Raw genomic sequence first — 61,111 nt, 5'->3', positions numbered from 1 at the left:
GAACTCAACCGGCATGTAAAATCTATGGCTACAAGAACAGGTCAACGGCTGGGAGTTCTGTAGCCAGGAGCTCTTCTCCTGTCTCCCCAGTATCTTGACCACAGACCAGGCATAAATCAGTTGTGTGATGGTATACCATCCCCCATTCCAGTGTGGATAATGCTCCAAGAAGACTTGAAGCTCAGCACCATCCAGGGAAAAAGTAGTCTGCTTGATTGACACTATCACCTTCAGCATTCACTCTCTTCATTACCAATGCACAGTGAGATCAGTGTGTATCATCTACAAGATGTACTGCAGTAAATCAGCAAGACTGCAACAACAGCACCTTACAAACCTGTGACTTCTACCACCTAGAAGGGCAAAAGCAGCAAATGCATGAGAACGTTATCATCTGCAAGCTCCCTTCTCACCCCAAGTATAACAGCGTCCTGCTTGGAACTATGTTACCATTTTGTCAAAATCCAGGTATTCCCCAAGGATGGCAATAACTTAAGGTTGCTTGCTGTCACCTTGTCAGGAGCAACGAAGGTATTCAATAAATGCTGACTTAGTTGGCAACTACATCCTATGAATAAATAAAAGCATCACTTTGCTTCCCATGTTTTTCCTCCCTTCTGCAGTCTTTGGGCTTTAAAAATCTAGGCTTGATGTTACATAAATGCTATTTCTTCTTTACCTTGCCTTTCCTTTTACTCTGTTTACACCCACATTTTTCCCAAATAAATAAGAGGTTGGCCAGTGAATGAATTCTTGGAGCTCTGCATTTTTTTGCTTTTGAATCATGCCTATGTAATTTTATATCTTCATTTCAAATAATTTCTCAAAAGACGATTCAGATGAGTTTGGAAACATTGCTTTGTGCTAGGTTTGTGTGTTTCACTTTCAAGTTTGATGAATTGCCCCAAAAGTACTGCTTAAATTGCCTATCTATGCAGAACCTGTTTTTTTATGCTTGAAAATGGGACCTATTGGCAATTCCAGCTGACAGGAGATGGTGAATCTCCAAAACTCTTAGTTGGAATGAATGGAGGAAGCTTCTTCCAATCAGGGATTATACATGCAATTCAGTACATTTTAGAATAATAGACCCTTTAAATTTTAATGTGATTTACTTACATCCAAATGCTATCAAATTTTCTTCTTCAAATAGAAGTGGGATCATCCCTCCTTCGGCATCCTTCCCCGGAGCTATCTCGTCTAATCTCAGCTCACAGTTCTCTGCCCAAAGGAGAACGAAATTTCCAATGGCCTGTTCTAGCATTTGTAATACAGCACCATGATCTGGAAGGACTGGAAATGGCAATGAGGCACGCTCTAAGGAAATCTGCTTGCAGAGTATATGCTATGGAGGTCAGTGCAGTGATCAATATGTATATTTTTATGGAGCTGAAATAGCTGCCTGTTTATGCAATCAGTGGCTAAGAATTCAGGAATTTGCTACATTTTGTTATTCAGACAACGTACTAATTCTATTTCGTAGCATTTTGAAATCTTCTCTTATAAGTGAAGCCTAATGTTTTGTGGCTGTTTTTCACTTTAAACAGTCTTTTAACTGGCTGTTGTGCAGTGTAATTCAGACAACTGCACTCCATGATATTCTGTGGCATTTTGTGGCATCCCTGACTCCTGCTCCTTTGGAATCTGAGGATGAAGAAGCTGATGATAACAAGATGAACAAAGAGAATATAGAACAGGTTGGTTAAATGTTGTGCTTCCTTAGAATAATTTCCTCATTGTAAAGGAAATGGTTTTTGGATTAGCTGCATGACTAAATCAAAACCATGTCCAAAGTGGTGTAGATGTGTGGAATTGTCTTCCATAATTGGCAGTTCATGCCAGATCAGTTGTTAGTTTTAAACCTGAGGTAGTGAGGTAGATACATACGTTAAGGGATATTGCCCAAAGGCAGGTCTATGGAATTAGACCACAGATCAGCCTTGATCTCATTGAATGACAGAACAGGCTCAAGGAGCTAAATGACCTACTCCTGTTTTTCTGTTCCTATGTTCAGTGACCTAAAATAAGAAATTAGATAAATTAGCTTCAGCTTTCTGATGTTGGTTCATTTGAAATAAAGCAGAATTTGGGCAGGACAGAGCATGGAGTTGCAGGCTGCCAGGAGAATACCTCAGAAGAAAATAGGTCTTTGTCAATTTGTTTGCTGCCTGCAAATAGTCACCAGAATCCAAGTGATGCCACCTCCCCCAACGCCCCCAGCAAAAAAAAACTCCTTATCAACGTGTCTACTGGCTCAAGGAGCTTGCCTGTGTAAAGCAGTCATCTTTCATTGCTCAAATAATAGAGTTTCAATTAGACTTATAATGGTGGGGTTTGTGTATCAGTTTTATTTTAGCTAGTGTATTCTTCACATTAAGTTTGAAAACGTACAAAATTAATGGAGTATTGTTTTCATGAATTTTTAAATGTAATCACCCACTGCCTCCTTTTGTGTGTACTACCATTATGATATCACCAGTTGCAACTGACACCAAACCTCACTCCACTGCTACAATTTCAATGTCTTCTGAAATGTTCTTACACCAGCTGCCCAGATGACAACATGACCTTCAACTACATCCTGCACATGAAACCAAAAAAACTGTGGATGCTGCAAATCAGAACCACAAAGAGCAATTGCTGGTAAAGCTCAGCAGGCATGGCAGTATCTGTGGGGAGAAACCAGAGTTAACATTTTCAGTCAAATCATCCTTCCTAAGAACAGAGGGAGCTCTGAGGAAGAGTCACTCAACCCAAAACGTTAACTCTGATTTCTTTTCACGTCTTGTAGGTGGCTCTGCTAATGTTGTAGCAGCTTCACCTTCATTGAGCACTTCATCCAGTTCCTAACCTTCCAAGAACACAAATGTACAATAGACAGTGTTATTAAATTCAAAACTTTTCAGTAAAGGTCTCTAAGTGCTCTCTTTTCAAAATGTAAAACAGGAAAGAGATACTGGTGTGTGTGAACACCCGCTCTCTGACATTGTAATCGCTGGAGAAGCTGCTCATCCTTTACCTGAAACGTTTCATCGGCTGTTGCAAACTATTTCAGACTTGATGATGTCCCTACCCAGTGGCAGCTCACTGCAACAAATGGCTTTACGGTAGGTTTTCTTCTGGAAAAATAAATGGAATAAATTCTATAAACTGCAAAAATATAAAAGGATTGTCATTGCTTTATAAAATTTGTCTTACAAGGATGTAATACTTAATTCAACTACCTGATATCAAAATTAAAATTGATTCCATTTTGTGAAGTGTATATTTAATTTTGTCAGTTCAGTGTATGTGCAACATTAAGATTATTTGGCCCTCCTAAACTACGTCAAATTGTTAATAATTTACATAAGATTTGGTAACTAATATAGACCTTGAAATTGTTGCCCACCCAGTGTCTCAGTAAGATTAACACCCTTCAAAGAATGGTTCTGATTAAATCCTGTAATTGCCAGGTCGGCAGATATTTTCGGATGAATCTCATTCATTATACTTGCAACGCAGTAAGTGACGCATGAAAAGTTTTGTAGACCAGAAGATCTTTGAGTTACTAAGCATCAGTTTGTATAGTAATGGAACTGCCCATAATTGATCTCAGCTATCTAGTCTTTGGAAAAGAAAATGAGCCAATATCCCATTCCTGTTTACTGTCCAATGAACATATGCTAGGAAATGCACATGTTTGAATGAGGTCTCAATTTGGCAATTGAAATGGAAAGTGTTAGAAACTTTCTATAAATCTAATGAAGCAGATTTAAATGATGGTCAAAATTATATTTTAATTATACCTTTGCACTTGTATATCGTATATTCTGGATTCAAGAATCCTGGAATATAAACTGTAAATTTGGAGAAACGTAGGTGGTTAGGCAGCTCTATGATGTGAACAGCAGGCTAGCAGCTTGATATAGACCCATTTCAAAACTGCCTGTGCTTTGGAAATAGACAGACATGTTTTTGAGGCTTTTAACTTGTCTGTTCATAGTTGCTGAAAGGCCTCTTGTGCATATCAAACTTTTTAAAATCTATGTTTAGTTGCTTGATTCTACAGAGTTGAAGTATTGCTGAAAAAGGACAATCTGTCAAAACTTTTTTCACCTTGCATTTTGTAAAAGCCTTTTGTCTTAAATCTTCTTTCAGCAATGCTCAAGCTTACATTTCTTGGAGCAGCTCTTTAAAAGAGCCAGTACAGCTACAGTGGACTGAATAGCCTCATTTTTGCGATGCTTCTCCGATTTTGCTTAGTTTAGTGCCCCAGACTGCGTGAACTTGTTGGGTAATAAGATGTCACGCAATTTATTATACAGTTGTAGGAAATTGTAATATGTACACGCAAGTGATAAATATGCTGATATTTGTGGGCAGGTGGTAGAATCTACCTAATCAAGTAAAATTCTTAACTGTCTAAAAGTTACTTTTTTTTTTACCTCCTCCTTCATCTTCCTCCTCCTCCAACTTTCCTTAAGTCCCAGGATAGAGTCAGTCTTCAAATCATAAACATCTCTTCACTAATTTTTGTCTCTATATGTAGGTGCTGGAGTCTGAAATTCAAGCAATCTGATCATCAGTTCCTTCATCAGAGCAATGTTTTCCACCACATCAATAATATTCTTTCTAAATCTGATGATGGAGACAGTGAAGAAAGCTTTAACATCAGTGTGCAGTCTGGCTATGAAGCCTTGAATCAGGTAAAGATCATTTGCATGTTTGCACAGGACTATTCTGCTTAATAGCACTGAGAGGCAATAAGGCTTCTGGGGTTGAAATCTAGTATAGGAATTTCCCCTTCTCTGCCTGGTACGAGGAATTGTTCAGTGCGATGTTACTGTTTAACGCCTGAATGTCAGTATCACGGTATAGCTGAGTCAGGTGTTTCTCTTGCTAAACTATACGTTAAAACTGGATAACATTTGGATTATTTTTCCCTTCCAAAAAACTTCTCAGATTCTGGATGTGAGTTTGCTCGCTGAGCTGGAAGGTTAGTTTTCAGACGTTTCATCACCATTCTAGGTAACATCATCAGTGAGCCTCCGACGAAGCGCTGGTGTTATGTCCCGCTTTCTGTTTATCTGGTTAGGTTTCCTTGGGTTGGTGATGTCATTTCCTGTTCTTTTTCTCAAGGGATGGTAGATTGGCACAAGTCAATGTGTTTGATGGAGTTCCGGTTGGAATGCCATGCTTCTAGGAATTCTCGTGCATGTCTCTGTTGGCTTGTCCTAGGATGGATGTGTTGTCCCAATCAAAGTGGTGTCCTTCCTTATCTGTATGTAAGGATACGAGTGATAGTGGGTCATGTCGTTTTGTGGCTAGTTGATGTTCATGTATCCTGGTGGCTAGCTTCCTGCCAGTTTGTCCAATGTAGTGTTTGTCACAGTTCTTGCAAGGTATTTTGTAGATGACGTTCGTTTTATTTGTTGTCTGTATAGGGTCTTTTAAGTTCATTAGCTGTTGTTTTAGTGTGTTGGCGGGTTTGTGGGCTACCCTGATGCCAAGGGGTCCGAGTAGTCTGGCAGTCATTTCAGAAATGTCTTTGATGTAGGCGAGAGTGGTTATGGTTTCTGAGCCCGTTTTGTCTGTTTGTTTGGGTTTGTTGCTGAGGAATCGGCGGACTGTGTTCATTGGGTACCCATTTTTTTTGAATACGCTGTATACGTGATTTTCTTCTGCTCTGCGTAGTTCCTTTGTGCTGCAGTGTGTGGTGGCTCGTTGGAATAATGTTCTAACGCAGCTTCGTTTGTGGGTGTTGGGATGGTTGCTCCTGTAGTTCAGTATTTGGTCCGTATGTGTTGTTTTCCTGTAGACGCTGGTTTGAAGTTCCCCATTGGCTGTTCGCTCTACTGTGACATCTAGGAATGGCAGTTTGTTGTTTTCCTCCTCTTTTGTGAATGTTATGCCAGTAAGGATATTATTGATGGTCTTGAAGGTTTCCTCTAATTTGTTTTGTTTAGTGATGACAAAGGTGTCATCCACATAGCGGACCCAAAGTTTGGGTTGGATGATTGGCAGAGCTGTTTGTTCGAGTCTCTGCATTACTGCCTCTGCTAAGCACCCTGATATTGGAGATCCCATGGGTGTACCGTTGGTTTGTCTGTAGGTTTTGTTATTGAAAGTGAAGTGGGTGGTGAGGCATAGGTCCACTACCTTGATGATGTTGTCCTTGCTGATGAGGTTGGTGGTGTCTGGTGTATGTGTCTTCTGTTCTTCTTAGTGTCATCAGTGTTTCTTTGGCCAGGTTGATGTTGATGGATGTGAACAGGGCTGTTACGTCAAAGGAGACCATTATTTCATCCTCTTCTATCTTGGTGTCTTTGGTGTTCAGGAATTCTTGGGTGGAGCGAATGGTGTGGTGTGAGTCTTCTACTAGGTGTTTTAGTCTTTGGTGTAGTTCCTTGGCTAATCTGTAGGTTGGTGTTCCAGGTAGCGAGACTATGGGTCTGAGGGGGGCTCCTGGTTTGTGAATTTTTGGTAGTCCGCAGAAGCGTGGTGTGTTGGATCCATCTGGTTTCATTTTTTGGAAGTCTCTCTTGTTTAATTCTCCAGATTTTTGAAGTTTTTTGAGTAAGGCTGTGATTCGGTTCTCTAGTTGTGGGGTCGGGCCTATCGCCACCCGTTGGTAAGTGTCAGTATCTGCAAGCAGTGCGTTCGCTTTCTTAATATAGTCTGTTCAGTTTAAGATGACTGTCAAGCGTCCTTTGTCTGCAGGTAGGATAACGATGTTTTTATCTTTTTTGAGTCCCATTTGAGAATGGGTACCCTATGAACACAGTCCGCCGATTCCTCAGCAACAAACCCAAACAAACAGACAAAACAGGCTCAGAAACCATAACCACTCTCCCCTACATCAGACATTTCCGAAATGACTGCCAGACTACTCGGACCCCTTGGCATCAGGGTAGCCCACAAACTCGCCAACACACTAAAACAACAGCTAATGAACTGAAAAGACCCTATACAGACAACAAATAAAACGAACGTCATCTACAAAATACCTTGCAAGAACTGTGACAAACACTACATTGGACAAACTGGCAGGAAGCTAGCCACCAGGATACATGAACATCAATCAGCCACAAAACGAGGTGACCCACTATCACTCGTATCCTTACACACAGATAAGGAAGGACACCACTTTGATTGGGACAACATATCCATCCTAGGACAAGCCAAACAGAGACATGCACGAGAATTCCTAGAAGCATGGCATTCCAACCAGAACTCCATCAATAAACACATTGATTTGGAACCAATCTACCATCCCCTGAGAAAAAGAACAGGAAATGACATCACCAACCCAAGGAAACCTAACCAGATAAATAGAAAGCGGGACATAACACCAGCGCTTCGTCGGAGGCTCACTGATGATGTTACCTAGAATGGTGACGAAACGTCTGAAAACTAACCTTCCAGCTCAGCGAGCAAACTCACATCCAGAACCTCAACCTGAGCTACAAATCTTCTCAAAACTCGCTAAAACTTCTCAGAATTGAGTTAAGTTGTGGTACTTCAGTCATGACCGCAGCTGCAATCAACAGTCACAGGACAGACAGTTGCTAGGTTTGATTCACTGCAGTTCGGCTGCACTCTGGATAAATGTGTTGAATCAGTGGAGAAAACGGGAGAACTGAGGTTCTGATTGTGAATGTAATTAATTTGATGCATTTATCCTTTAAAATGCAACTTGAGCGTTGAAATACTGCCTATTGGCTCGTCTTGTACTTGATGTAGTTACTTGATTATAGCTACCTACATCAGTTAATTCATTTAAAAAATCTGAAAGGCTTAAAAATGATTTTCATACAAAGGAAGACTTAAAGACTGCAACAACCACCTTTTCACATTCCTCAAGGAACGCTGTGCAGTTTTTTTGTTGCCATCTGATTGAGCTGTAATTTTCCTTGTGGAGAGTGAATGCCTATTGATGTATTAAGAAGGCAATATTTAAATTAGATAATTGAGCACATTTGTATTGTCAGCCTATTTTGTATTTTGGTTTTTTTTTCCTCACCTATCCTACCTCCACTAATGGATCTGAGAGTACATTTCAGATGCAAAACTTGAATCTGGTTTGTTCTTGACAATAGGACATTATTTATCCAGCATACTATGGCCTATAAAGGGCAAAAATTAATATTGTTGCCTTTCATAGCAGGAGTCATGTACAGTAACATCCTTGAAAGACCTCACTGGGATTGTTGATATTAAGACATCCAGCAGACCAGCTATGATTGGTAGTCTGACAGATGGATCAACAGAAACTTTCTGGGAGTCAGGAGATGAAGACAAAAATAAAACCAAGAGCATAACTATAAACTGTGTTAAAGGAATTTGTGCTCGCTATGTGTCTGTTCATGTAGACAACTCTCGAGATTTGGGGGTAAGAATTCCCAATGTTTATCTCTTTTTTTGACAGTTCTGTCTTCTCAATATCTTAAACTGCCACACCACAAGGATTTCTATAGGCAAGCATATTTTTGCTCTGAACTGTAGTTTGTGGGCACATGGAATACCCAGCACTCAGATATGTATTGGGATTAGCATCTCCTGTGTATTTTGTGTCTGTTTAGGCTGATGGATAAGGCCATGTTTAAGTACCATGTAACGCTGACTTGTAGCTTTAAAAAAAATTGATTACATTGAAAAAAATGTTTTTCCTGCTTTAGAATGGTACAGTGCAAAAAGGGGCCATTCTGCATGTGACAACTGTGCCAATTCTGAAGGAGCTACCAATTAGTCTTGCTTTTGTCCTCATTTTTGCAAAAGCCTGCAATTTTTTTTCCTTTTAAGAACAGATCCCAATCCCTTTTATAAGTTGCTGTTGAATCTGCTTTCACCAGTGTTTCTGATGATGCATTCCAGATCACAACTCCAAGGGTGAAACTGGGAGAAATTTTCAACTCCCACACGTCTCCCATCCAAACCACTTTTTTTGCTAATTATTTTAAACTTAATACTGAACAGCTTTTATGTTAAAGCACATTTTACAATTCTCTTTAGATTCTTCAACACCGGTTAGTGATGAGAAGCTTAAAATAGTGACGTAGCAGTGATGGTGGTGGGGCGACTAGGATTAGCAATTTATAGTGCATGTTTGTGGTTGTCATGTGAAATGTTGATATGATATCTTTACTGTAGAAATATATCTTTTTCTCCCCCTCCATATAGAACAAGGTATCTTCAATGACTTTCTTTTCTGGAAAAGCAACTGAAGACCTAAGCAGAATTAAACAAGTAAGAATTTGGAAGAAATTGTTCTTCTTGGAAGCAAAGCTTTTTTCATTACAGTATGTTTTATTCTCTCCCCTTCCCCTTGTTGTTTGAAACATGCCAATATAAACTTTCTTCTAATTTCTTTTCCACTAGTAACATTAAAATTGCCTATGTTCCGTTACCATTTTTCAGTATCTTCATTAATTTGGCCTTGTGGATAATAAATATTTGTAATGTGTAAAGATCGGAATATACAAGCCTAAATCTATGATGGAAACAAGAATTAAGGCTACAGAAATGTTTATAAATCAATTTGATTCCCTTGCAAGATAATTGAGAGGTTTCATTTTGTTCTCGCTATGCACATTCTGAAAGAATTTTACGGACTAAATAACACTTTCTCTTTTTTAGTCTTTAACTTTATGCTGTCTGATAGAATATACCCGTTTAATAACAGTTGCTTTGATTTTTTTAAAGAATTATTTTACTCTTAGATCTATGTAATATATTTCCTTTGAAGGATAAACCTGAATCCACTTTTCTCTTTCTCTCGTTCTTAGACTGACATGGATTCCAGGCACATGGGATGGGTAACCAGTCAACTTCCTGGTGGAGGCAATCATATTATTAAAATAGAGCTCAAAGGTCCTGAGAACACACTAAGAGTCCGACAAGTCAAGGTTTTAGGATGGAAAGAAAATGAAAGTATTAAAATTGGTGGACAGATTTCAGCAAGTGTTGCTCAGCAGAAGAACTGTGAAGGAGAAACCCTAAGAGTTTTCCGACTTATTACATCTCAGGTATATTGCACTTGGTCTTCAAAGTCATATTTTTCTTTGATCACTGTCAAAATAAACACCTCTGGCATGATATGCAAAATGTGACCATTATCTGAGAACTCACAAGTTTGATTTTCTTTCCAGCTTTCAAAAATCCTTAGAATTTCTAATTTTACAGTAAAATTCAAATAAAATACCTGGAAGTCCAAAAAGGCTTGCAGGTCTGACTATCCATCATTTACGATGCTCAGAATTGGTTCAGAGACCGCCATAATCATTACTGGAATGCTGGCCTTTATACAAGGAGGTAGAAGCTTTGCATCAGCTAGCAAGGACCTGGTGAGAAAACACCTGCAGAGTTCAAGTAGTTTTGGGCACCACACCTTAAGAGTGATACATCAGAGGGAGTACAGAATACGTCTACCAAAATGATATTTAAACACCAAAGAAGATATTACAAGCAGGAGTTGAAGAAACTGGTGTTTTTGATCTTAGAACTTCAAAACCTTAAAGGGCAATTTAATCAGACTGTAACAGATGCAGGTAGGATAGATAGAAACTAATTCTGCTGGTTGAGGAGTAGAGGACCAGGTCATATGTATAAAAATTAGGGCCTGACACTTCAGGAGTTGTTAGACAACACTTCTACTCACCTGATAATAGAAGTTTAGAACTCTTTCACGATGGGAATTAATGCTATGTCAGCTTACTTTACAGATGAGTTTTTTTAATCCTGACCTATTTGAGGATGCAGAACAAGTGGATAACGGAGTTAGGTTGTAGATCAGCTATAATCTTGTTGAATGACAGAAAAGAGTCAGGGAGATAAATGGCGTACTCATGTTCCTTTTATTTCTCTTCTATGTATAACTAACCACACTCAACATTCTAGTGGTCATTCAGTCCTCAGTCTATCGAGCCTTCTCTGGCATTCAGTTAGGTCATGGCTGGTCAACTCACAGTGCAAGGAAGTGGCAATCTCCATGTCCGTTGATGTTATTAGTCTCCAGGGGCAGCATCTACATCCACACTGCCAAACCCTCCAAGAATTTAGTAAGCCTCAATGAGGTCATTCTTTGAAACTCTAGGATGTACTGACGGAGTTTCTTCACCCTTTCTTAATGGTACAATCTTGTTATCCCAGGGAGTAATCTGGTAAATCTCTGTTGCATTCCCTCAGTGGCAAGTACATCCTGCTTTATGTAAGGGAACCAAACCTGTATAGAATACTCCAAGTGAGGCCTTACCAAGTTTCTAACCAACTGCAGCATGGCATCTTTACTCCTGTACTCAGTCCTGTACTCAGTCCTGTACTCAGTCCTGTACTCAGTCCTGTACTCAGTCCTGTACTCAGTCCTGTACTCAGTCCTGTACTCAGTCCTGTACTCAGTCCTGTACTCAGTCCTGTACTCAGTCCTGTACTCAGTCCTGTACTCAGTCCTGTACTCAGTCCTGTACTCAGTCCTGTACTCAGTCCTGTACTCAGTCCTGTACTCAGTCCTGTACTCAGTCCTGTACTCAGTCCTGTACTCAGTCCTGTACTCAGTCCTGTACTCAGTCCTGTACTCAGTCCTGTACTCAGTCCTGTACTCAGTCCTGTACTCAGTCCTGTACTCAGTCCTGTACTCAGTCCTGTACTCAGTCCTGTACTCAGTCCTGTACTCAGTCCTGTACTCAGTCCTGTACTCAGTCCTGTACTCAGTCCTGTACTCAGTCCTGTACTCAGTCCTGTACTCAGTCCTGTACTCAGTCCTGTACTCAGTCCTGTACTCAGTCCTGTACTCAGTCCTGTACTCAGTCCTGTACTCAGTCCTGTACTCAGTCCTGTACTCAGTCCTGTACTCAGTCCTGTACTCAGTCCTGTACTCAGTCCTGTACTCAGTCCTGTACTCAGTCCTGTACTCAGTCCTGTACTCAGTCCTGTACTCAGTCCTGTACTCAGTCCTGTACTCAGTCCTGTACTCAGTCCTGTACTCAGTCCTGTACTCAGTCCTGTACTCAGTCCTGTACTCAGTCCTGTACTCAGTCCTGTACTCAGTCCTGTACTCAGTCCTGTACTCAGTCCTGTACTCAGTCCTGTACTCAGTCCTGTACTCAGTCCTGTACTCAGTCCTGTACTCAGTCCTGTACTCAGTCCTGTACTCAGTCCTGTACTCAGTCCTGTACTCAGTCCTGTACTCAGTCCTGTACTCAGTCCTGTACTCAGTCCTGTACTCAGTCCTGTACTCAGTCCTGTACTCAGTCCTGTACTCAGTCCTGTACTCAGTCCTGTACTCAGTCCTGTACTCAGTCCTGTACTCAGTCCTGTACTCAGTCCTGTACTCAGTCCTGTACTCAGTCCTGTACTCAGTCCTGTACTCAGTCCTGTACTCAGTCCTGTACTCAGTCCTGTACTCAGTCCTGTACTCAGTCCTGTACTCAGTCCTGTACTCAGTCCTGTACTCAGTCCTGTACTCAGTCCTGTACTCAGTCCTGTACTCAGTCCTGTACTCAGTCCTGTACTCAGTCCTGTACTCAGTCCTGTACTCAGTCCTGTACTCAGTCCTGTACTCAGTCCTGTACTCAGTCCTGTACTCAGTCCTGTACTCAGTCCTGTACTCAGTCCTGTACTCAGTCCTGTACTCAGTCCTGTACTCAGTCCTGTACTCAGTCCTGTACTCAGTCCTGTACTCAGTCCTGTACTCAGTCCTGTACTCAGTCCTGTACTCAGTCCTGTACTCAGTCCTGTACTCAGTCCTGTACTCAGTCCTGTACTCAGTCCTGTACTCAGTCCTGTACTCAGTCCTGTACTCAGTCCTGTACTCAGTCCTGTACTCAGTCCTGTACTCAGTCCTGTACTCAGTCCTGTACTCAGTCCTGTACTCAGTCCTGTACTCAGTCCTGTACTCAGTCCTGTACTCAGTCCTGTACTCAGTCCTGTACTCAGTCCTGTACTCAGTCCTGTACTCAGTCCTGTACTCAGTCCTGTACTCAGTCCTGTACTCAGTCCTGTACTCAGTCCTGTACTCAGTCCTGTACTCAGTCCTGTACTCAGTCCTGTACTCAGTCCTGTACTCAGTCCTGTACTCAGTCCTGTACTCAGTCCTGTACTCAGTCCTGTACTCAGTCCTGTACTCAGTCCTGTACTCAGTCCTGTACTCAGTCCTGTACTCAGTCCTGTACTCAGTCCTGTACTCAGTCCTGTACTCAGTCCTGTACTCAGTCCTGTACTCAGTCCTGTACTCAGTCCTGTACTCAGTCCTGTACTCAGTCCTGTACTCAGTCCTGTACTCAGTCCTGTACTCAGTCCTGTACTCAGTCCTGTACTCAGTCCTGTACTCAGTCCTGTACTCAGTCCTGTACTCAGTCCTGTACTCAGTCCTGTACTCAGTCCTGTACTCAGTCCTGTACTCAGTCCTGTACTCAGTCCTGTGACGAAGACTAATGTATGATTTACACTTCTGTGCTGTACCTACATGCCAACGTTACTGACTTGAGAACTGAAAACGGAGTCTTTTGGGACACCCACATTTTCCAACCTTCCACCATTTTAGAAATATACTGCCTGATTTTTCTTTTTATACAAAAATGAATAACTTCATACTTACTCCATCTGCTATGTTTGAGCCCATTTGCTTCATCTGCTAAGTGCTCTTGAAGCCACCTTGCTTCCTCCTTACAATATACATTCCCTAGTTTAATGTCATCAATAAATTTGGAAATACTGCATTTGGTCCTTGCATCCAAATAATTTTACATAAATTATGAACAGCTGTGGAGCACTGAGTGTTCTGGTACCCCACTAGTAATGGCCTGCTACCCTGAGAATGACCATTTATTTCTGATATAACCAGGTATAGAACTGGATGAACACAGCAAGCCAAGCAGCATCAGAGGAGCAGGAAAGCTGACGTTTTGTGCTAGACCCTTCTTCAGATAACACCTTGTTATCTCGGATTCTCCAGCATCTGCAGTTCCTACTATCTCTGATCCAGTTATTCCTCTCTGCTTTCTGTTTATTCACCAATTCTCAGTTTGTATTGATATATTTCTCCCAACCCCAAGTGCTGTCATTTTGTTTACTAACCTCCAATGTGTGACACGTTATTAAAAGACTTCGGAAAAGCTAAAGCACCACATTCACTGGCTCCCGTTTATCAGTGCTACAAGTATGTTGTCAAACGTTATTTCTGTTAGTAAATCCGTGTTGATTCTGCCTAATGTTATAATTTTTTAAATGTCCAGCCATCGTATTCTTTATCACGCATTCTGACATTTCCTTCGTTATTGTTGTCAAATTGAATGGTCTGTAGTTCTCCCTCTTTATCCCTTCTTACAATTGTGGGCTTATAATTGCTACTTTATGTTATGCGCAAACCTTTCCAGAATCCATAGTATTTTGAAAGCTAAGTCCTGATGTATCTGCTATCTGTGTAGCCACCACTTCAAGTGCTGTAGGATCTATTTTATCTGGTACAGATGATATATCACCTTCAAGTACTATCATTTTAATCATTCATTTCCTCTAGTTTCCCAGTTCTGTTGTCCTTAGTCCCCTACTATTTCTGGGCGATTTTCTATATCAACATCTGTGAAGGTTGACACAAAGTAATTCAATTCTTCCGCTATTTCCCTGCTGTTCGTTGAGTCACAATTATCCTGTTCTTTTTCTTTGTTCACAGCCTGAAGAAACTTTTGTTTCTTGAATAGTTTGCATCCATATTCTGTTCTCAGTTTCTCAATCAGCTTCTTGGTCCTTCTTTGCTGGCTTCTAAATTGGTCCCAGTGCTATTCTGGCAACTTTCTAAGCCATTTCTTTGATGTATTATATGATTTATTTTGTTCATTTTTGTTTACCTTTTGGGTATTTGTGCCTTAGAGGAATGTATATCTGTTGTAGACTGTGTAGTTTTTGTTTAAATCGTACCCAATGCCTGGTCTACCGTCAAACCTTCCAATGTATTTCCCCAAGCCACCAAAACTGACTTGTTCCCCCATTCCTCCTTAATTTCTGTTAAGCTTTAAAACCCTAGTTTCAGAATGGGGCAAATCACATTCAGCCTTAGAGCTAAATTCTATCTGTATTACAGCCATTATTTTCTAAGGGCTCCTTTGCAGCAAGATTATTAATTAACCTTTTCTTCACACACAATATTGAACCCAAAACAGCGTTATCCCTAGTTGGCTCCACAAAGTGTTGGTCCAGAAAGCCATCTGTTATGCTTTCCAGGAATTAATCTTCCACACCCTTTAGTACTGATTTGGTTAGCCCAGGCTATGTGTAAATTAAAATGGCCTGTTATTACTGTCTTACCAACATGACATGCGACTCCAGTTTTCTGCTTTATACCATGCCCAACATTACAGGAAACTACTGCAGTAAACAACTCCAATGTTTGCCCACTGCTGTTTCTCTGTTCAACCCAAACGGATTCCACATTTTAATCCTTTAAGTTTAGACCTTCTCTTAGTAATGTACTAATGTTCAAAGTGCTACCCCATTTTCATTTTTCCTAATCCAGTCACCTTGGAGTTTGTCTCCACAATGACGGTTAATAATATATGTTGACTTCAGCTGGTACATTCAAATCATCAAGCAAGCACATTCAGGTAGAGTGCCTTTAGTTCAGCTTTTTTTAGCCATGTTCTGAATTCTTATCCTATTTCTTGCGTGTTTTTGCTTCACCTGCCTTCTGTTATTGCTTTCTACTTTTAACCAGTTTTTGCTTTCCTCAAGTCTGAACTTCACCTTGCGTTCCCATCTGTCCACAAATCTAGTTTTAAACCCTTCCCAGCAGGACTTAGAAATCTCCTTGCATAGATGTTAGTCTGAATAGTGCTGAGCCATCCACCTTGTACAGCTCTCACAAGCCCCAGAAGCAGACCTGAGATAATGGGAACTGCAGATGCTGGAGAATTCCAAGATAATAAAATGTGAGGCTGGATGAACACAGCAGGCCAAGCAGCATCTCAGGAGCACAAAAGCTGACGTTTCGGGCCTAGACCCTTCATCAGAGAGGGCCCTCTCTGATGAAGGGTCTAGGCCCGAAACGTCAGCTTTTGTGCTCCTGAGATGCTGCTTGGCCTGCTGTGTTCATCCAGCCTCACATTTTATTATCCCAGAAGCAGACCTAATGCTTTAAGCTCAGGATTTTTGCAGGTGTGAAAGGTTGTACATATATGGTCATTTGGGTTACTGGTAATATCCATGACTTCTGACTTAAAGCAGGACACACATTCCATACAACCAAGCTGACATGTCTTAATACATTTTACAAGTTCATAAACTTTGCTAGTATTGATAAATTCAACTAATATCTAATGCAGTTTACTAGTGGTAATAAGCTTCACTTAAAGCACCTCTTTCCCTGTGCAGTGTATTCCCACATGGGACCTAATTCACTATTCACTGTCTCACTCAGGTGTGGTCTCCTAATTGCGCACTCCTTACTGAGTTTACAATTTGAAAAATCTGTCTCTCAAATTCTCTGAAGAGTCATTAGTGTCTTGTTGCAGTAATTAGCACCAGTTGAACAAAAACTTTATGCTAATTGATAGATAATTGCCACTGCCAGGCAATTTAGTTTACTTAAAAGTTGCTACTTCTATGTCAGTGTCTGACTTTTCATCTATATGTGATTTTTTTTAAAAAGTCGAGCCATAATTTACCATGTGAACCTGATCTGTTCCTTGTTTTAAACCAAAATAGAAAAGTACTGCCACCACCAGACACCTTTCCCATCCCTCCCTTGTCAGCCTTCTGCAAGGATCTTCCCTCCTAGGCACCCTGATCAATTCCCAACATCTCCCCACACCCCAGCAGAACCTTTCCAAGTTAGCACAGGTGTAACACTTGCTTGTTTACACTCTCCCTCCTCTCTAATCAAGACGCCCCACACACCTTCCATTTGAAGCAGCAATTAACCTGTGCTTCACTCAATCTAGCCTACTGTATTCTCTGCATATAATGGGGTCTCCTCTACACTGGGTTGACAAAGTACAGACTGGGCAATTGTTTTGAAAAGCACCTATGTTCTGTCTACAAAAATGACGCTGAGCTTTCAGTTGCCTGTCATTTCAGCACGCTACCATGTTCCCTGGCCAATATCTCTGCATCAGGCTTGCTGCAGCGCTTCAGTGAATCTTAACTCAAGCTGAAAGAACGACACCTCATTTTCTGTTTGGGAACCCTGTAGCCTTCTCAACTCCATATCAAGTTCAACAGTTGTAGGGCTTGAATACCTTCTCCCGTGTCCTTACCCCAAAATCCACACACCAAGGCTTGCCATCACTTGGGTTGCTACCATGAGCAACTATTCATTCTCCCAAACTGACTGTTACCGATTCCTTTGTTTACCCAACTACTACTCTCTCTCTCTCTCTCTCTGGATAATCTCAATGTTCACCTAATCAGTTAATCCTCTCCTCTGCTTTTTCTCCACAGATGCTGCCAGACCTGAGTTTTTCCAGCAATTTCTCTTTGTGTTCTTGTTCCTCATTTTTATCTGTCACTCAGATGTTATCTTGTGAATGTTTGCCCTTATTGCTTCCAACTTGCACCATGTCCTTTTCACCATTCACCCCAAGTTTGCTGACTTCCAGAAGCTCACAGTACACCAGTATTTCAATTTTAAAGTTGCTTATTTGAATGTTTAAGTTCTCCATGATTTGACCCCACACACAGTTTCTTCATCCCATGCCCCCTCACACCCTGCCATGTCAATTTCTGTAACTTTCCCAATAGACCTGAGATCTCTTCAGTCTCTCCCAACTGCATCCTCCAATTCACCACTGACTTCCTTATTTTTAGTTGTCCCTGGCATTGCCTCCCCAAATCTTAAGCCTCCACCTTTCTAGGCATTGTGGAAACCTGTCTTGTTGACTAAGTATTTATCACCTGACCTAATATCTCCTCCTTTGGCTTGGTAATATTTTGTCAAATCATACTTCTGTTGTGTGGTTTCAGATGCTTATGTTAAAGACCCAACTAACTCAAAGATATTGGATATTGAAAAGTCTCATAGCACAGTGGAAAGGTTCCTGAGTGGTGGAGTCATATAATTGGGTGGCTTTTACTTGTTGAAATAAACTTTACATCTGTTGGTGAAGTTCTAAAAGTACAACATGTGGTGCCAAGAATAGTTCCTTGAAGGACACTAAAGGTAAAGGATGCAGAAGAGGTCATTACTGAAGATACCACAATTATAATGAGGGAAAAAAATTGAAACCACGCCATGAGATAGATTATAATGGTGCATTGGAGGGCGGTATTCCATCAGCTGTCAAAGTCAACACAGAGGTAAATTGACCATAATCAGAAGATGCCATTTGTGATTTTGTTTCAGTTCTGTGATGGAGGGAAATATTTATTGGAGAGCTGTTTATAGTGAGCTGCAGAAAGTTGGCTGAGAGAGCCAATAACGCATTTCGGGATATTGGAAATGGGTGGAAGTTTGAGGACAAGACTTTTCGGTTATTTTTATTGAAAAGTGTGTCGATGACTGATTTTTGAATGTGAGACAGTTAGTGGTTAAGAAAGAACCATTTACAGTTATAACACAGGAGTTCATTCAGTTTATCATATCTGTGCTGGTCTTTGCCAGGGTAATCTAAAACTAATTGCATTGCCCAGTATTCTCATGTACTCTGTCCTCTGTTTCAAATATTTTCTTGCTCTTCTTTTTAAAGGAAGCTGTACTATTTGTCATGACACAGATACAAAATCAGCCTCACTATCACTGCATTTGCGAAGCAGTGAGCTCAAAACATTCAAAGATTCTCAAAGACTGCTCAAATGTTCCAAACCAAATTTTACAAGTAATAGATCTTAGACACCAAGTTCACAACTTAAACAAAAATTAACAATTTATTTTTAAGCATGGAACTTCAGAACATAGATGAACAGCAATGCAATATAGTTAATATCTACCAACAAACCAAATATTTGAATATAAGCCCTCACACACAAACTGACCAATAAACAGAGTAAAAGCTTACATTGATAATAGAAATAAAAGAATTATAATTTGCTAGTTCAAAAACAGTTGCAACAAGCAAGCTCTCATGAAATCCTTTGGCAATGGGTTGTAATACAGGCACAAGGAACTGTACATCTTAAATTTCAAAGTCATCAGTTAATGCAGACAGCTTTCACAGACCTGGAACCATTTTAGCTACTTCTTACAGGCAGAGATTCTTTTCTCAGGCCTTTGAACAAGTTGATAACTGAGAATATCTAGAGCGAGCAATGCTAAAAATTCAGTGCAGTGTGGCAGCTGCCAAAGCAAAAACTTCCAATCTAGTTAGATCGAGTTCACGTTTTGTTTTTTGTTTGTTTCTTTTTCAACATTCCCTGTGGTTGGCTAACAAGTACCTGTCCTCATTTGATTGACCGGCTCAATGTCTAACCAGCTACCAGTGCCGAACCAGCTACCAGTCCCTGAGCATAACAACATAATGCCGAATTATATGTGGTGTTCTTAGAGCAGAATTAATCGGCAGTAACTTTCCAGGCCAGCTTCCAACAGTAAATATCAGTCTTTTGTTTTTTATTTTAAAAAATTCAAAGTTCAATTCTCAACTTCAACCCCATGTTCTAAATCCAAATATGAAAAGTAAAAGAAAAATAGTGATGCTGTCAGCACAGTGCTTCATCTAGTTCCATTGCCAAACCATTCCATATTCCTAATAAGTTCCTGAAGAGCTTTCTCATTACCTCTTTCAACATCAGTAACTGCCAAGGAACATCAATTTAAGACATTGATTCTGCAAACGCCATAAATTGTTTTGCCTTTTTTTCCCCTCCAGCCTTTTAAATCCATTTTAAATCTTACTTATCCTTTTCTATTCCTGTATCTGCTCTGGCTCCATAACTATAGTTTACTATCCGAAGCACTATGCAAGTGAAGGTATATTGTATGTGGTTTTAAGATTCCTTCCATAATTAGACAACTTTTTAAAAAAATTTTGAGTGTTTCTTCATTTGATAAAACTAATTGAATAAATTAAGCTTTTTGATATGTTGCTAACTTTATAAAACTTTTGCAGGTGTTTGGCAAATTGATTTGTGGTGATGCTGAGCCCACACCTGAACAAGAAGACAAAACTATTTTGTCTTCACCAGAGGGTGAAGAAAAGGTACAATTATGTCCTGTATCCACAAAATAGATATTTTTCAGTAACAGACTTTCTTGCTTATAACCATATTTCATCTTGTCTCGATGAAGGCATCTGATGCTGATTTGAAGGAACACATGGTTGGAATCATATTTAGCAGAAGCAAGCTGACCAATCTTCAGAAACAGGTTTGATGTGAATGATCTTTGTATTTCTCATGTAGAACTCATTGTTTCATTATTCAGTGATTTAATTGCAATCTACTTCGAGCTGTTGTTCCTCTGTGAGAGCTCACAGCTTAGCAGCTGCCCAGCGCTGTGCTGTAATTGAATATCCAGAGAAAATTGTCTGCTACACCTGTCTGTGTATTGCAGTAATTATTCATCATTCAACCATTAGAAATTTGTACCTCATGTTTGAGTTGGCTGCACTTCAGGTACAAGAACGAATGATTCAGTTTTCAGAATGGTGTTTTCTGTGTTTATTTTGTGTAATCACTATGAAAATACTTTCAGCTCATTGAGGTGATTAGCTTTTGGACATTGGCAGGCATTGAGACTCTCTCCCTGCTCTAGGAATTGGACCTTTTTTTTAATACTGACATCAACATGGGAGATTCAGTTGTTCTTCAGATGAACTGATTTTCTGGAGCTAGGAAAAAAGAAGGTCGCAGTGGCTTCAACGAAACCCCAGGGAACATTTTCTAAGATCTATGTAACCTTACTGTCCAATTCTACTTGAAAAATGATTATAATTTGCATTTTTTATTTGAGTCCAAGACATTCTCTTTTACATAATGGATCAGGTTTTAATTTTGTGTTCAAGTCAAGCCAAGAAATAAAAGTGAGTTCTTGACTGGAGTAACTTTATTCTAATTGAGAAATTAATACAGAAAGCTCTAGTCATTCCAGTAATATCCTCATACCCAAGAAGCTCAACCTTAAAAATGCTCAACGGATAAGCATCCATAGTTAAGATGTAGAGAATTCCAACAGTTTGAGATGAAGAGACAGTTCTTTACTCAATCCTAAATGCTCAATCTCCCACTTGTAAGATTGTGGACATGGAACATTTCTCAGAATCAATCCTGTGAAGTCCCTTGCAAATTAATATTTGAACTAGATCTAATCTCATCCTTAATAAACTTTAGGAAATATTAGTAGAATTGACTCAATTTCCTCTTGTAGGACAGTCTGTTAATCCTAGGCATCCATCTAGTCAGCCTTCATTGACTTCCCTTGAAGGAAAATACATCTTCCCTGAAGTGAGCAAACCAAAATTGTACCATGTACTCTAGATATTTTCTCATAAGACTCTAAGTGAAGGAAGACTTATTTCTGCCTTTTATTGAAAAGAGATTGAGTTAAATCAAGCCACTTATCTTCCTAAGTACTTGATGTATTGCGTGTTAACTCCTTGGGATTCATTTGCAAGGGCATTGAAGACCCTGTGAATACCAGTATTTCCCAAACAGCTTTAAGAAGTATTCTGTCCTATTTTCCTACCAAAAGTGCATACTTCACACTTCTCTGTGAAATTCAGTCTGCTACTTTTTAGTTCACTCCCCAACTGATCAGTTCTCCTTCCAAGTTTGTAACTGGTCCAATTTTTGCAACTGCTAATTATCTCTCTGAGCAGGTATGTGCACATATAGTTCAAGCCATACGCATGGAAGCCACCCGTGTACGAGAAGAATGGGAACACGCCATATCCAGCAAGGAAAATGCAAATTCTCAACCAAATGATGAGGATGCTTCTTCAGATGCGTACTGTTTTGAACTGCTGTCCATGGTGCTTGCTCTAAGTGGTTCCAATGTTGGAAGACAATATTTGGCCCAGCAGCTCACGTTATTGCAAGACCTGTTCTCTTTGCTGCATACTGCTTCACCCAGGGTACAAAGACAGGTCAGTGTTGATTTTATTTCAATCAATTTTAAACTTCAGTAAAGTAGAAAATCATTTGTAAAGTACTAACAATGTTTAAAGTTGGAAATATGTTTTTTGACTCTGAGCTATGAGGCAATAGATGTAACAGCCATCTGGAATTCCATTTACAGGTGACATCTTTGCTGCGCCGTGTGCTACCAGAAGTGACGCCAGTGCGTCTTGCCAGTATAATAGGTGTGAAATCTCTTCCACCAGCTGACATCAGCGATATCATTCATTCCACAGAGAAAGGAGACTGGAATAAGTTAGGAATTTTGGACATGTTTTTGGGATGCATTTCCAAAGCGCTCACTGTACAGCTAAAAGCCAAAGGGTGTAATTTTCCTGGCACAGTTGCTGGGAAGGGTGTAACCACAGTTACGTTACCATCAGTCTTCAACTCTGGGTAAGAGTGACCTTTCTAAGTCATACTTTGTTCTTCATTAAATTAAAAATGGAATCGGTATTCTAGTTAGCACTAATTGTTAGCTGTGTTGTACTAGTTATGCCATGGATTGTACATTGTGTTGCAGCACAGTTGCTTACCTCTGGTAAACTGGAAATTCTTGTAAGACAGTGAAGTGGTTCTGATTTTAGAAAATCCTTTTATTATTCAGACGCTGTGAGTGTGTACCTTGCTGACAAGACTGCAGTTATTTCCCAACTGTTAGTACCTTTTGAAGTTGATTGTGGTGTGCTTACCATCTTCAACTGCTGGTGTCTGTGATTTAAGTGCTGTTAGAATGGGTGTGTGTTCCAGGGCCTTGACCTGCAAAATTGGGAACAGTGATATTTATTGAAACTGGAATAATGTGTGATTTGGAGAGAAACTTTGCAGCAGTAGTTCTACAATTTGCCAGCTGCCTGTTAAACTGTGTTAGAGGTCTTGGCCTCAGGAGAAGCAGTCAAGGTACTGCATGGTATTCATGTAATTGAATACAGCATAAAGATATTTGTAACAAAGTTATCAAGGCCAAAAAATCCTTGATTCCATATAGCCTTTCATACCCAAGCTAGCATTTGGGATGCTAGAGTTGTCCTTTGCACTCTCTTTCTGGTGAATCAAAATGCACTCCATGTTCCTTTTTCTTGGTGATCAGCCTTCCAGTTTATCTTCCTGTCCTCAACTCCATCTGATAATTAAGTAGATATTATTAGCAGGCCAGTATAGTTTAGGGTTGTCTTTAATTTGTGTTTCATGTAGGATAGTTTGGATCTTGTGTTTTATCTTGTGCAGCTGATTAGCGCTGTGTCAAAGACTAAAATTGAGCCAGTTTAGATATTTTGGACACCCTACAATGTTAAATGTCCTTGAAATATTCCAGTGTTATTTCTTCCATTTCTGTCCAGTGCTGTGTAAATATGTGTACGATTCTTTGAAAGAGAGTTTAATTGAAAGTAATGTTATACCTACAATTCATGTATTTTTCATTCAGTTGAGTATTTGACAAGGCTGCAATATTACTCATTACAAAAAAATTTGATAGTTAATTTACACACTGATTATAAAATGTTTTCAAAATGGTTTGCAAATAAGACCAGACAGTTTTCCTAATGTTGTCATTGATCTTTCTACAGCTCCATTCGACGAGGTGAAAGCCACTGGTGGATGAAAGGCTCCACACCCCCGCAAATTTCAGAAATAATAATTAAACTAATAAAGGACATGGCCGCTGTGAGTTGTAATCAACTGGCATTGCTACTTTATTAAAAACTACTCAATATTATCAAGTATACAACAGTATTGTGTGTTAAATAATGCAAGTTTAAATGATTAAAGTGAATCTAATTTCACTTGGATTTTGTACTAGTTAGTATTTATTTACATTTGCAGTAACGTTTTAAGACTTTTTTTAATTCACACTGTCTCAGAATTCAAAGGATTTATAATGATTTTACTTTGATTTGTTCGGTTTTAAGAGAGTTAGCGTTTTGCTTCAGGTTAGTTGCTTATTAGTACCACATTTGACGAAAATGAACAAACAGGTTGCTAAGTATTTCCAGCATTTGTTTGTTTAGCTGGCCATATTAAGAAATAATCTAATGAAATTGCTTGCTGCTGAAGTCAAATATTCTGAACTCTAATATGTTATGGTATGAAGAACATTTGCATCCAGTAGATAGTTGAATCTAGTTTCTGAGAGTTATCATGTGTTTGCATGTCATGATTTAAATTTCAAAAAACATTTTTCTAGGGACATCTATCAGAAGCCTGGTCACGTGTCACAAAAAATGCAATTGCTGAAACAATTATTGCCCTAACAAAAATGGAAGAAGAATACAGAGTGCCTATCCAATGTACCACAACAACGAGGGTGATTAATAGCTCCTTTTTATATGTGAAATATACCTGAAATAGAATTACAAAATGGTTCATGAAAAGTGAATGTATTTGGATGTTAGATTCTAATTCTGCTTAATGTTTGTTTTCTCCACAGTTGTGGCTAGCTCTGGCTTCACTGTGTGTGCTAGATCAAGACCATGTTGATAGGCTTTCCTCTGGTAGATGGATGGGAAAGGATGGCCAGCAAAAACAAATGGTAAGGAAAGAGATTGATATGTTAGGGCCACTGTATAACTAATCTGGATGTAAATTCATTGGAATTGAAGTAAACCCCCACTTAAATTCCAGCTAAGGTGGGCCACAGAAATATTTGTACAGTAGGTCTGCACATGTAGGGTTTAATGCCGCTAAGTATACATTGTTGAAGATACAAATATAAGGAATACATGTTTGGCATCACTGTACCTAAGTTAAAGACGTGAGAGTCCCCATAGCGTCGATGGCATATATATCCAGCAAAGCAGAGAAGCTGTTAGGAATCCAGTTAATTATTGTACATGGCCACATCAAATTAGTATAGATCAGAAGAGATCGGGTCCATCTTTAATTATCTCTCCCTCGGTCAAGGGAAAGCCACTGTCTTTTGCCATTAATTTTTTTTTAAACTAGTGACTGCTTCTCAAATATGAGTAATTGCAAAAATATATTCATTTCTGCAGCTGATACAAGAAATATTTCCCTGAGAATTAAGCTCAAGGGTGAAAGGGACTTCCAGATAAAATGTAATACGTAGAAGTTTATTTCTGCAAATCAATGAGGGCATGTTTCCATGACCCAAGGACAATTAAAAAGCTTGAAAATATTTTCTAAATTATGAATTTTTTTAAAATTGCTTGGTCAAACAGAACTTAAACAAACATTGCTAAGAAAAGAGCTAAGCAATCAACTTTTCACCTTATACTCATCTGGACTGAAAAAGCAAGAAAACCAAATTCAGGAAGGGAGCAACAATTTTTACAGTATGAGAAGAGAGAGAGATTTGTTGCACTATGGTCAGCATGTGGATAATGCAGCAGGAACTGTTAACTGTTTTAATTAACTGATTACATTAAAATCAGGCTTACAGTTCTGGCCAGGACATTGCCACAGAGATGCAGCACGGTTGGCTGTTTCCATTGCCTTTCTGTATTGAAAAAGATGCAGTATATGTACATAGTAACTTTGTCTGCAAAGAACAAAGCTGTGTTAATAAATAGAGCTCAGAGTATGCAATTTGATTTCATATTATCTTCCAGTGTCTCATTCGTTGTGTGACTGTTTGAGTATTGATTCAGCTTACCCATTAATCTATATTTGTACAAGCGCAATTTGCTTAAAGAAATATGCTCTAGAATAATAAATTTATTAATTTAAATTATTATTGTCCCAAGTGTATGAGCAAAAAAAAATTAGATACATGTTTTAGACATCTGACAAAACATGTCATTCCTTCTTGGTTTGGCCATAGCTAGGTTTCTATAACTCAATTTATGTTTTGTGGAAAATTAATTTCTGAGTTCAAAATTTTACAAGATCTTGCTCTGTCAGTACAATCTTAATATTGCAGAATATTGTCTCCCAAACTACTTCCCACTGTGACTCACGTTCAAAAACATCACCTTACAATGTGACCTGGATAACGTGTGTTTGTTCGTGGGATGTAGGAGGGTGCCTCTGAGGCCGTGTGAGAGAGGAGGGGCAAAGTGTTTTTAAAAACTACCTATTGACTGGCTTTTTGGAGCATAAATCAGGTCTCAAAGATCAATCCATTAGGCCATGCTTAAAATTTGCTAGATTTGAACAAACCTGACAGCTGTTAATACTTGTTCGGAGCTCTGTGGCTACCTCTGATACCACGACCACAGAATTTGCCTGAGTTGTGACCTGTTGTAGAAGCTACACTACCTTTCTGCAAAGATCAACTCATAAATCCTGACTGTGCAGAGAAACATTCTATTCTGTTGTATCTCGCTGTGATTTCATTGAATTAGCAAGCGGGTTCTGTTATTAACCTAGCATTAATTAAGATTATTTTTCATTTAGCCCATGTGTGACAACCATGATGATGGTGAGACTCCAGCAATTATTCACTGCAATGTGTGTGGGAATCTTTGCACAGATTGTGACCGTTTTCTCCACCTTCACAGAAGGACAAGAACACATCAAAGACAGGCAAGGATTTAATTAAGTCTTTTGAATAATTTTGATGTTATTATTTTGCTCTCATTGAAAACCTAATGACATAAACTCTATTGTTGATCTCTAAACCGCTTCAAACAAGCGATTGTAGGAGACTGCACAATTGGACAAAGAATGGTGCAGAACTGAGTGGGGACAAGTAGTGTGTTAATTAGCTGTTAACAAGCTTTAAATGCAGCGATTGAAATATTTTCAGGGAAGCATGCTTCTGTAAATTTTGTATTGTTATGTAGTTGCCCTCTGTGTTGTCATTTAAAAAAAATACCATTGCAGAAATACTATTTGATAAAGTAATCCATTTTGATTCACAGGGTCAGTAATTTGTTCAAAACATCCTACAGATCTTTGATCAATATTTGTAGGATGTTTTGAACAAATTATTGACCCCGTGAATCAAAATGGAAGAGCTGTGATGGAATTTTAATTTGTTAATTTTATTTGTAATCAGGTGAGGATGGGTGAAATGATTTCCCTATTCGTCGTCTTCTTCTTCTTCTTCTTCTTCTTCTTCTTCTTCTTCTTCTTCTTCGTCGTCTTCTTCTTCGTCGTCTTCTTCTTCGTCGTCTTCTGACCATACAGATTTTTGCTTTGGAAATTAGACGGTGTGTTTTGCCAATTCTACCTGTCCAATTATTTAAATTTTAAATTTTAATATTCCCATAGATTAAACAAAAGACAAGCTTCCTGAACTCAGAATGACAGTGTCACAAGACATAAATTATACAGTCTCTTACATTTATTGGGGCGCTCTCACACTGCTGTAGGTGGAGTAAGAGGTTATGATTACACAAGACTTTACAGCCTGTGCAAATTAAACCAAAGGACTATACAGTTAGCTGTTGACAAGTCTCAACACAGTGAGTTTACTGTTATAGCTATATAATTCAGCTGATATCCTGGATGCAGCTGTACCGTGTGAATTTCTACATTTTAAAAGATCCCTATTTGCATTCAGTTTTAACTTGGGGATCAATATGTGTGTACAAATTAGGAGCAAGAATACACTACTCATCCTATCAAGTCTGCTCTGCCTTTCAATAGGATTATAGTTTATCTGATTGTTTTGCTTTAATTTCCCATCTACCCCTGCATTTGCAGAATTGAGCACATCAGTTTCAAAGAGATCTAGAAAGAGAAAAAGTGATGCACACAGCCTTTTAGCCTGTCTTCAGGCAGAGTTCTTAGTCTCGCTCTCCCTCAGTCTCTTTTCCTTCAGCACCTGCTTTTTATTCCTTGAAGTATATTTGTATGTTCCAAAGAAATTATATATCAATTCCAATCTACAGCAGTTGTTGATTGGATTATTTGTTTTTATTCCACTTGGCAAAATTTGAAATTGTGTAATTTTTGGTAACCGGTCTGACTGGCACTGTTTTTAAAAAAATAATGCAGGTGTCTGTAGAGGATCTTTTCTTTTAAGTGTAGCCAAAGAAAAATTGAGTTGTATCTGTGGAAAAAGGACATACTCTGATATCATTTGCATGAACAAAAATGTTAGTCTAAAATGAGCAGAAATGTATGTCAAGTTATTTACAGTGGCCACACTGTTTATAAAGTTTTGCAATTTTAACTTTAATGCTTTATACAAAAGCAAACTAAATGACATTTGAATGGCATAATTCATAAATTTCTTTGCTAAGGATTTCAGTTCTGTTCTACATACAAGTTGCTTCTTTTTTCTCCTGTTAACTTTATCAATCAGAGCACTTTTTCATAGTTCATAGAATCCCTACAGTGTAGAAACAGGCCTTTCAGCCCAACAAGTCCACACCAACCCTGAGAGCATCCCACTCAGACCATCCCACTCGGACCCGTCCCCCTATAACCCACCTAATCTACACATCCTTGAACTCTGCGGGCAATTTAGCATGGCAATCCACCTAGCCTGCAAATCTTTGGACTGTGGGAGGAAACCAGAGCACCCAGAGGGAGCCCACGTAGACACAGGGAAAATTTGCAAACACCACACGGATAGTTGGCCGAAGGTGGAGTCGAACCCAGCTCCCTGGCACTGAGAGGCAGCAGTGCTAACCACTGAGCCACCATGCTGAGACACAAAACCTTAGAAGGTGCTAACCCTGGACACAGTGGTCAATTTAACATGGCCAAGACACCTAAACTACACACCTTTGGACTATGCGATAAAAAATCTTTCCAAATACGGCAAATTACTCCACAAAGCATTATTCTTAAAATAATCTATTATTCAATTTTCTGAAAATTATAGGTATTTAAAGAAGAGGAAGAAGCAATCAAAGTTGACCTTCATGAAGGTTGTGGAAGAACCAAGCTCTTTTGGCTTATGGCACTTGCAGACTCAAAAACCATGAAAGCAATGGTAGAGTTCAGGGAGCACACGGGTGAGAATTGAAGACATATCATTTAAGCTAATTATATTAGTATTGTACTTGCACCCTATTACTTTCTGTGCTTTTTATTTTCATTACAATTCTGAGTACAAAAACTTAATACTTCGCAAAGGCTTCGTCTTCTGTACCGTTCTGTTGCACTGTTCCCATACATTAGCATTAAGTACAGCCATAAAATGTTGGGAAATTATCCAAAATTATGGGCTTCAGATACCTTCATGACACCATTAGATCTGTCGTCCAGCTTTCATTGGGAAGTGAAAATGCTAAAGAGATGTATGTTTACCTCTTCGCAGATAAGGGCATCTTAGATAAAAACATATCTTGCATGATGACTGGCCCGCCCAACATCTATAAGTAGGTAGTTCTCTTCGCTCACATACTCATCTACTTCTTGACCTTGGCTCCAAAATTAATAATAAGGATTTCGTTTGCATACTGGCACCCCAGTTGATTTATCCCTCCACGTGAAAACTTTGGTCATGATTAACTTAGCTGTGTCAAAGACCAAAGTAGTTGAAATGTATGTATATGCAAGAACACCACTATATCTATTTGATGCCAGGTGCTGCCTAAAATTCTCATGCTGTCATGCCTCCTACAAATGGAGCAATGGTTTGCCCTCTGAAGGGATATTTGTTACTTTGCATCTTGTCTAATAGGACCCATTAACAGATGATTATTTGCATGAAATTGCTAGTTTCAAGACTTATCAATATTGGCAGTGCCATCTTTGGATATAGCTAGTTCTGAAATATTAGTTATCCTTAAAGAATCATTTGTTCCAAAGGTTACTATGTGGTAGAGTGGAAAGATGTGCATACCAAGGAACTGGAAGTTGGTGCAACTGTAATCTTTAACCAGTCCCTTAACTGGAAATGAGATGGTTGGTGCTCACTGTCTTATCATTCTTGTCTAATAGCTCAGCATGCTGTCTCTAGTTCTTGCCTTTCTCCTTATACATGACGCAGTTTTGGAGAACTTGAATGCCAGTTGCTCTTGCTAAATGTAGGAAACTTCATTTTGTCCAGATTTAATTTGTTGATATGGTCTACCAATTTCAGACAAAATGCAGATGTCACTTATTATTGAAAGTTGTTTATACTTACAAATACTTACAACTATTTATATGGCTGGAACAATATTTTTGATGCTGTAGTTGCTTATAATGTCCTATCAAGGATACAGGATGAAGTTCATTTGAATTCAGAGATGATGGGAACTGCAGATGCTGGAGAATCCGAGATAACAAAGTGTGGGGCTGGATGAACACAGCAGGCCAAGCAGCATCTTAGGAGCACGAAAGCTGACGTTTCGGGCCTAGACCCTTTTTCTGATGAAGGGTCTCAGGCCCGAAACGTCAGCTTTTGTGCTCCTAAGATGCTGCTTGGCCTGCTGTGTTCATATGAATTCATTGTGTCTCAAGAGTTTGAATACGTACCAGTAATTTACTAGAGCATTTCACAAGTGCAAAGTTTTTTGCAGCAACTTGATGTGATTACACTGAACACGCTACTCAAGGTACTTTGTAATACAAGGAGACCTGAATGACGATTTTAGTGCTTCTTTAGTAATACTAAACAGATGTGAGTTTGCTCGCTGAGCTGGAAGGTTAGTTTTCAGACGTTTTGTCACCATTCTAGGTAACATCATCAGTGAGCCTCCGACGAAGCGCTGGTGTTATGTCCCGCTTTCTATTTATTAATAAATAGAAAGCGGGACATAACACCAGCGCTTCGTCGGAGGCTCACTGATGATGTTACCTAGAATGGTGACAAAACGTCTGAAAACTAACCTTCCAGCTCAGCGAGCAAACTCACATCCAGAACCTCAACCTGAGCTACAAATCTTCTCAAAACTCGCTAATACTAAACAGAGTCCAAACTGTTCACTGCCACAAGCTATTTGGGAATTGTTTGCTATGAATGAGAGCTTCTTTGTAATGCTGGGCACAATTCCCAGAAACTTAAGCAGGCCGTTATCTTTCGAAGCCAAGTACGCGATTTAAAAAGAAAATGTTTATTGGTAAAGTGAGCCAGGTTCATTTTAAGAGCAACAGAAAGGGACCAGAGGAACCTCCTGCATCATCCCCTCTTTTCAGAACAGATTTGTGTAAAGAGAAAAGGAATGATTTGTTTTCAGCCTTGTTAAAATTGAAGATTTGTGTGTCCTTTCGAGACATGACGTAATTGAGTTACCACCACTTTGTCCAAATGTATCCGTTTTACCTCTGATCCGTTACAATGAACTGTTATTTTGGATGTTTTTGCCTGCTCTAGAGAATCCAAGGTTTATTTATACATGTGTATTAGTTTAAGAGCTATCATAAAAATATTCAAATTGGAAGGGACTCCACCTTGGATCCTCTGTGAACAAACAAATTTGATACTGGAAATCCTTGCTTAACATCATTAATTGGTTCCCAGAAAGCATAACCGTCAGCGGGATGTTGTTATTTGGAACAATCTGCCTGAAGATCATAATCCCCTCCCAAGACTACCTGTATTCCTCCATACCCTAGACCAATCTCTTGCAAATTCAGCAAAGGAGGTACACAAACAATCGGGCATTAAGTGACATTAACAAGAACTTGCCGTGATGCAATAGAAATGGACAGTTGTATCAACTGAAAGGGCAGTTCGAGAATGATATGTCAGCAGAGTCAGGTTGGGTTGAAGTCAGGAACGAGAAAAGAGCAGTCACTTTGTTGCGGGTTTTTTTACAGACTCTGTAATAGTTGCAGAGAAGTGGAGGAGCAGATTGGGAGGCAGATATTGAAAAAGTGCAGAAGTCACAGGGTTATAGTCATTGGTGACTTCAACTTTCCAAATATTGATTGGAAATTTTTTACTTGTAATGGTTTAGTTGGAGCAGTTTTGTCCAGTGCATTCAGGAAGGATCCCTGATACAGTATGTGGATAGATCAACTCGAGGAGAGATCACTTTGGATTTGATGCTTGGCAATGGAGCATTTTGGCAGGAGCGATCATAACTCGGTTACTTTTACAAGTGGTGCATGGAAAAGGACAGGTGCATACAGCAGGGTAAGGTTTGTAATTGGGGAAGGGTAATTATATTTCTGTTCGGCAAGAACTGGGTAACGTAACATGGGAACAGATGCTGTCCGGGAAGAGCACCAAAGAAATGTGGAGATTGTTTAAGGAATGCATACTGCATATGCTCGATATGTTTGCACCTGGCAGGCAGGAAAAATGCAGTCGAGTGAGAGAGCTTTGGTTCTCAAGAGAGGTCAAACAACTTGTTAAGAGAAAGAAGGATACTTTTGTAAGGTTTAGGAAACAAGGATCGAAAAAGGCTCTGGGAGATACAAGTTATCCAGGAAGAAGTTGAAGCAAGGGTTAGGAGAGTGAAAAGGGTGCATGAGAAAACCTTGACAGATAGGATCAGGGAAAACCCCAAGGCTTTTTATACGCATGTGAGGAATAAGAGAATGACCAGAGAAAAGGTAGGGCCAATCAAGGATTGTAAAGGGAATTTGTGCACGGAGCCTAAAAAGATAGGAGAGGCCCTTAATGAATATTTTCTTCAGTATTCACAACTGAGAGGGACCTAGTTGTAGAGGAGGACAGAGTGAAACAGGCTGGTAGGGTAGAAGAGGTCGCTGTTAGTAAGGAAGATGTACTATGAATTTTGTGGAACTTGAAGATAGATAAGTCCCCTGGGCTTGATGGGATTTATCCAAAAATTCTATGGGAAGTGAGGGAAGAGATCGCAGGGCCTTGGGCGATAATCTTTTTGTCCTCACTGTCCACGGGTATAGTGTTGGAAGATTGGAGAGTGGCAAACGCCATTCCCTTGTTCAAAAAAGGGAATCGAGATAACTCCAGAAATTACAGGTCGGTTTGTCTTTATTCACTGATGGGCAAATTATTGCAAAGAGCTCTGAGGTAAGATTTATGATCAAATGGATAAGCACAGCATGATTCATAATGGTCAGTGTGGATTTGTGAGAAGTAGATCATGCCTCAAAACCTTATTGAATTCTTTGCAGAGGCGACCAAACATGTGGATGAAGGTAGAGCAGTGGCTGTGGTATATATGGACTGAAGTAAGGCGTTTGAAAAAGTTCCTCATGGTAGGCTCATGCATAAAGTAAGGAGGCATGGGATAGGGGGAACGGTGGTAGATTGGATTCAGAATTGGCTGAACCTTAGAAGACACAGGGTGGTAGTGTGCAGAAGGTATTCAGCATGGTGCTGCGTTACAAGTGGTGCACACAAGGATTTGTTCTGGATCCTCTTCTATTCGTGATTTTTGTGAATGATTTCAGTGTAGGAATGAAAGGGTGGATTAGTAAGTTCATGGATGATATGAAGGTGGGCCAGGTTGTGGATAGTGTGGAGGCTATTCCAGGTTACAAAGGGATATTGATAGGATGCAGAGCTGGGCTGAGAAGTGGCAGTTGAGTTTAACTCTGAAAAGTGTGAGGCGATTCATTTTGGAAGGACAAATTTGAAAGCAGAATACAAGGTCAACTGAAAGATTCTTGGCACTGTGGAAGAGCAGAGTTCATGTTCAGGGTTCATGTCCACAGTTCCCTGAAAGTTTCCACCCAGGTGGATAGAGTTGTTGAGAAGACGTATGGTGTGTTAGCTTTCATGATTAGGGGGATTGAGTTCAAGAGCTGTGAAGGTGTGCTCCAGCTATGCAAAACAGTGGCTCAGCCACATGTGGAATATTGTGTCCAGGTCTGGTCACCTCATTAAAGGAAAGATGTGGAAGCGTTGGTAAAGGTGTAGAGGAGATTTACCAGGATGTTGCGTGGAATGGAGGAAAGGTCTTACAAGGAAAAGCTGAGAGCGCTAGGGCTTTCCACTTTAGAACAACAAAAGATGAGAGGTGACTTGATAGAGGTGTACAAAATGATCAGAGGTATAGACAGAGTGGACAGCCTTGAGACTTTTTCCTAGGGTGGAGGTAGCTATTACGAGGGAGTGTAAGTTTTAAAGTGAGTGGAGGTAGATGTAGGGGTGACGTCAGAGATAGGTTTTTTACTCAGAGTGGTAGGGGCGTGGAATGCATTGCCGGAGAGAGTAGTGGAGTCGGCCTCATTAGGGGCACTTAAGCGGCCACTGTTAAGGCATGTGGAGTTTAGATAGACCTTAGGTTTAGTGTAAAAGTTGTGCACAACATCGTGGGCCGAAGGGCCTGTACTGTGCTGTACTGTTGTGTTCTGTTGTAACTGGAAAGTGACATCATTGTAAATCCTGTGAAGGATGGTGTTAAGCAAGGGCTACCTTGAAAGAGTTGCTACATCTGAAGAAGAAAGGTAGTGAGAAAAGACATGAGAGTTAAATGCATAAGGTTCTGTACATGCATTGATTAACGCAACCCCCCGCCCCCCGAAAAAAAAACCTGTTAAAACATTCACAAAGGTCTCAGCATTTTTAAAAGAAATACTTGATTGGCCAGCTGTGATCTGCAGTAACTATTATCGTGAGCAGGACTGATTTGGACTTCAAATAGTGATATATCTGTGAATTTTATTCCCCATTAATTTGTGGGATGTGGGTGTCGTTGGCTGGCCAGCGTTTCTTGCCCGTCCTGAGCTGTCCTTGAGAAAGTGGTGGTGAGCTGCTGCCTTGAACTGCTGCAGTCCACCACTTAGGTTGACCCACAGTGCTATTAGGGAGGAATCCCAGGATTTTGTCCCATCGACAGTGAAGAAACGCCAATATATTTCCAAGTCAGGATGATGAGTTGCTTGGAGCAGAGCTTCAAGTTGGTGGTGTTCCCATATGTCTGTTGCCCTTGTCCTTTAACGGGTCATGGGTTTGGAAGGTGCTGTCTGAGGATCTTTGGTGAATTTCTGCAGTGCATCTTGTAGATAGTACACACTGCTGCTACTGAACGTCAGTGGTGAAGGAAGTGAATGCTTGTGAGTGTAGTGCCAATTAAGTAGGCTGCTTTGTCCCAGATGATGTCAAGCTTCTGGAGTGTTGTTGGGTCTGCATTCATCCAGGCAAGTGGGGTGTATTCCATCACACTCCTAACTTGTGCCTTGTAGATGGTGAACAAGCTTTGAGGAGTAAGGAGATGAGTTACTGTCTGCAGTGTTCCTAGCTTCTAGCCTACTCTTGTAATCAGTGTGTTTATATGATGAGTTTAGTTGAGTCTCTGGTTAATGATAATGCCCAGGATGTTGATAGTGGGGGATTCAGTGATGGTAACACTGTCAAATGTCAAGGGATGGTGGTTAGATTGTCTCTTATTTGTGGTGGGCATAAACTGGCATTGGTGAGGTGCAGATGTCACTTGCCACTTGTCAGCCCAAGCCTGGATATTGTCCAGATCTTGTTGCATTTGGACATGGACTGTTTTAGTGTCTGAGTCATTGCAAACTGAACATTGTGCAATCATTAGCAAACATCCCCACTTCCAACCTTATGATGAAGGGAATGACATTGATGAAGCAGTTGAAGGTGTTTGGGCCAAGAACACTACCCTGAGGAGCTCCTGGAACTGAGATGATTGACCTCCAATGGCCATGTCCATCTTTCTACTTGTCAAGTATGCCTCCACCCACCGGAGCATTTGCCCCCTGATGCTCGTCGATTCCAGTTTTGCTGTGGCTCCTTGTTGCCACTCTCTGTCGAATGGACCCTTGATATCAAGGGCTGCCACTCTCACCTCACCTCTGGAATTCAGCTCTTTTGTCCATGTTTGAACCAAGGCTGTAATGAGATGAGGAGCTGAGTGGCCCTGGTGGAACCCAAACTGGGCATCACTCAGAAGGCTATTGCTGAGCAGATGCTGCTTGATATCACTTTTGAATACATCTTCCATCACTTGACTGATGATCGAGATAGGGGCGGTAATTGGCCAGATTAGATTAGTCCTGCTTTTTGTGTACAGGACATACTTGGACAAGTTTCAACATTGTTGGGTAGATGCCAGTGTTGGAACTGTGCTGGAACAGCTTGGCTAGCGGAGTGGCAAGTTCTGGAGCACAAGTCTTCAGTACTATTGCCAGAATGTTGTCAAGGCCTGTAGCCTTTGCAGCATCCAGTGTCTCCAACTGTTTCTTGATATCATGTGGACTGGATTAAATTGGCTGAAAACTGGTATCTGTAATGTTGGGGACGATTGGAAGAGTATGAGATGGATCATCCACTTGGCACTTCTGGCTGAAGATTGCTGTGAATGCTTCAGCCTTATCATTTACACTGATGTGGTGGGCTCTTCCGTCATTGAGGATGGGGATATTTGTGGAGCCGCCTCCTCCAGTGAGTTGTTTAATTGTCCACCACTGTTCACAATTGGATGCGGCAGGACTACAGATTTCAGAACTGCTACATCACTTAGCTCTGCCTATCACTTGCTGCTTTCGCTGTTTGGCATAAAAGTAATCCTGTTTTGGTGGCTTCACCAGGTTGATACCTCATCTTCAGGTATGCCTGGTGCTGCTCCTGGCATGCCCTCCTGCACTCTCCATTAAACTAGGGTTGATCCCCTGGCCTGATGGTAACAGTTGAGTGGAGGATATGCCTGGCCATGAGATTACAGATTGTGCTGGAGTATAACTCTGTTGTACAATTCTACTGTTGATGGCCCAGAGTGCCTCATGGATGCCCAGTCTTGAGTTGCTAGCTCTGTGTGAAGTCTGTCCCATTTAACACGGTGATAGTGCCACACAACACGATGGACGTTATTCTCACTGTGAAGCTGGGACTTGGTCTCCGTAAGGACTATGCAATGGTCACTCTTTCTGATACTTCGTGGACAGATGCAGCTGCAGCTGGCAGATTGTTAGGGCTGAGGTCAAGTGTGTTTTTCTCTCCCTTGTTGGTTCCCTCACCACCTGCCACAGACCCAGTCTAGCAGCTATGTCCTTTAGGACCTGACCAGCTCAGTCAGTGGTACTGCTGGTGAGCCACTTTGGATATAGAAATCCCCCACCCAGAGTACATTTTGTGCCCTTGCCATTCTCAGTGCTTCCTCCAAGAGTTGTTCAAAATTGAAGAATACTGATTCGTCAGCTGAGGGAGGACGGTATGTGGTAATCAGCAGGATGTTTCCTTGCCCATGTTTAACCTGAAGGCACTAGACTTCATGGGGTCTGGAGCCAATGTTGAGCAACACCCCCCCCACAGCTGTATACCACTGTGCTGGGTCTATCCTGCTAGTGAGACATGGTATATCCAAGGATGATGATAGTGGTGTCTGGGACATGGTCATACTCATAGAATCATACCTTACAGACAGTGTCAGGCTGTTGCTTAACTAGTCTGTGAGACGGCTCTCCTAATTTTGACACTAACCCAATGTTAGTGAGAAGGACTTTGCAGGGTCGACAGGGCTGTTTCTGCCATTCTTTTTTCCAGTGCCTAGGTCAATACCAGGTGGTCTGTCCAGTTTCATTTCTTTGAGACTTTGTAGCAATTGGTAGAACTGAGTGGCTTGCTAGGCCATTTCAGAGGGCAGTTGAGAGTCAATCACATTGCTGAGCGTCTGGAGTCGCATGTACTCCAGACCAGGTAAGGATGGCAGATTTCCTTCCCTGAGGGACATTCGTGAACAAAGGTGGGTTTTGGCTGACAATCGGCAATGATTTCCTGATGATTAGTAGATCCTTAAGTACAGATTTTTTTCAATTATTGAATTCAAATTCCATCATCTGCAGTCTTGGGATTTGAACCCAGGTCCCCAGAACAGTAGCTGGCTTTCTGGATCAACAGTCTAGCAATTAATGCCACTAGTCCATCACCGACCAGTTATCTGTAAATTTGAATCTAATGAGATTAAATTAGTTGCAGCTTGTGTGGTTGGTGTCAAATAGAGATTTGCGTAATCAAAGCCATTAGTTTTAAGCTACAACATTTAGCTTCCTCATAGACTTGAGGCATACAAGGATGAACAGTGTATTTACATTAATATAAAAAGATACATCCATGTAACTTGGTTGTATTATCAAAAACTAGTCAATTTGTCAAAATATTTGTCAAGTATTTTGTTTAACCCAAATTTGTTTCCTTAATTTCAGGCAAACCTGCGTCAAGCAGCACTGAAGCATGTCGCTTCTGTGGGTCAAGAAACGGAACAGAGTTGTCAGCAGTGGGCAGTGTGTGCTCTGATACAGATTGCCAAGTGAGTAAAATTAAGTCTGCTACAGAACATTTTCAAACCACACAGTTTAAATAATTGGCCCACACAAGGTGTGATAGTTTTTTCCCTCCAAAAATATTTGTTCTCATTGTAACGTGTTTATTTTAATAATTTTAAACCAGGAATATGCTAAGACTGCCTGTGGAAAAACCCATTCCTGTGGTCATCCCTGTGGTGGAGTTAAAGGCGAAGAACATTGTTTACCTTGTTTACATGGATGTGACAAAAACGCAATATGTCTTAAACAAGATGCTGATGATATGTGTATGATCTGTTTTACTGAGGCACTTTCAGCAGCTCCTGCAGTTCAGGTAAACCACATTATTTGTGGAGGTTAATTTATTTTTGTTGTCGTCATTTCAAAATAAGTGCTATTTATTTAGAGACTCAATTGCATGTGATTTTTAAAAAAATCCTTGTTAATAAAACTTCTCAGTAAGATAGAATAACGTGGAGCTGGAGCAATGTAGCAGGCCAGGCAGCATCAGGGGAGCAGAAAAGCTGACATTTCGGGACCCTTCTTACAGAAATTCTGTAAGATAAATAGCAGCCTACTTGGCATTATTTTGCAAAAATTACACATTTTGGGGAAAAAAAACTACGCTGACTGATCTTAACTGACACATCATATTCTTCCAGTCCTGTTTCCCCCAGTTTGGTAACATCTTGATTTTTGGAATTCTGTTTTGTTATGTTCAGTGCCCTGTGTGATCATCCTGCAACTTTAACAACCTTCAGAAATATTTGCATTCCTCCAGTCTGGCTGTTTCTCCCATCACAATTTTCATCTCTTTACTATTGACAACATACTTCCATCTCTGGATTTCTCACCTTAAACCTTGCTAGCTCCCCACCTTTCCAATTTTCTGACCACTTCTAAAACATCTTTGTCTAAGCTATGGTCACATGTCATATCATGTGTCATTAATGCCAAATTTTATTCCATAATGTTTCTGCAATATGTCTTGAAGCAATTTTACTGTCTTAAAAAGCAATATAAATGCAGATTGTTTCCAGTGATTGGTGTTCAGCAATAAAAATTACTCTTCATTGGATCAGATTGACGTCTGCACCTTCTGTCAGCATAGCAGCGAGATCAACATGCTATTGTTTATAACAGGCTCACTTTTGACTGTCAGTGGTGCCCTAAGATTAATAGAACCCTTTTAGCTCAGTATTAAGCTTGCAGTGTTTATTCATACAAGTCTGATTCATATGTTCTTGCATGATTGCAATCATTTTATTCTGTTTTACTAGAGGAAGCCTTGTTTATTTTAAAGTTCTAAGGTTTGCAAATGTCCAAATATAATATAATTGACTCGTGCTTTCCCTCTTTTTAAAGTTGGACTGTAGTCATGTTTTCCATCTGCACTGTTGTAGAAGAGTTCTTGAAAATCAGTGGCTTGGCCCAAGGATAACTTTTGGCTTTATGGCATGCCCTATATGCAAGGTCAGTGTCCTTCAGATTAATTTCCTTTAAATTCTGGATTAGCCTTTGTGGCATGGGTTCCAATATTTGAGAACAACTTCAGATTTTTGTGTAATTCCAGAACAAAATAAATCATCTAGTGTTAAAAGATCTACTTGATCCTATCAAAGACCTCTATGAAGATGTAAGGAAGAAGGCTCTAATGAGACTAGAATATGAAGGTTTGCATAAAAGTGATGCCATCACTACTCCAGGTGTCCGTTTTTACAATGATCCTGCTGGATTTGCAATGAATAGATACGCCTACTATGTCTGCTATAAGTGTAAAAAGGTAGGCTCATATTTGAACAAATCCTTTTTAGCTGATGAATAGTGATTTGTTTTTGCCTTTTTGATTGAAGTAGAGAGTATGCCTGGTTGTATTATTTTCAGAAAAAGAAAACTACTTGGACTTGCTTCATGAACCTCATTAACAATCCTTCTTTCTGTTAAAACAAGAAGGGGATGTACCATCATTTCTTAAAATTCTACGGAGATGAGGAAGAGGTATCGGTAGGTTGGAGAGAAAAATGAACCAGGAAACTTTTATGTAATGTAACAAGGATACACCCAGCAAAGAACTTGTCTGTTTGGATGTGGTTAGCTTGAATACTTTTTGAATATCATTTGACCTCATTCAGACTGTTCTTTTTTTTAATAACCTCCAAAATTTGACAACTGATACACACTAAATATATATGTAATAATTAACACACACAATCTAAATGTCACAGTTTTCTTTATCACTTTTATCAGCAACTGATTTTAGTGGAGTTTAGTCTTTGAGTCTGGTGAGAATTCTGTAGTAGCTCTTCAGAAACTAAACTGATTTGAGGGATTTTTTCCTATTTCACATTTTGGCCTTATCAGTGTTTTAAGCAAACTAATAATGAAACTAGCAACATGACTAAAATTGACAGTGCAATTTGCACAAACAAATTCTAAGCTATTTCATAGATTTGGCAACATGTTTTGCAAAGCCTCTGGTTTGTTGTCATCCTCAAGCAAAAGTTATACAATCGTATTGAAGGCTGTATAAAGAGTTCTAACTCTTCATTCTGTGCCTTTAAGATGAAGTCAGTTATTTGCAAGCTTTTCACTCAAAACTCTATTCACCGAAGTGGCAGTTGATAACCGTAAACTTTCACAACATTAATACACCTGGTTCCAAAAATAATTCTTATCTGTCATATAGGCTTATTTTGGTGGTGAAGCAAGATGTGATGCTGAAGCAGGGCAAGGCGATGACTATGACCCACGGGAATTGATCTGTGGTGCTTGCTCAGATGTCTCTAGAGCACAGGTATTCTTTGTTTACTGCTTCTAAGGGGTTTCTTAGTAATGTTATCATGTTGTTTGCAAGGTAAATTATTAGAAATTCCGTGGAATGAATGCATTGTCAGTCACTTAGTGAGATGTTTTTAAAAGGATAAACAGAATTCTACTTGATTTATTGTTTGTGATGAAGTGGTGGTGGTTGGTGCGGAACAGAAGCTATAATACAGTACAAGCACCCCTCAACTACAGGGCTGTTTTTAGTAAGGTTACCACACTACATCCTAGAAGTTTGGTTAAAAGCACCACAATGAGGCCTAAGAGCAGATAACCACCACCATCCCCTACTTTGTAAAACCATAAGAGTCAAAAGATCTTTAATTTTCAAAAAAACATAGATGTTACATGTGCGTTTATATCTCCATTCTAATAACAATCAAATAAACAAATTGAAATATACAATTTTCAGTTTGCCAAAGATGGTTTGTTAGTATGCTGAAGTTACATGTTGATAATCCTTGACAGATGTGTCCCAAACATGGTACAGATTTCCTGGAGTACAAATGTCGGTATTGCTGCTCTGTGGCAGTGTTTTTTTGCTTTGGAACAACACATTTCTGTAATGCTTGCCATGATGACTTCCAAAGGATGACAAGTATCCCTAAAGAAGAACTTCCCCGTTGTCCAGCAGGTATCTTATTTGTTTTTATCTGTTTAGAATAACTGGTTGCTCCACAAAATAATATGTTCAAAGATGACATAAGATGTTTTAATTACAGTTTTTAAAACACAAAATTGACTTTTGGTCCACTGAATTAGGTTTTAAAAACTGTCCCAAGTTATAGCGCAAAGTATTCACAGAGAAAAACAGGCTATTTTGCACATTATACCTTGCTTATCCTCAACATGGGCTTCCCCCAAAACCCCTCCTCTTCTAATCGCATTAATTTATACTATTCTTATCACCAATCATGTGCTTCTCTAGCCTCTCAATTGCATTTATCCAAGCTATTCACTTAAACTGCATGATAATAAAATGTGAGGCTGGATGAACACAGCAGGCCCAGCAGCATCTCAGGAGCACAAAAGCTGATGTTTCAGGCCTAGACCCTTCTTCAGAGAGGGGGATGGGATGAGGGTTCTGGAATAAATAGGGAGGGGGGGAGGCGGACCGAAGGTGGAGAGAAAAGAAGATAGGTGGGGAGGTAGGGAGGGGATAGGTCAGTCCAGGGAAGACGGACATGTCAAGGAGGTGGGATGAAGTTAATAGGTAGGAGATGGAGGTGCGGCTTGGGGTGGGAGGAAAGGATGGGTGAGAGGAAGAACAGGTTAGCGAGGCAGAGACAGGCTAGACTGGTTTTGGGATGCAGTGGTGGGGAGGGGACGAACTGGGCTGGTTTTGGGTTGTGGTGGGGGAAGGGGAGATTTTGAAGCTGGTGAAGTCCACATTGATACCATTGGGATGCAGGGTTCCCAAGCGGAATATGAGTTGCTGTTCCTGCAACCTTCGGGTGGCATCATTGTGGCGCTGCAGGAGGCCCATGATGGACATGCCATCTAAAGAATGGGAGGGGGAGTGGAAATGGTTTGCGACTGGGAGGTGCAGTTGTTTATTGTGAACCGAGCGGAGGTGTTCTGCAAAGCGGTCCCCAAGCCTCTGCTTGGTTTCCCAATGTAGAGGAAGCCACACCGGGTACAATGGATACAGTATACCACATTGGCAGATGTGCAGGTGAACCTCTGCTTAATATGGAAAGTCATCTTGGGGCCTGGGATAGGGGTGAGGGAGGCAGTGTGGGGGCAAGTGTAGCATTTCCTGCGGTTGCAGGGGAAGGTGCCGGGTGTGGTGGGGTTGGAGGGCAGTGTGGAGCGAACAAGGGAGTCACGGAGAGAGTGGTCTCTCCGGAAAGCAGACAAGGGTGGGGATGGAAAAATGTCTTGGGTGGTGGGATCGAATTGTAGATGGCGGAAGTGTTGGAGGATGATGCGTTGTATCCGGAGGTTGGTGGGGTGGTGTGTGAGAACGAGGGGGATCCTTTTTGGGTGGTTGTGGCGGGGGCGGGGTGTGAGGAATGTGTTGCGGGAAATGCGGGAGACGCGGTCAAGGGCGTTCTCGACCACTGCTTGGGGAAAGTTGTGGTCCTTGAAGAACTTGGACATCTGGGATGTGCGGGAGTGAAATGCCTCATTGTGGGAGCAGATGTGGCAGAGGCGGAGGAGCTGGGAATAGGGGATGGAATTTTTGCAGGAGGGTGGGTGGGAGGAGGTGTATTCTAGGTAGCTGTGGGAGTCGGTTGGCTTGAAATGGACATCAGTTACAAGCTAGTTGCCTGATAAGATGGAGAATGAGGGGTCCAGGAAGGTGAGGGATGTGCTGGAGATGGCCCAGGTGAACTGAGGTTTGGGGTGGAAGGTGTTGAAGTGGATGAACTGTTCGAGCTCCTCTGGGGAGCAAGAGGCGGCGCCGATACAGCCATCAATGTAACGGAGGAAGAGGTGGGGTTTGGGGCTTGTGTAGGTGCAGAAGAGGGACTGTTCCACGTAACCTACAAAGAGGCAGGCATAGCTGGGGCCCATGCGGGTGCCCATGGCCACCCCCTTTGTCTTTAGGAAGTGGGAGGAACCTTGCCAGAACCACCCAAAGAGGATCCCCCTCGTTCTCACACACCACCCCACCAACCTCCGGATACAACGCATCATCCTCCAACACTTCCGCCATCTACAATCCAACCCCACCACCCAAGACATTTTTCCATCCCCACCCTTGTCTGATTTCCGGAGAGACCACTCTCTCCGTGACTCCCTTGTTCGCTCCACACTGCCGTCCAACCCCACCACACCCGGCACCTTCCCCTGCAACCACATGAAATGCTACACTTGCCCCCACACTGCCTCCCTCACCCCTATCCCAGGCCCCAAGATGACTTTCCACATTAAGCAGAGGTTCACCTGCACATCTGCCAATGTGGTATACTGTGTCCGTTGTACCCGGTGTGGCTTCCTCTACATTGGGGAAACCAAGCGGAGGCTTGGGGACCGCTTTGGAGAACACCTCCGCTCAGTTCGCAATAAACAACTGCACCTCCCAGTCGCGAACCATTTCCACTTCCCCTCCCATTCTTTAGATGACTTGTCCATCATGGGCCTCCTGCAGTGCCACAATGATGCCACCCGAAGGTTGCAGGAACAGCAACTCATATTCCGCTTGGGAACACTGCATCCCAATGGTATCAATGTGGACTTCACCAGCTTCAAAATCTCCCCTTCCCCCACCACATCCCAAAACCAGCCCAGTTCGTCCCCTCCCCCACTGCACCACACAACCAGCCCAGCTCTTCCCCTCCACCCACTTCATCCCAAAACCAGTCCAGCCTGTCTCTGCCTCCCTAACCTGTTCTTCCTCTCACCCATCCCTTCCTCCCACCCCAAGCCGCACTTCCGTCTCCTACCTACTAACCTCATCCCACCTCCTTGACCTGTCCGTCTTCCCTGACTGACCTATCCCCTCCCTACCTCTTCACCTATACTCTCCTCTCCACCTATCATCTTTTCTCTCCATCTTCGGTCCGCCTCCTCCTCTCTCCCTACTTATTCCAGAACCCTCACCCCATCCCCCTCTCTGATGGGGGCTCTAGGCCCGAAACGTCAGCTTTTGTGCTCCTGAGATGCTGCTGGGCCTGCTGTGTTCATCCAGCCTCACATTTCATTCTCTTGGATTCTCCAGCATCTGCAGTTCCCATTATCACTTAAACTGCATCTTGCGATAGTGAAATGTGCACAGTCTAACAATTCTCTGAAGAATATTGTTTTTCCTGAATTCCCTATCACATTCGCAAGTTAATTGTATTTGACTCCTGAGTGGGTGTGAATGGAAGCTTTATCTTTTTACCATGAAATCCATTGAAGACCTTCAGGCCATTCCCCCTCAATCTTTTCCAGAATGGAGATTCAACCAGTTTCGTCTTTTCTGACGAATATCATCAATTTTGGTACAATTCTACAGATAACGTTTGTACTTTCTCCAATGCTTCTGTCATTTTATACAATTTTAAAACCAGAAGTGTGCAGTTATCCAACTGTGGTCCAACCAAGATTCTGTGTCAGTTTAACATGACATTTTTTACTTTTCAATTCTGTTCTTCTAGAAATGACCTCCAGTGTTTTTTGTTTGTTTTGTTTTTAAATGGCCATATTCACTTGCAGTTTTCAGTCGTCATAGAGCAGCTTTTGAAAATGCCCAGTCTACTCCCCCTTCCACCCAGCCAGCCCAAGTTAAAAGACAGATTGTGATAAGGTTCCATGTTCCTGTTTGCTGAGAAACGACTTACTGGAAATGCTTGCAAGGATAGAGTCAAGTTTAGCAAGAACAATAATCAATCCTTTACAACTGTGTTGCAAGAAAAATGGGAGACCAGGCACCTATTGGTCCCTGTCTGTTCATACTAAAGGATCACTCACTAAGAAGGCAAAAATTAGAGCACATTTCAAAGGTAACGATCCGTCTGTGATATGTTGGCATATTGCATCTCTTGGTACTCAACTATGACCCTAAAAGTCTTGTGCTTTCCAGAAAGTTTGTCATTTCTTTTAATTTGCTTACTTTGTCACATTCGACTTTATGGAAAATACTGAAAATTGCGTTCTGTGATTGTTACTTTTCAAGTGGGAGACTTGGGTAATGAGTAAAAATTCAGGTTGTGAAGTCTCGATCGACAAGATTGAGTTAATCAAGTGATTCCCACAATTGGGTTTTCTGACCCTATTGGTGATAGATAGAAAGAAAGGAAGGGACAACTGGAAGAAGCAAAACGTCCCTGACAAGCAGGAAAGGGGTGTTTAAGTAAATGTTGCAGAGAGAAGCAACTTGAGGTCAAAACATTGTCAACTTAGAAAAAATGAGAAAAAAAGTTCAGAGGGTTAGTGATTGTAAGTATAAATTAAAGAAAAATGGACGAATTAATTGCAGTGGAGGGAATGTTGAAAAGATAGAGGTGAGGTGGTATTGCAAACCTGGTCCAAGCATATTAGAGATATCAAAACGGTAGCTTTAATTATTAGATTGTAGCTTGGCAAAAATGATTATTTACCTGACTCTCTACTGCATTTTATCCACTCTTTTCTCCAGGTCCAAAAGGAAAACAGCTTGAGGGAGCAGAGTGTCCTCTTCATGTTGTCCACCCAGCCACTGGTGAGGAGTTTGCTTTGGGCTGTGGTGTTTGCAGAAATGCTCACACATTCTAAGTATGCAGCAGTGATGCTCCTTCGCATTTTCCAGCCTTTTAAATATTTTCAGTTTCTGGACTGAAGTCAGTAACTTGGAATGGCGCACTATCATTTGAATGAAAGAACAACATGCTGTGCACAGAAAAGAACTTTATTCTTGTGCACCTACTTATTGCTGTAAATGACTCAAACTTTTCAAAAGGCTTTAAACTTGTGAAGTGTTTGCATGCTGCAGTTACAAACCTCAGCTGTAAGACATCACACACCTACACGGTACCTTGACAGAAGCTGCTTTTTCTAAAAGCGATTGAGATGTATGGACAAGGACAGCTTCCAAATTACAAAATTGAAGAATTGCTACAAGTACACAGAGTACGACTTTTGGGTAACCCTGTACAGTATTCTTGGAAATTGTAACCACGTCATGGGTTGAGAGTATATTCTTGTTCATTTGATAGACTGTTGAGGATGTTTTAGGGCTTGTTGTCTATGAATATCATAATGTATATATGGTATCAGTGTTAGATGTATTACAAAGTTGCTACGTTACACTGCAATTTTCATTTAAACTTCAAAGGGTTATGTTTGAGCCTGAAATTTTAATGAAGTGCAATACTGGGTGTGCCTCCTATCTTGCAGCTGTACACATATGGAATGTATATGTCAATAAAACCGCTGTACATTTTTATACAGTGAGAATGTTGTGTGAATGGGAAATCATTCAGCCACATAATGTGTGTGTGTATATATAGGCTTTGTGAAATGGGCAAAAATACCATTTGAGTTTTAGTAAGGAACAGGAGTTGAATCATTATTTGGAAAGAGTGCTTTGCACAAATAATGTGTTCACTTCTGCGAAGCAAGACCAGCAAACCTTTAATAATTGCTTTCATGTTCTGGGGGCAGTAGAAATTCTCTCTTCTAAAGTAAATCAGAGCATATTTCTTTGCACGGTTGCCTCAAAGCAACCTCCATCTCTGATGAGGAAAAATATCAGGCTTGATCTGTTTGTCATATAAGTTTCAAAGTTTTTTTTAAGATTGCAGTGATTGGATTTGCCATGTGTGCTGTAAACTTGCCATATACAAGTGGGACTTTTGCTTAGACAAAACATGTTTATTAAAGTACTAAACAGTGCATCTCAATGTCCCTTCGTTATCATTATACACGTTACAATGACAAAGTAGGTATTTCTCCAGACAAATCATTCATGTTCTTTTTGGCAATACGAAAGTCTTGGTTATTTACAGAAATCAATGCATATAGGCCAATACACGTACAAATTACAAGTCCTGAAATTTGCTGTAGTAATGACCAACAGCTCATGTAAAATCTATCCTTCCTATTTAGTGGAACATTGATTCTGCTTTTTCCAACCATTGTGGGTCGCTAATCTCAATGTATTCGCAATGTGGGACACTTGCAAGTTTTCAAACATGAACTGAGACTGAAACGGCCTAATTTTTTTTTAGCACGCGCATTTACAACATCCTTAGTTGTGATCAAATGATGAAGTCAAGCCAACGCATAGGTAAATAATCCTGAATACAAAAAATGAACCACTTTGTATCTGAAGAATTATTCAACTGAGAAGCCTAAAAATTGATCCTGAAACTGGGATTTAAATTGTACTGCAGCTGAACCATGGGCTGGGAAACACTTAAAAATACTTGCATTTGAATAAAATATTAAATATAACTGAAGAGTTTCTCAAATGTATTTTGGAAGAAACTATTTTATAATCATGTTTAAAATTTGGGTGTACAGCATTTGAAAGCTTTTTGTTTAATTTGAGGGACTGTGCTTCTGCAAGTGAGGAGTAATGGCAAAAGATTTGCTCATACATGGTAAGAGCTTGTTACCATTGCACTGTATGTGTGTTGTTCTGGATGTTAAACACTATCCATTATTTAAAATCTATCTCCCAAGTTAGTAAACTGGATCAAGGAACATTCACAGTAAGCAATGGACCAGTGCTCTGGATAGTATATCCATCGTATTCCTTAGCTTTTTGTCAGTCGCGCTCTAAACAGACAAAAAGAAAAGTGTAAATTCTAAGTGTGCTTGGCTAATGTTCAAATTAGTATTGTGGTTAACATTGTGAATTTATTTCAACCCAACTATGATATTCTAGGCTGTATAGGTTCAATTGCAGTATCACTTAAATGGGGAAAAGGTACCAGTGGTACTGTGCTGTAATTTATTGAATATTATGATCTACACTAGTTTAAAATTTCTAATTTTATTCAGTAATATCACACCACAAGTCAGCTTGACATTTGTCAACTGTTGTTATCACTGACAAAATACTCAGGATTGCCTAAATCTACATTGGTATGATTCAGCATTGCCTTGGGATAGGAAGAATGTCTTGTGATTATTGAGTCTTTTTCAGACCTTCAGCATTTATTGCAAATTGTTATCGACATGATACTTTACCCTGGAACTTCCATTAGGTCCTGTTAGGTTTTTATGGTATATTTCACCCACCTCACCTGAAACTGTTCAAGAAATTTAAGGTGCAAATTGCATTTAACACAAATCATGTTACCATAATGTTTTGTGCTAGCCATTTTCCTTTCAATTGCAAAGCACTATATTGTTGGGTTGGAGTAGTTTCAATAACTCCTTTGGACTGCTGGGTATAAAAACTAATTCTATTCTACTTACAACTATAGAATACTCCATACGGCTACTTTCCATGCTTCTACTCTTGCACTTTCAATCTGAGAATTTATGTCAGTTCCTCCCATAACAGACTATTTCAATTACTACTTTGTGGGACATTACATGTTTTCTATCCTATCAAATATGATTTAAATTGGCCACTCCCTAAATGAATATAGTCAGTATTGCTAATTTTGCCTCCTTTGTAAAGGTCCTTAAAATGTTTTTTTAATGGCACAAAAGAACCAATTAAGTGTTTTTAAGACTCTTAAATTTTGACTACGCCTGTGAAACTTAAGTGGTTCTGCGCTGTTAAATTCAAAGTTAATTGAAATTGGCAGGCTCACAGTTGTCTAGAGTTTATCTGTAACAGATTACGACTTTTGCCTTAATGATACAATAATATATTTAAACAAAATGCACAGTTGCATTCTAAAACATTGCCCAATTGTGCAGGGTCATGAAGATTTTATCTTTGCTGATATGCACATTTATCTTTATTCACTTTGTGGGATGTGGGTGTCACTGACTAGCTAACATTTATTGCCAGTCTGTAGTTGTTTGAAGGGAAATTTGAATTTAAAAATAATTAGTTCCCTACCAGCATGAAATTGTAGAATCATCCTCTGTACTGTTATATTTCTTCTTTCAAGAAAGAAGATGATTGTTTACATTCAAAATAACACTTTTATTGAATGTCTGGCATACTTTGAAATCAGTTGCACAGTATGTATCATTTCTTGATGTTATTCATATGTTCTTATATGACTCAAGTTAACAAGTCAGACTGTTAGATTGCAAACCAAAGTGCTAAAATTTGTTAATGAAACTCCATTTGATACTTGCAGCGAATCAGTGGCTGCGTTAGAGGATACATGGTTACAGGCAAAGTATCTGATAAAGGCTTAAGTCAGTTGTTATTAGACTTCACATTCTGAAACTAGAAACACTTCGAAAGTTTCCACCCTTGGATTGTTGAGCTATTTCGCTTTTGTGACCCAAGTGCAGAAAATTATTAATGTTGGTGAAAAGTTAAATCTCTGTGGTCATTTGTCTGCTGACCTCCTTGTTGGTCTAGCAAATAATCAGTGCACTGCAAGCCCCTCAATACAACTAGCCAGCAAACACGCATGGTGTCAGAAAATTTAGAGCAGCTTGGAAAACCTATGCTTGGACTTAGGACACAGTGCCAAGAACTGTGGTTTTCTTGTGTCTGTTGCGTTGTTATGGAAACTTAATGTGATACAAGAAAGATAATTAGTTGATACAATAACTGAATTTCTAGTCAATTTTCACATGAGAACCAAAAAAAAGGGGGGGGCGAATCCTACTCTGTTCTTGATTAAGTTACTTGTTGCAAGTAAATCTTTGTGACAGTGTTTGTATGAGTAACCACCACTCAGTCTTTGTGAAGGTGATGTCTTATCTTCATTGAGGACACCATGTTGTTTGGTACTACACTTTGTTAAATGTAACAGATTCATAACAGACCTAGCTTCATCAAATGGGACTTATGAGGTATCATGGGCCAGCAACAGCTATATTCACCCACAATCTGTAATCTCACGGACAGCCATTTCCTTCATTCTGTCATTACCATCAAGCCAAAGCCTCAATCCACATTCAATAAAGAGTGTAGGAGGGCAATTCTGGAGCCAAACTAAAGAAACCCATGACTGAGATGCCAACCTAGTGAAGCCACAACACAGGAACTATGTGCATGCTAAGGAGCAGAACCTAAACGCACGCATAAGAAAGGAATCAGCTTAAAGCTCTTGAATCTTAGTGCACTGCCATTTGTCATTGGATGTGCTAATTAAACAACTACTGGAGCAGAAAGCTGTATTAACATCCCCATCTCAATGATAGGATAGCGCAGGATATCAGAGCAAAAGATGAGGCTGAAGCATTCATAACCACCTACAGCCAAAAGTGCCCAAGTGGATGATTCAATTCTGCCTCCATCTAAGATCCTCAACCTGCAAGATGCCAATTCTCAGCCAATTCAATTTACTCCACATTGTATCAAAAAATTGCTCAATGAACTTGATACAATAAAGACAATGGGTTCTGACAGCATTGTGACTGTAGCACTGGAGGCTTGTGTTCCAAAACTAGCTGCATTTCTACCCAAGATGTTCTAATACAGCTACACAGTTGGCAACTGCTCGATGAAGCAGAAAATTTCCCAGGTAAGTCCTGTCTACATAAAACAGATCATTGAAAGAGCATAGAATGCAGATTTCCTGCACTTACCCAGAGTCTCCTTCATGTTTGTACTCGAAAATGATAATGAAAATAATCTGGGTGCTAATATTTAAAACTAGGATAGAGAAAGAATTATAAACCTGTCTTAATTAATTGGAATTTAAACCATGGCTATAATCAGTGACCCAGAAATCACCATCAATTTTATTATGCCATAGGTTGCAATTGTTACATTCTAAAATACAATTTAAAAAGTCTCTCCATTGATGTCTTCAAATGTAATTAATTCAATCTGGATAATGTATTCTACACAGGATCGTGTACGGCTTCTTCATAGTGATATTAAATTGCTTTAGAGGCTCCTAAATTGATGATGATAAATCTTTTAGCTTTTAGTGTTGAAGTTTAAATGACTGTAAAATTAGTTATTGAAATGACCGGAAAACGTGGAAATTTTTGTTGTGCTATGCCAGTCAGTAATGCCAGGTTAGAAAACTTTTAAGAACATGAAAGGCTGTGGAGCATTTTGTTCTCTTTGCAATTCCCTGAACAGTGGTAATGTTGAATAATTAATTTGATAGGCTATGGAGAGATTTGGTAGACTGAACAATATTGAAACCATTGTATATATATCAAAAGTACAACCAGTAGCATATCTGAGCATTCACATTCTGTCACAGTAAAATTTTAGACATGGCAGTCAAGTTGCCATAGATTCCATCAGTGTAGCTTCTTGACTCTGCTGTTCTATGGGGTTCTGTCCATGTGTATGACTGCAAATTATGGTGAAGAAAAGATAAGAGCCACTAAGATTATTTCAGGGCAAGAGATGGTTTCACTATCTAAGCAATCAGAAGCTAGCAGAGAGGAGGGCAGGGAGTTTCTTCTAGGTGCTCCATTCGAAAAATACACATGGGTCTGTATGGTGTATGCAGTGATGCAGCCCTTGAACTTCCCCACACACTTTATAAAATTGCCTAATTGAGCAGTTGTTGACTGGAACCTCAGATTTAAGATAGTGTCAATTGATATGGTATTCAAATTTTTTCAAAAAAAGGGCGATTTCCATTATAGACTCAGAGATATACAGCATGGACACACATCTGTTGGTCCAACTAGTCAATGCTAACCAGATATCCTAAATTAATCAAGTCCTATTTGCCAGCATTTGTCCTCAACCCTTCCTATTCATATATGCATCCAGATGCCTTTTTAAATGTTGTAATTGCACCAGCCTCCTCCACTTCCTCATTCCATGCACACACACCATCCTGTCTGTGGTAAAGTTGCCCCTTAGGTTTCTTTAAAATCTTTACCCTCTCACCTGAAACCGATGATCCCTCGTGTTGCACTCCTCCATCCCATAAAAAGACCTTAGCTATTCATCCTATCCATGCTCCTCATGATTTTATAAACCTTTACACGATCATCCCTCAGACTCTGACGGCTCAGAGAAAATAGCTGCAGCTTTTTCAGCCCCTTCCTACAGCAGGGAGACTAGAATTGCGTACAGTAGTCCAAAAGTGACCCAACTAAAGTCCGGTACAGCTGCAACATGACATCCCAACTCCTATACTCAATGCACTTATCAATAAAGGCAAACATACCAAAAGTCGTCTTCACTAACATATCTACCTGCAACTCCACTTTGAAGGAACTATGAACCTGCACTCCAAGGTCTGTCTGTTCAGCAGTACTCCCTAGGATTGTACCATTAAGTGGATAAAGTCTTGTCCTACCAAAATGCAGCATGATCTCATTTATCTCAGTTAAAGTCAGTCTGCATTCCTCACCCAGTTTGCCCATCGGTCATGGTCCTGTTATACTGTGAGATAACCTCTGTCACTCTCTGATGCACCAATTTTGGTGTCACCTGCAAACTTACTAACCCTACCTCCTATGTTCACATCCAAATCATTTCTATCAATGACAAAAAGCAATAAACCCTTGATTGATTGACTGATTTTTATTGTCATGTGTACCAAAATGCAATGAAATGTTTACAAGCAGTACAGGCAGATCACAACAAGCAAAGGATGTACAGATCAAAAAATCTTGGCATACAGGTTACATTGCAATTACATTATTTGAGTCTAGAGTCCATTCAGCAGTTTGATAAGGCTGAAAAGCAGCTGTTCCTGAACCTGCTTGTGCGTGTGTTCAGGCTTCTGTATCTTCTGCCTGACTGAAGAGGTTGTAGGAAGCCATTACAAGAGTGTGATGGGTCTTTGACATTAGCTGCCTTTCTGTGATAGCGAGCCATGTAAATAGAGTCCAGGGATGAAAGATTGGCTTCCATGAAGGTCTGGACTGTGCACACCACCTTCTGTAGTTTCCTACGGTCCTGGGTAGAGCAGTTGCCTCACCAGGCCATTATGCACCCAGTATGCTTTCAATGCTGCATCTGGAGAAGTTGGTGAGGAACCTTTATAGACATGCCAAATTTCCCCAGCCACCTGAGGAAGAGGAGGCATCATTGTGCCGCCTTGGCTGTTGCATTATGTGGCTGTTGGCTATCGTCACTCCGAGAAACTTGATGCTTTTCACACTCTCAGCCTCAGTTCTGATGATTATAAATGGGGGTGGGTTCTCCTCCTTTCTGAAGTCAGTGATCAGTTCTTCAGTTTTGCTGACATTGAGACATTGTTTCCAATGCACCATGTCACCAAGCCCTCCATCTCCTTTTCTGTATTTTGCCTTGCCATTGTTAGTTATCCATCCCTCTATGGTGGATCATCAGGGAATTTGTAGATGGTGTTCATTTGGAATTTGGCAACGCAGTCAGAGGTGTACAGGTAGTAGAGGACTGAGGACACATCCGTGGGGGGCTTTAGTGTTCAGTTATCATGGCGGAGGTTCAGGTACCTATTCTCACGGCGGCCTGTGGGTCAGAAAGCTGAGGATCCAGTTGCAGAGGGTAGAGCTGAGATCAAGGTCATACAATTTAGAGATCAGTCTGGAGAGGATAATGGTGTTGACTACAGCTCTGCCTTCAATGTGCAGGAGTCCAGCATAGGTGTCTTTAGTCCAGATGTTGCAGGGACGAGTGCTGGGCGAGGGATATGGCATCCTCTGTAGACCTGTTATCAGGGTAGGCAAATTATAGGGGATCAAGGCAGGTTGGGAGACAAGTTGATGTGGGCGGTGACCAGCCACTTGAAGTACTTCATGATTATTGAAGTCAGCTATTGGGCGGTAGTCCTTAAGACACACTGCATGTGTTTTCTTGGGTATGGGAATGATGGTAGTCTTGAACCATGTAGGATCTTCGGTTTGTAGGAGGGAAGAGGTTGAAGATGTTGGTGAATACCTCTGCTAGTTGGGTCACACAGGACCTGCACTAATCCTTGCAGCATACCACTGCTCACATACCTCCAGTCTAAAAACAACCCTCTGTCACCTACTTTCGAGCCAATTTTGTATCCCAATGGCTAGCTCTCCCTGTATTCCGTGTGCTCTAAGATTGCTATTCTACCAGGTGGAACCTTGCCAAATACCTGACAGAAGTCCATATAGCCAACATCCACTGCTCTGCTTCATCAGTCATCGTCTTCATTTTTTAAAAAAATTGGATAGTGAGACATGCTTTCCCAAGCACAAAGCCATGTTGATTATCTCTAATCAGTACATGCCTTTCCAAGTATGTATAAATCCTGTCCCTCAGAATCCCCTCAAACTTATCCACCTCCTGAAGTTAGGCTCACTGGCGTATAGTTCCCTGGCTTTTCTTTACCACCTCTCTTCAATTGTGGCATCACATTAACCAACCTTCAGTCTTGTGGCAAGGAGTCCAGCAATCACTTCTCTAGCCTCCCTCAAAGATCTGGGGTACACCTGATCAGGTCCTGGGGGATTCATCAATCTTTATATGTTTTAAGACATCGAGTAACACCACCTCTGTAATGTGGACTATCATATATATCAGTCTTTATTTCCTCCAAGTTCTCTAGCTTCCATATCGTACTCCACAGTAAACACTGATGCAAAATACTCATTTAGTATCTCGCCCATTTCTTGCATTTCCACGCATGGACAGCCTTGGTGATCTGGAAGGGGGCCTATTCTCTCCCTAGTTACTCTTTTTGTCCTTAAATGTTTTTGTAAAACCTCTTAAGATTCTCTATAACCCTACATACCAAAGTTATCTCATGTCCCCTTTTGTCCATCCTGATTTCCATCTTGAGTATACTCCTACTTCCCTTTATACTCTTCTAGGGAATCACTGTTGTCTAAACCTGCCGTGCTCCCTCCTTTTTTTTCTTGACCACAGCCCCTGTTTCTCTCGTCATCCAGCATTCCCTAAACCTTGCCCTTCACACTAAAAGGAACATACTATCTCTGGACTCATTTATCTCATTTTTGAAGGGTCCCACTTTCTAGCCATCCCTTTACCTGTGAATATTTGCTCCCAGTCAACTTTTGAAAGTTCTTGCCTGATACCGTCAAAATTGGCCTTCCTCCAGTTTAGAACTTTAACTTTTAGATCTGATCTATCCTTTTAAAAACTAATAGAATTATGGTCACTGTCCCCAAAATGCTCCCCCACTGACACTGCAGTCGCTTGCCCTGCCTTATTTCCCAAGACAAGGTCAACTTTTGCTCCTTCTCTGGAAAGCTCATTCACATGCTGAATAAGAAAATTTTATTGTACGCACTTAACGAATTCCTCTCCAAGCAAGCCCTTAACACTGGCAGTCCCAGTTTATTTTTGGAAGATTAAAATCCCCTACTATCACAACCCTATTATTCTTACAAATATCCAAGATCTCCTTATATATTTGTTTCCCAATTTCTCTTGCTGTCTGTTAGAGACCTAGTGCAGTCGCTTTAAGGTGATTGATCATCCCTTTCTTATTTCTTAGCTCCACCCAAATAACAATTGGACTTATCCCTGGAATTTCCTCACTAAGCACAGCTGTAATGTTATCCCTAACCAAAAATGCCTCTTCCCCCCCCACTTCGATCCTTTCAATAGCATCTATACCCTGGAGCATTAAGTGACCAGTCACGTCAATCCGTGAGCCACAGTTCTGCAATAGCTATGATACCACAGTCCCATGTTCCCACTCCTGTGTTCATCTGCCATTCCTCATTTTAATTATTTTTAATCAAACTGTTTAGAATGTTACAACACACCTCCAGAGTACGGGGGACTTGAATGTGAACCTTCTGTCCCAGAGGTAGGGACATTACATTTGCTCACAGTTTATATGGCGCATATCAATTGAGTGAATTTCAATTGAATTAAAAATTGTATGGTGGGATTTTTTTTAAGAAAAAAATGAAGCTGCACCCAACTCCTAATCCCTACAGCATTAGTGAGTGATTTATGCGACCATGCTTGCCTGTGTCCAAATTTTTTAGCACCATTTTTTATTTCAAAAATACATCCATTAAAAATATAGTCACTAAAGCAGTTCAGTTGTATACAGTCTTTGCATATGGAGAAACAAACAAACTACTGACTTTCTCGACAGTTCCAACATACAAACCCAAGGTGTGTATTTCTTATGCAAGATACTACTTGTGTATATTTGAGGCACTGGGAGGGTCCAGTAACTGAACAGTCTTCCATTACAGCATGTGATGTACACACCAAACATACAATTGGTGGAGATTTACCTGCAGGCATAGGCATGTGTGATTGTTTAAAGCAAAGCAGCTTTTCAGTCCGTGTAAGAATGCTCTTGATGAGGTTGAGTGGTAATATTTGAGTGAGACAAGTGCAAGTTCCAATGATGGGTGTTTGCAGTCCTGAAGAAGGAGCAAACCTGAATGCTGAACTGAACGTACTTCTCTGCGGTGTATTTCTGTTCAGTTTGTGTTTGATATCTTGTTTTTAAAATATGTTTTGGGACCAAACTCCCTTCACTTGATGATTTAGGAAACAACATATTTAACCTCAGAACCTGCAGTGTAGTCTGACTTTAATGAGGTACTTTATCCAAGCAGTCTGTCTTGTTCACTCCAGTGCGATGATCTCATTTGTGCTGCTTCCTGCTACTGGCCAAAAAAATCATCAGTTTTACTTCCAGTTTCCAATTTCTTTCTCTGTCATGTCTCTGATTTTTCCCTAACAAAAACCAAAATAACTGTGGGTGCTGTAAATCAGGAACAAAAACAAAAGTTGCTGGAAAAGCTCAGCAGGTCTGGCAGTACCTGTGGAGGAGAAAACACAGTTAACATTTCGGGTCCGGTGACCCTTCCTCAGAACTGTCTCAGAACCTCCTCTGTCTCTGTAGGAATGACCCCAACCTTCCAGTTGTTTGCTGTTTTCAATAAACCATCTAACATTTCTATCCTAGATCAGTTATAGGGTCCAGTAAAGCTCAACTCAAGCTGCAGGAACAGCACCCCATTTTCCACTTAAGCAATTTACAGCCTTCAGAACTCAATACTGAAGTAATTAACTTCAGAGCACGAGCTCGGCTAATTTTGATTACCCACCATCTGCATGCTCTTAGATAAACTGGCCTGTTTTTGGTTACTACCACCTACCATTAGCACTCCCTTCGCTTTTCCCTCCAGGCACCTTGACCATCTGCTTCACTTGATACTCCCTCTTTTTCAACAGCATAAATATCATCAATTTTGAGCCCACTCCAGTTCAGACAAACACTGGAATCAAAAAAATTAATTCTGTCTCCAAAAGGGTTGCCTGATGCGCTGAGATTGTCACTACTACTTTTATTTCTATCATTTCAAATGATGCAACTGCATATGTTAAACATTGCTGGGTCTCGTTCTCTGATATTCAATCAGAGGTTCTTTTGGTTTGATTATTCCCACTGAGTAAGAGAACAAAAAAGCTCTATCCTCCATCCATCACAAAAACAAGCTAATTCTGCATATCTTTGTTTTAGTTGAATTGATTATCTTTTCAGAACATTGAACAAAAAAACTCCAAGCTAATCGTGACACAGGAACAGAACTAAGCCATTCAATTAGATGATGGCCAGTCTGAGCATTGACCTGCTTTGATTCAGTGATCTTTTAGGCCCTTGCTTAATAGTATTGGCTCAGTACTACTGCAGTAAATCTTCTTTTGCCAAAGCTATAATTACATTTAAAAACCAAAAGAATGGTGGATGCTGTAAATCAGGAACAAAAACAAAGTTGTTGGAAAAGTTCAGCAGGTCAGGCAGCATGTGTGAAGAAAAAAATCAGAGTTAACATTTCTGGTCCAGTGACCCTTCCTTAGAACAGTTCTGAGGAAGGATCACTGGACCTGAAATGTTAACTCTGATATAATTACATCTGTCCTTTGTCCTTCCTGGTCTACCACTGAGATTACAGAAGACAAATGCTAAAATCTCTGTTCCAGTTTGGAGGGTATTACCTATGAGGAGAGATTGGACAAACTTGGTTTTTCACACTTGAAATTTATAGAGCATGAGGGCAACCTGATATAATTGTGTAAACTGCTATCAGGCATCAACAGAATTGGCAGTCTTTTCCCTAGGGTAGAAATGTAAATTACCAGCAGGCATAGGTTTACGATAAAAGAAGATACATTTAAAGAAGATGGAGTGTGTTGCTGTGCAGAGAGACCTTGGAGTGCAAGTTCATAGTTCCTTGAAATTGGAGTCGCAGGTGGATAGGATAGTGAAAAAGGCATTTGGGATGTTTGCATTTATTGTTCAGTGTGTTGGGTATAGGAGTTCGGAGGTCATGTTGCAGCAATACAGGCCATTGCTTAGGCCACTTTTGGAAAACACATAATTCTGGTCTCCCTGCTATAGGAGGATGTTGTGTAACTTGAAAGGGTGGAGGTAAAATTTACAAAAACGTTGCCAGGGCTGGAGGGTTTGAGCTATAGGGAGAGACTGAAAAGCTGTGGCTGTTTTCCCTGGTGCATTGGAGGCTGAGAAGTGACGTTATAGAGGTTTATAAAATCAGGAGGGGCATGGAAAGGGCAAATAGACAAGGTCCTTTCCCTAGGGTAGGGGAGTCTAAAACGAGAGGACATAGATTTAATATGAGAGGGGAAAGATTTAAAAGGGACCTAAGCGTGAACTATTTTACGCAGAGGGTGGTGTATGTTTGGGATGAGCTGCCCAAGGGAAGTGGTGGAGACTGGCACAATTATAACATTTAAAAAGCTTATGGATGGATACCTGAACAGGAAGGGTTGAAAGGGATGTGCAGAAAATGCTGGCAAATGGGACGAGATTTCTTTAGGATATCTGGTTGGCATGGATGAGTTGGACTGAAGGGTTTGTTTCTGTGCTCTACATCTCTATTACTCTGAGGGACAAGTTTTCTTAAATTCAGAAGATGGTAAGTGCCTGGAATGTGCTGCGAGGATGGGTGATGGAGGTGGATACCACAGCATTGTTTAAAAGGCGTCTTGACAGATAAGAACAGGCAGAGAATAAAGAGATATGGACCACACAGGCAACAGATTTTTAGTTTAGAAAGGCAGCACAGTCTTGGCAGGCAGAAGGGCCTGTTACTGTGTTGCACTGATGTTTGTATTTTAATCACTCTGATAGACTGAGAATTCCGCTGACCATACGCATGCACAAAAATTTGTGGAAGTCTTTCAAGAATCTGAAACATGAGAGGGAAAAAAACTACAAAGAAAGAAAGCTATAGTGGATTTATCTTAACCAATACTGATCAATGGAATTAATTCAAGTGAAACAACATGGATTTTACTTGGTCAGAGATTTTGTGAAATTTCGGGAGTATGGTGTACAGTTTTGGTCTTGCATATTAAGGAAATGGTTGGCTTAAAGGGGTTAATAGAGTAATTCCAGTGAGCGGCATGCCCTATGAGAGTGAGTAGAATTAACCTATACTCTGAAGTTTTGAAGAATGAGAGGTGATCTCAATCAAACATGAAGGTTCTGACAATGGGGGCTGGATCCCAAAACAAAGCCTCAGAGAGGCGCCATTTCGGACTGAAATAAGTAGTTTCATCACACGCTTTCGAATTTTCTATGTCAGAAGTTTGTGGATGCTCAGTCTGCGTGTATATTCACGGATGAGATTGATAGATTTCTGAAATCTCAAGTGAATCAAGGTTTAAATTGGATGGATATGTAGAGTGGACTCAATGACCTACTATGCTTCTAATTCCTAATCTCTAAGTTGAGAGGGCAATACAGTACTAACTGCCTTCAGGGAAGGCATAGTCGGAAAGTTTATACATTGAAGCAAACAGTACTTTAGTTTCTGACCATTTCCATCTGATATTTACAAATCCCCTTACCAATATATTTCGTAGCTCATTGGCAATAAATGACACCCTAATTATGTGAAATTATTTCAACAAATATGACACTCCATCTCAAAATGATGCAGAGATTAAAAACTGGATTCCAGGCTTAGATGTCTTACCTTGTACGAAATCGCACCACAAGGACACTCTCTGAAAATGAGCATGAGGATTCATTTTAATTAACATATGTGACAAATACACATACTATTAATACTGTATCAAACCTCACATCTCCATTAATAACACTTGAGTTTGCTTTCTCTTTTGTTTTTGGTAAGTGAAAGATTAATCAAACAGTATTTAGTCGGACATTAATATATTTTTTAACAACTAAAACAGGAATAAATATCTTGGTTCTGAAGAAGTTGTATCATATTCAAAATGTTAACTGCTTTTCACTCTGCCAAAACTGCTCAGTACTCTAGCATTCTGTGTCTGTTACAAATATCTTTACCTTTTCTATGTCATTTCAAATAATTGAGGTTATAAATTCTGGAAAAGGGTAAGAATTCTTTTGAAAGTAAGCCTGTAAAAAATGAGTTTTTATCCTTTATGAACATCAAGTAAATATTTTGTTTGGTGTGTCCAGTACATCAAATGTTTAATTGTGATCTGTATTCAACGCTAAAACCATGGTACTTGAATGAACATATTATTTAAATTGCATTGCTTTGATTACATGTTCATTTTGTATATGCACATTGTCTCCAAATGTATTGTATTCCATGCATTTTGAAATATACTTTGTTTTAGGGGAGGTTGTTTGTGTTTCTAACTGTAGAAATTTGCCAAGGTCAAAAGATCTATTTAAGGAAAAGCAACCAGGAAAATCAAACACTTATGAACGCTAATATTTGGAGCTGATTTTGATTTTGTTTTATAGACACAAAATATTTCATATTGAAAATGGTTTGTCAAGGTCATATAACATATACAATTCATGAAATTGAATTTTGCTCAGCAGAACAAATACAGTTAAGTCTCCTTTACCTGTAATATTGTGGTATTACAATAGGTATA

The 61,111-nt window shown here is 40.3% G+C and overlaps 2 protein-coding genes across 8 annotated transcripts in view; one reads left to right on the top strand and one right to left on the bottom strand.

Moving 5' to 3' along the window:
- The first annotated feature begins 1,110 nt into the window (after positions 1–1,110).
- LOC132209762 (E3 ubiquitin-protein ligase MYCBP2-like) lies at positions 1,111–47,127 on the top strand. 2 transcript variants are annotated; one of them, XM_059646507.1, is made up of 23 exons: positions 1,111–1,353; positions 1,548–1,697; positions 2,947–3,107; positions 4,532–4,688; positions 8,150–8,374; positions 9,163–9,228; positions 9,768–10,007; positions 20,013–20,102; positions 20,192–20,269; positions 21,720–21,986; positions 22,139–22,413; positions 23,586–23,682; positions 24,203–24,322; positions 24,446–24,547; positions 26,374–26,502; positions 28,757–28,889; positions 37,903–38,006; positions 38,147–38,335; positions 39,367–39,474; positions 39,575–39,784; positions 40,688–40,795; positions 41,293–41,458; positions 45,893–47,127. In XM_059646507.1, the coding sequence occupies exons 1-23, from the start codon at positions 1,126–1,128 to the stop codon at positions 46,006–46,008; spliced, it is 3,519 nt and encodes a 1,172-aa protein (XP_059502490.1). In that variant the 5' UTR covers positions 1,111–1,125; the 3' UTR covers positions 46,009–47,127. The 2 variants fall into 2 exon arrangements, with proteins under 2 accessions (XP_059502490.1, XP_059502489.1); XM_059646506.1 differs by having other exon boundaries at positions 8,147–8,374.
- A 5,731-nt stretch (positions 47,128–52,858) lies between these two features.
- The window catches only part of cln5 (CLN5 intracellular trafficking protein), an 18,358-nt gene continuing 10,105 nt past the window's right edge, over positions 52,859–61,111 (bottom strand). For 2 of the 6 annotated variants that reach the window (XM_048532634.2, XM_048532637.2), the window contains one exon: positions 60,304–61,111. This exon is cut by the window's right edge and continues 3,487 nt beyond it. The gene's annotated coding sequence lies outside the window, so the exon portion shown is untranslated. Of the gene's footprint in view, positions 60,242–60,303 lie in introns of those variants that run through there. The other 4 variants (XR_007247733.2, XR_007247735.2, XR_007247736.2 and 1 more) reach the window with 4 other exon arrangements.

This window comes from Stegostoma tigrinum, chromosome 6 (assembly GCF_030684315.1).
Source record: "Stegostoma tigrinum isolate sSteTig4 chromosome 6, sSteTig4.hap1, whole genome shotgun sequence".
In the NCBI taxonomy this organism is placed as follows: domain Eukaryota; kingdom Metazoa; phylum Chordata; class Chondrichthyes; order Orectolobiformes; family Stegostomatidae; genus Stegostoma; species Stegostoma tigrinum.
Note: the sequence above shows the minus strand (reverse complement) of the source record. Positions and strands in the feature narration are given on the sequence as shown.

Excerpts from the sequence above, each read along its gene's own strand:
- LOC132209762 (XM_059646506.1), top strand. The coding sequence starts at position 1,126 with ATGCTATCAAATTTTCTTCTTCAAATAGAAGTGGGATCATCCCTCCTT. Across the intron at positions 38,336-39,366 it reads CAGCAGCTCCTGCAGTTCAG|TTGGACTGTAGTCATGTTTT; the intron begins GTAAACCACATT and ends CTCTTTTTAAAG. Across the intron at positions 41,459-45,892 it reads ACTTCCCCGTTGTCCAGCAG|GTCCAAAAGGAAAACAGCTT; the intron begins GTATCTTATTTG and ends TCTTTTCTCCAG.